The sequence below is a fragment of the Vigna angularis genome, chromosome 4 (assembly GCF_016808095.1).
Source record: "Vigna angularis cultivar LongXiaoDou No.4 chromosome 4, ASM1680809v1, whole genome shotgun sequence".
NCBI lineage: Eukaryota > Viridiplantae > Streptophyta > Magnoliopsida > Fabales > Fabaceae > Vigna > Vigna angularis.
This window is the reverse complement of record NC_068973.1, coordinates 4,387,857-4,448,804: the sequence shown is the minus strand read 5'-3', so window position 1 is coordinate 4,448,804 and position 60,948 is coordinate 4,387,857. Positions and strand designations below refer to the sequence as shown.

Below are 60,948 nucleotides of genomic sequence, written 5' to 3'. Positions count from 1 at the left end.
ACAAATTTGCCTAATATATTATCTTTTTATTTAAAAACTTATAAATTTTAAATTATCACTGGCTTATTTTATGTGTTTTTTTGTGGTCTATTCACCCACACAATCTTATAAGACTTCTCTTATAAGCAAATTGAATATAATCATTTGCGCAAGTTTATATATATATATATATATATATATATATATATATATATATATATATATATATATATATATATATATATATATATTTATTGTATTATATAGCTTCTCAATTTGTTAAAAAAATTTATATATGTAAAAATAAAAATTTTCTAATGTGATTCAATAAGAACTATAAATACATATTATATGATTACAGTTAATAGTTAAAATCTACTAAGTTTAGGATTTTACAATACTGTTGGGGTATAATAAATTTTACCTGATAAGTTTTACAATAGAAAATGAGATGGTTCAACTTTATTGTTATAAAAAGCAAAACATCTATGTCAATGATTATCTTACTATTATAAATTTATATATACAATCATTTTTCTTGTTTATTCACCCATACACCCCACATTAAATTATTTCAAAAGCTAATAAATCTTCTATTGGAAGTAAATATATATATATAAAAAATCAATTATTAACTTTTGTGGTTCTTAATATTTTTTTAAATTTCTTGAAAATCTGTCAAACAAGGTTGTATCTCAAAGTTTTGAGTAAAATTAAAATGTCCCTACTTATCTTAACCAAAATGGTCTAGTTAAAATATTACTCAAACATTTAAAGGTTTTGGTTGAGATAACTATATTTTTTTGTGTACTACTAAATATTGTATGGTTCTTGCTTGGGTATGTCATTTTATTCTCTTTCAAAACAATATTATATATATATATATATATATATATATATATATATATATATATATATATATATATATATATATATATATATATATATATATATATATATATATATATTCATTGTAATAATCACCGAGGGCTACTTTGGTTGGCAATTACAATGATATGTCCAAAGTAAGTTGTCTCATATATGTTGGGTTTATATAATAGATCATTGAAGAATTGTCGTATTCATGCAAAATTCTATTGTCTCGACGTTAAGATACTGGCATAATTTATATGAATTTGTTCTAATTACAAAAGTTAATAAAGCCCGACAGGAGCTTATAAAATTAAGGCCAAAATATTCAGGTAAGCAAAACATTCAAATTGTGAAACCTTATTTACATTAATCTAAATATATATTATTTTTAATTTATTTAAGTAGATTTATTTTAAAACTAAATTCATATTTTTGGATTTTTAGTTCAAAATATATTGAAATATTTTTCAGATTTTGAAAATTTAAAATTAAGATATGTCTAAATTGAGTTAAGATAGTTGAATATTAAGTTGAGTCAAGTTAGTCTGAATCGAAAGTCAAGTAGAGTTGACTTAAGTTAAAAGTTGACTCAAGATAGAGCTAAGTAGGCCTAAGTCAAAGGTTGAGTCAAATCAATCCTAGGTCAAAAGGTTAATTTAAGTTTGCCCGAGTTGAAGAATTTAGCCGAGTCGACCTGGACTTAAAGGTCAAGTAGAGGGAGCCAAGGTTGAAGCTTCACAACCCGAAGATTGAGATAAGTCGGTCTAAGCTGAATGTCTATATGTTTTTGCCTTTCGTCAAAGGTCAATGCGAGTTAACTTAAGCCAAATGTCAAGTTGATTTAGGTCGAAGGATATAATTAAGTCATCATAAGCCTAGGTCGAAGGATATAATTCCTATAATGTGAGTTTAGTCGGCTCGAGCAAAAGAACCAAGTTGAGTCGGTTAGGACTGAAAGTCAAAATGTGTTCGCTCTAGTCAAAGAGTGAAACGAGTCAGCCCAAGCTGAAAGATCAATTGAAGTTAGATCATGATGAAAAATTGAGTCGAGCCTACTCAGGCTAATAAGGTTGAGTTGATTCAACCTAAGGTTGAGCCAAGTCAGTCTTGTCTAAAGATCAAGTCAAGTCGATTTGGGCCTAAGGGTGAAGCCGAAACATGCCCAATTGAGCCAAGTCAACATTGTCCTAGTTCGGGCGGAGTTAACCATTATCCAAGTCAATCCAGTTGATCTAAGTCGGCACAAACCCAAATCGAGTCAAATTAGTTCTTTTATACGTTGACTTAAGTCAACTCTATTTGATATTAAGGTGATGCAATTCAAATCAAAGTCAAATAAAATAAACTAGACCTAAGTCTACACAAATCAACTTAAGTCCAGGTCGAACTTCGTCGACTTGACCATTATTTGATATTAGTTAGATGTATTAAATTGATCTTTTTTTAATATGAACAAAGTCAATTGAATCTAAATTTAATTAAACTTTAATTAAATTAAAAAATCTAAAATTAAATTATTTAATTAAATTAGATTTGAATTACAAATTCAATATATTTTATTGGATCTAGATTTTGAAAAATTGATTCTAGGACTACCACTGCAAAATATGCTATTATTTTATTCGCTCATCTTTAATTGTTATGATTTTTTATGCTGGTTGTGTTTTAAGTTTTTATGTTAAACCTAATCCAGTTAGGTTGTTAATTACTATTTTAATTACTTGATTAGGTGGAAGTCAATAATTTTATCACTGCTCTTTCTGCCTATCCTTTCACAGGTTTTCTGAAAGTGTTCTGTTGGAAATTAAATTCTTGATCGGAATATGGTAAATTAATACTAATCACGTTTGGTGGAATCTGCATCGGTTGCATCGCGGTTGAAAGCATAGTATGCTCTATATAAATAGCACAAAAAGGAACGTGAAAGGGTGAGTAATTGAAACGTTTTGAAGATGGCAAAGAAAATTTTTCCCATGGGTTTCTCTGTTGTTTGCATAACCTTAATCCAGTTTATAGCTTCACTCAATTTCAGCACATCCCAGAACGAAATTAGCACTAGTACAACAACCACACCTAAGGCTTTTTTCATATTTGGCGACTCCACTGTAGATTCTGGCAACAACAACTTCATAGATACTATTCCAGAGAACAAAGCAGATTACAAACCATATGGACTCAACGCTTTTTCTCATGAACCAACGGGACGATTCTCAGATGGTCGTGTCATTGTAGATTTTATAGGTATGCGCCTTTTTTTTATGTGCATCACTTCCGTTATATAGACTCTATCATTTTCCACTGCTAATAATTCAATGACCATAAAAGAGATCACAAATGATTTTGGTGTAGTTTTTGAAGCAAATATCATAGTACTTTGTCCTTGTTGTGTGCTAAATTAACTTGTATTACGTGCTGATGCAGCTGAATATGCTGAGCTTCCACTAATTCCTCCATTTTTGCAACCAAATGCTGATTTCAGCAACGGTGTCAACTTTGCTTCTGGTGGGGCAGGTGTTCTTTCTGAAACCAATAATAAACTGGTAAATTGCCGGCACCATATGATACATAGTAATGTAACACAACTGTTGTCTAAGATAATAACATCACATGAACCTTTTCAACCTATATCTGTCATCCGTGACATGTAACTTGTGAACCTGACTTATGAAGAACTCTTAAACAAGTTGCTATGTGAATAGGTGATTGATTTTCAAACACAATTACGTCACTTTGAAGAAGTGAGGAACTTGTTATCAGAAAAGCTTGGAGAAAAGAAAGCAAAGGAATTGATCTCAGAAGCAATTTATTTCATTAGCATAGGAAGCAACGATTACATGGGTGGTTATCTGGCTGATCGCAAAATGCAAGAAAGCTACAATCCTGAGCAATATGTTGGAATGGTCATTGGAAATTTGACACAGGCCATCCAAGTAAGCCTAATTTGCTTGCTAAATTAAACAAACTAAATGAAACCCTGATCGGCTTTCTTAATTAGGAAGAACATAACAAGTTGATCTCTTTTTTACAGATTCTATATGAGAAAGGAGCAAGAAAATTTGGGTTTTTGAGTTTGTCTCCTTTGGGTTGCTTGCCAGCTCTTAGATCTCTAAACCCTGAAAGCGACAAAGGTGGTTGCTTTGAGGCAGCTTCTGCTCTTGGTCTAGCACATAATAATGCTTTGAGTAATGTTCTCACAAGCCTGAAAGAAGTCCTTGAAGGGTTCATGTACAGCAACTCTAATTTCTTTGACTGGCTTCTAGATAGAATAGATAACCCCACAAATTATGGTATGTAATTTCCAACCAATTCATGGACAAAAACAAGTATGAAAAAGTCTTGGTAACCAATTGGATTTTTGTTTTTTATGAAGGTTTTAAAGATGGAGTTAATGCTTGCTGTGGAAGTGGACCATACGGTGGCATCTTCACCTGTGGGGACACTACGAAAGATACAGAGTTCAGCTTATGTGACCATGCTGGTGATCATGTATGGTGGGATTCTTTTCATCCAACACAGAAGATTCATCAGCAATTCGCCAAGGCATTATGGGATGGACCATCCTCCTCTGTAGGGCCATACAATTTGAAGCAATTCTTCTCCAACAACGAGATCACGCTCACTATAGCTGATGTAGTTGATGCCCCAGAAAACCAGCAACACACTTTCAGTATCTGAGTTCTTTTTTTTTCTTTTCACAAGTGGAACGAAATTTAAATCAATCTCAAAGGTAATGGTTGAAGAACTGAAATAAGAACGTTGAAAAGTCATAAACACCGTGCTTTATCAGTTTTAATTTCTTGACTGGTACTGTAATGATACTAATTATCATTCTCAATTTAAAATAAAACTTTGAATATCTGTGTGATAAATATAAATTCAATATATGCGCACGTGTCGATCATGATCCCAACTTTGGACCTTATTTTTCATTTTTTATCATTAAAAAGTGTGGCTTATTTATCACTACATTAGCCCTCGTTATTATATCTCTTACATTAAGTGCAACGCATTAACGAGTATAATTTCTACACAATGAACTGTATTGAGGAGACTGTTACCTTTCACAGTACAAGAATAGTCACAAAGAGATGGACCAGCTCCTAAGACTCCATTTATAGAGGAGTTCGGTATATGAAGATTAGGTAAAGAATTTCCATCACAACCTCACTAACTATATTTTGCAACTAATAACCAGTGTTACAACAAACAACAACTTCTGTTACACCAATACTTTAAAGACATAGACAAGGTTTATAATATGAGAAGACACATCTTAATATCTTAATATATATGTTAAATACACAACATTCATATTTTGATAATAATATACAATAACATATTAACTCCATAATGATCAAACTAGGAATGGCTTGGACATAGACAAACTAGGGGTGACTTGGGCATAGGCAAACTCAGTTGTATGTGGTCAGTCCTTACTAAAATAAATGTGGACTCATCCAACTCAACTAAATGAGATCTATTTGTATATATCACAAATTGATTCGTCTTGACTTGTACTCAGACAAATTCTTTTAAATATCGGCCTAGATTGATTTGTTTTGACTTGTTTTCAGATCAATTTGTCTTGACTTTAGACCCTTGTCAATTTAGTTTGACTAGAGCCTAAGATGACTCGACTTGATCTAGGCAAGGGTCGATTCGCCTTGACCTGGGCCCAAGCAAACTCTCCTCTACTTAGGTCATACTAATTCACATAGATTAGATTCGAGCTTGGACTGACTCATTTGGACCTAAGTTCGAGTTGACTTGACTCTACTCGGATCTAGATTAATTTAGTTTGACTTTGGTCAATTCAATCTAGACTCGAGTTGAGTTTGTTTGGCTTTGACCCAGATCAAATCGAACCAATTAGGTCTAACCCAACTAGCATTTTGTAACTTGAAATAACATAAATGTTCCTTAGATTTTGGATTTTCAAAATTTAAAAAAATATTCAATCCAAACAAATGGATTTGACTTAAGACTTGAAAATATGGATTTGGATTTGAAATAAATCCATTTAAATGGACCTAAAATAATATGGATTTTAATACTTATGATTGGATTTGACAATTTGAATTTTTTACTGACCTCTTGGACAAAAGTGCAAGACACATGCCATTACAAGATGAAGTATTCAAAGAAAGATGCAACACAAGTTTAAACCCAACCCTTAAATCCAAGACTCTATATCATCAAATTTCTAAATACGTTTTCTTTTGAGATGAAGACTTATGAGATGCAATATGAAGACAACAATAAGATACAAACAACATAAAACCTTGATGAAGGTACGAGACGTACTAAATTTGAATAATCAGAAAGTGTAAATTGCTCTAAACTTAGACACAATATATTCAAATACAAGATATGTTAAAACAATACGTCTAAGAGTTGTAAAACGTTGAATTTGGACTCATCCCAATGATGATTTTGACATAACACACCAATTATCTGAGTCTGTATGCTCAAAATGGTATTGCCAAAACAAACAAAGAGTTTTAGAAGAAAAAGTTTATCCTTACTTCAACACCTTGAGTGTGACAATAAAATGTGTCTACCAAAAGCAAAAACATGTTTTTAAAATATACTAACATAAGGATAGGTTACAATATAAAAGTTTCAATGATCTAATTTATGATATTTATAAAAGAAAGTTTTTTAGGTAGAATCAACTCATGAATGATTATTAATAAGCATACAAACTTTACATAGATTCTTTTGCATTAAAAGAAAGTAAAAAAAAAAAAGAGAGTTAAAGTGCTACTAAAGTTTAAACTATAGGACAAAGAATGCCATTAGATTTATCATATTTATCGAGAGCTTGTGAAACAACTACTTTTTGTATAACCTATAGAAATTCTGTATAGGGAGACATTATGTATTTGGTGTTTGATCTCAAAGGAGATTACCAGATGACTTAGATAGGTTTTATGTACATAAGTTAAAAGTACAAAAAAAAAACTATACTTGTAATTCTTTATGATCAGTGGAAAGATAACTCATCAGAGTTAGTTCAAGTAAAAGGTAAACAATATAAAACTAAATTGGACAATAAAACTTAAAGTAATAAAATATATTAAGCAACCAAAAACATGTTAAATCAAAGCAATCTTAAAAATAAAAATAGGAAAAAATATCATAATAACAAAAATAAAAATACATGAATAGTTTTCACGTTAAAATAGGAATAAAATGTGAAATATCATGAATAAATATTAAAATAGTGAATGATGACTTTACTATTAATATTGAAATATTTAAATAATAAGTGACGACTACATCGAACAGGATTGTATCAACTTTACTATTACATATTAAAATATTTAAATAGTGAATGATGACTTTAGATAAGAATCTATAGGAAAAGTAATGGTAAAATAATATTATAATAAAAGTATAAATTTTTAATATAACGGTAAGAGAAGTAAAACATAAGAATTTTGATAGTTGTATATATAAATCTTTCTTACTTATTCTTCTTAATTTTTATTTTTTTTCTAAAAGAATCTCTGTTGAGCAAGATTTTTGAAGTTGTTTAGAGAAAGTATTCAATTTAAGAAGTAGAATTTATTTGGTAAAGTTATTTTAAGGTAATGGAAGATATACATTTATTTTATATATTTCATTTTTTTATATTTATTGAATTTAATTATTATTGTTGTTATTTTTATTTTATTAGTGATATGTTTTATAATCTCATTTTTATTTATTTATTTATTTATGATTATTTTATTAGTGAAGGATAGATAATCTCAATTTTTATTTATTTATTATTATTATTTTTACTTTATTAATGAGGTTTTTATATATTTGTTTATTGTTATTATTTTATTTGTGAGAGATTTATAACCTCTTATTTATTTATTTATTATTATTATCTTACTACTGAAGTGTTAATAATCTTATTTTTATTTATGTATTGTTATTATTTTGAATTTATTAAGGAGGTATTTATAACCTTATTCTTATCTAATTATTGTTATTATTTTATTTGTAAGATATTTATAACTTTATTTTTACTTATTTTTTGTTATTATTTATCTAGTGGTACTTGCAACCTCATTTTCATTTGTTCATTATTTATATTTAATTTATTTAGTAAAGTCTTCATCACATCATTTTTATATTTATTATTCAGTTTATTTAGTGAGGTGTTCAAAACCTCATTTTTATTTATATTTATTTGTTTGTTTATTTTATTTAGTGAGGCAATTTTAACCTCATTTCTTCTTGTATTTATTATGTATATTTATCTTATTAATGACATCATTTTTATTTTATAACTATTTATTTATAAAAGAAATTAAGAGAAAAATTAATATATTAACTAGAAAAGTGGAAACCTTTGAAAGTACGTGAGACATTTTAAGTCTATTCTTTGTAGTTGTCCTTAACAGGAATAAGTCACAAAAATGTCACCTACTATGTTTATGGTGGTAATAATTTTAACTCGAAAAGAGAAATTTTGGTCTTAGTTTGAAGAATCAGAAGAACACAGGTTATAAGTTTTGACTCGTACAAATCAGCCCAAAATCAATTTTTCCAATTAAAAAAACCCTATCTTTTAAAAAAAAAAACCCTATCTTTTGTAGTTAAGTAACACATCAGCAGACACACAACTAAATAATGACACGTTTCCGTTTAGTTAGGTTTAACGAAAGAGACGGATTTGTTAATAGACTATTAAACTAAATAAAAACTATCTTGGATCATCACATGATAATAAGAACATCATGTGTCACGATTATTATTATATGATCGTGATTTTCAACGTAGTCTCATATTTATAATTTTTATTTAATTTAGTCATCATATTTATAACTTTGATTTAATTTAATTTTATTTTTTAAAATAGAATAATTTAGTTTTTTTTTTTTAATTTGAGACTAAACTAATATTTAATCTCTATTACAACTTATATATTCATATTAAAATATCCATTTTAATGTGACTGTGTCACTTTATATTTACATTTTTAATATTTAAAAGAAATTATAAGTTAAAATAGATTTTTTTTTATGTAAAAATGTAATAGAATATCTAGGTGAAATGATTTAATGTATAAATTTTAAAAAAATATGTTTTAACAAGTATATATAAATTATAATTAATTTTAATTACTAACTTGATTTTAAATTAAAAATTATCAAATTTCTTTTTTTTAAGAAAAACTAAATTGAATCAAAATTATAAATATAAAAATTAAATTAAATCAAAACTATTAATATAAAGATTAAATTGAAAATAAATAATTATTGTTTGCCACTACAAGTGGCATGTGATACATCACTACCTAAGGTATAATCATAATCTAACACACGATAATTTTTTGTTTTTTAAAAGAAATTGAAAATTCTACCACTAACATTAACATACATTATGTACAAATAGAACGTTAACATTAATATAATAAAAATAATCAAATTGGACCATTTAAAAAAATAAAAAGACTAAATTAAACGAAATGAATAAAAAAAATGAAATTGAACTAATAAAAAAATATACATAGATCAAATCTATAATTAAGTCTATTTATTTTCATTAATGAATCACTTATATTTACAAACTTTACATTATTTTTTACTTTTTTTGCATTCATTTAATATATACAACATTATTTTTCAAACGAGTTTTCTTGTTTTTTTTTTCTACTTCTCATTTTGAGTAGCACCAAACAAAGCCCAAATAAACTATAGCCCAGTAGTCGATGTTTGTTTACAAATTATTTATGTAATGCACAAGATTCATTCATGCGACTTTCTTCCATTGGAGTGGGCAAGAAAGTTTAAATGCCACGTTAGTTCACAATCACATTTACTCCGCGGTCGTTGAAACAAACAACAATTCAGATTTCAGACTATACGAAAATCGCATATAATACTTACAATTATTGTCAAACAATCTCTTCCATCTAATTCACTCCAATATATAGTTATTCTAAAACGAAAATAACTTCTCATACTTATTTATTTGACATTTTTAATTCCTTTTAATGTGTGGCTTTGCTTCTTCTCTCTCTTTGGATCTGTGAGCACTGAGCTGTCAATAAATCACAACTTCGCAAAAATTAAATACAGTATAATATAAATAAAATAATATATAAATATAAACAAAAATTGAATCAATTATTAGCTGTTGGTCGTTCTTCTTCTCTTCTCTTCCCGTTCGTTCCCGTGCTCGCCAAACTTTTCCTTCTTCAACCTCCCAAATCTCTTCTTCTTTTTCTTCATCTTCTTCTTTATCTTCGATCTCGCGCTAGCGTCCTTAAACGCTGCGTTTGGAGTTTTCGTTTTTAGAACACGCACGTGTTTTATTCTCTTCGACTTCTGCTTCATAGCTATAAAAACACGCAATCCGTATTTTGTGAAATTTCGATCTGTGCGGTGGAGATTCTTCGTGCTGAGGTTGAGTCTCGTCGGAGGGAGAGTACCGCAGGTTGCCGGGGGTGATGGCGGGGGAGGTGGTGGTTGGTGGCGGTGGTGCAGGAGGAAGAGGCGGTGGAATGTGGAGGGAGTGTCGATGAATTTGGGGGGAGGAGAATGCTGTATTTGAAGCAACCTAGGGTTTTTGAGAGCATGGAGTTGTGTGTTTTGGAGCATTGGTGGTTTTGTGGTTTCTCCTCGTGTTAGGTGGTGCTGATCGTGCTGTGCGAGAACGTTGGGTGATTTTATTGGCTACACTTTGCATGCGTTTTTGATGGTTTCCCTCTGAGCCCGAGGCTCGGGGGATCTGAATAATTGGGCGAAGGAGCAGCCATGGCATCTTCGGAGAATGAACCTTCTTCTCACTCTTCACCTCCTCCTCCTCCCGCAAATATTTGTTTGCAAAAGTTCCGGCTCTATGAGACGCTATCGGTGTGTATTTGTATGCTATTATGCACTTTACTTGCTCTTTCCAATTTCCGTTTTTCAGTTGTCGTTGTAGTAAGCTCTGAACTCTGAACTCTGATTCTGCTGAGATCCCTTTCTTTTTGTCGCAATTGATCGTTTCGTCTGAAAAAAATTGTTTTTGCTAAATTTTAGTTCTAGGTGTTTATTTCTTTGTTGCTTATTGGCTGGCTTGTTATGTATCGAAGTATTGTAGAAGAAGATAAACGTGGGATTTTGTTTTTCCTTTTGCTTATAATTGAGTTGATGGGCTATGATGCGAAGGTTAATAGTATTAGAGGTAAGGTCAATGCGCTTCTTTCACGCTCACCATCGTATGCTGTGATGAAATGCATGTTTTAGGGGGATCTCGAGCATTCGGTGGATATATTATCCTATTGGCGACTCTTATTTGTTTTGATTCCGGAACAATAGTGTTAAAAGTTTGTTGAGGAAACAAGAAACTAGTTTATCATCCAATGTGTTGGGCTTCTTGTATGATGTTGACGACAATATATTTGTGTAAAGTTTTTCTTGGTTCACTGTTTTACAGTATGAGAATTAGTTTGGCGAAGTAGACTTGACATAAGTATTTAATTGCATGGATTGAATATGCTCAGGATCTATCTGGACGATCTTCTTGTTCAAAGAGAAAAAAATAAGAAGAAAAATTGAAACTAACTTCTCTATAAACTAATGTTAGATCATGCATGAGTTAATTTATCGAAGTTCTCTAGTATAATTTCTCTAAATTTTTATTTTAACTTGTGCATAAATTAATTTCAGTTCATGGAGAAGTTAATTTCATTTTTTTCTTAGATGGACTTCTTGAGAAGCTCATCCAAACAAAATCTTAATTTCTTGCTTTATTATGATGGTTTTTTACATTTCCAAAATAAATTTGACTGTAATTTTTATGTATACACGTGAGCTTCTTTGTGGGTGATGCTTCCTATTTCATTTTACAGTGGGTATTCTATGGCCTGTTTATGCTTTAGATCATGTGTTTTGCTATTGCATAGTTTAATTATCACGCCTGTTGTAATCCAATTTGTATATTAAACTTTGGATATCACATTTTGAGAAAATGCGGAGTTTCATGATTGAATAGTTTTGGAGTTGTGTTTATCAAATGTTTCTTTATTTAAAAGTTTTTTTCCCTGTTTGTGCCACAGAACTTTTACATGATAGGAAGGGACAACAGCAGGACTTATTGGAAAGTGTTAAAGATTGACCGTCTAGATCCATCCGAGCTGAGTGTGCTTGAAGATTCCACCACATATACAGAAAGTGAATGTTCTGATCTGTTGAGACGTATACATGAGGGGAATAGGTCCACAGGTGGACTGAAATTTGTTACAACTTGTTATGGAATTGTTGGTATGTTGATCTGATGTGTATTTTTCAGTTGACCTTTGACATGTTATCAGTTTATATCTTGATTTGTTATTCTGCATCCAGGGTTCATAAAATTTTTAGGGCCATACTACATGGTGGTCATCACAAAAAGAAGGCAAATTGGTGCCATCTGTGGTCATACAGTATATGCTGTCTCAAAGAGTGAGATGATTCCACTGCAAAATCCTTCTGTTCAATCTAACATCGATGAGAACAGGTCTTTAATTTTGGATGTTATGTTGATTTTACTTTTCTAGGTAAAAAGAAAAAACTGGATGTTACCCCAAGGGGATGCTCATCATATATGTGCATTTATATTTACTATTTCTGTATGCTAGCATCTGTCTTTGTCTCCTTTATTAATTTGAAACAGAATGTTGCTTCAGATTTATTCTTTTTGTGTCATTTTTCAATTTGAATTATTTTAACTGCCTACTGTTCATAAGATATATAAAATTAATATGTAAGTTAGTGGAAAACTTGAGGTTAAAATTGCATCTCATCTCCTTGGTCTAAATAAAAAGAATGTCAAAAGGTGAAAAGATTTTTTATTCATTATAAACATCTCTTCGGATTATTGAGATCTCAATTTTGATTACTTTTTGCTCCTATATAAATGTTGCATAAAAAATTGAGTTGTAGGTGATTATTCTTAATGCTTGCTATTTGCTACCATCTTTTGATTTAGACAAAATATTGTGGTATAATCTCAAAATTTTCGTTCTTAATGTTTTTTGCTTTTGTATTAACTTTTTTTTTTCGTTCACTTTTTAGATACAAGAAACTCCTATTAACGGTTGACCTTTCGAAGGATTTCTACTTTAGCTACTCATACTATATCATGCGTAGTCTTCAAAGGAATTTGTGTGATAGTGAGACAGGCCACGTCCTTTATGAGAACATGTTTGTCTGGAATGAGTTTTTGACTCGAGGAATTAGGAATCACCTCCAGAATACTATTTGGACAGTTGCACTGGTATATGGCTTTTTTAAACAGGTGATTATAAGTGGCTCTTAGTGACATTGCAAGAATATATGATAAGCTTTTCTCATTAAAGTGAATACCATTCTGATATGACTCATTCAAGTGAATACCATTCTGATATGACTCATTCAAGTGGCAAGAAAAATGTACTTTATTTTCTTGTTATTAGTATTAGTATAAGTGTTCAACACATCTAGATGACATTCCTTAAGTTTTCATTTCTGGGCTAGATACCTTCATAAGTATCTGGTTATGTACTATTATCTCATATTCAGATCAAGTAGCTGTGCTTTGTCAACTCATGCTTGAAGTTCTAATGTCTATTTTGTGGCTTCTTTAGGAAACACTTGAAATATCTGGACGGGAGTTCATTCTTACTCTCATTGCAAGACGATCTCGCCATTATGCTGGTACTAGGTATGAAAATTTCATTGTATTGAGTTTGTGTTCCTTATGCTCTGGTCATTTTTTGTATTTTCTACCTATTTTGACTTGTTGCCATTACTCTGTAATTTTAGTATAGTAATATAATTATAAAGAAATGGTCCATGGAATCCTTGTCTAAAATTTTTCATGGCATTAGTATTTGAAAAGAAATTTACATGATTAAGTTTTGACAAGCCAGCAGCCTCTTTGCAAGGCTTCTTAACATAACTAGGAATGCAAAAATGAAGAGAGCAGGCAACATGATAGTCAAAGTTGCTTAAGTTGTGATCTGATGCGAGTCCTTGGTCCTCTCCTAATTACATTCATTTGGATTTTAGTATTTTTGGGATCATAACATACTAAATCACCAGAATCGTATTGGAATGGAAGAATATTGACTCTGTTGTGGGTCTGGCGATACAGATCTCAGAGGATGAGAACCAAACAGACCCTATGGATTGATGAACTGAAGCAATGATGGATGGGTGTGTTCAGAAACTCTTTGGTAGAGGTCTGCAAAGGTAGTGGCTAGAAACAAGCTCTAGTGTGCCATAATGCACTTTACAAATTTATAGATGCTATGGACCAACAACTGAGGAATGAAGTCTTGGGGCTGCTTTGGCTATGATGACCATTAGGTCAAAGGATATCTTGGAAAAATGAATTTTTAGCCTAACACAAATCATCTAGGTAAGGTGATATTTGCACTCACTTATATATTATAATTTGACCATTTTTATTGTTGATGTAAGATCTCTAACACAACTTCTTGCACCGAATATTGACATTTCAAATGCGGTAATAAAGGGAAGTTTCATAGCGAGTGGCACGATAGGCCTCAACAAATTTGACTTGGTCATATCTCTTGTTGATATGGGATATTCAACACACTTATGCTAAGGACTACACATCTTAAGTATGGAAATAGATATTTATGGGTGGTTTGATAACAATCCAATAATAGGTGGCACAATAATTTCAACAATTCTTGGTTGGAGAAGTTATAATACAATTTTAGAAAGTGGGGCTTTAAGCCTATTCAATCTCATAAACCATCTTGGTAAGATGAGGTTTACACTTAATTATATAGTATAGTATGACCATATTTTTAATCATTTTGGCATTTTTAACACACCTTCTCACACTAAGTACTAGAGATCTCGAACCTGATAATAGATATGGGTCTGATAAGGGGTGACATGATAGACCCAAACAAATGTGAGATCTTCACCAAGATATGACATTGGGTTGGTCTAGGTGAGAGTGAACCACCCCATCAAACATGAGATTTGATTTGAGATGCATCACTACTAGGGAGAGAGAAACAATGCTATAACATACGGGTTCTATTGGTAGGTTGTAAAAGCCTTGTCAAGACAGATGTCAAGTGTCTCTTGGACACCTTGAGGGTTTCCCTTTTTGCCGTTATATATTGTCTTATCTAAAATGGCCTTTGGACCTACTACTCCTTTTCTAAGTTAACAACAATTTCTTCATAAAAACTTAATGGCAAAAATTACATATCTGGGTCTAATTTGTTGAGTTTTGGGTTTTTGATCAAGCTTTTCATGATCACTAAGATAATAGTAAAATACCATCAGAGAAAGTTGAACATGGGTTCAGCTTTGTGCCTTGTTGTGCCAATATTTGGAACCCAATATGTGGGGAACTTTTACAACATTCAAAAATTGTAATTCCTTTTTTAAGAAGTCCAAGATTATTTTTGCAAATGATATTCAACACCTTTGACTTTTCTCATAAACTAGTATATCTTAAACAAATGGATCTTGACATTGCTTCTTTTATTGTCAAAGTCCAATCAATTGCTGAGGAATTGCAGATGTTCTAAGCAGTTTATTATTTGGAGAGATAAGAAGTTGGATAAGTTCTACATGGTTACTATTCTTCATGCCATGCACCTAAATTTTGATCATGTTCTGAACCAAATCCTGACTGGTTTAGAAAATTCCATCAACGGAGTGTTATTATAATCATAGAAATAAGGGATAAATCATTTATAATCAGAAATTTTTACTTATTATCATATTTAATCTTTATTATTAAAAAGAATATCAATCTTGTCTATTGTATTGATTCTATTTTCTCAATATAAATTAAGTCACCCGTTTTGTCTCAAACATACTGTTTCAGCTCAATGTTTCTTTCTTTCCTATAGTTTAACGGTCTGTTTGCCACATGTTCTTTCAAATTAGATTCAGGCTATTTTCAATGGCTGTGATAGCAGTGCTGTTATAATATCATTATTCTGTTCCAGTTCAGTAATGATATAGCCCTGCTCTATTGTATTTCATGGTGCTAGGATATATTACTTCTGGGTGATATTCTCTAACATATAGAAAGAATAGAGAGTTCTTCATTTTATGTTCAGGTCATATTAACTAGAACCCATCTAAATCTGGTTTATTCAATCCTCCTTGGCTGTTTGATAGAATACTCTTAAAACTAGAAGATCTGACAAGGGTAAAAGCAAAATGAAATTAAGATGGAAAAATGCAAGGAAGGGAAGGTTGAACTTTGGTACTGCTGGGTAATTGGCAAATTAACTAGCACTGGAATCAAGACCCAATTTTTGTTAAATTGCTTGATGTGCTTGTTGTTGTGGTGTTATCCAATGGAGTAAATGGTTGACTTTTCTTTGAAATGATATTGTAACGTGTTGCTCACTCTCAAATATTGTAAGATTTATATAAAACAAGAACTTACACATTGAATTTGTCCATGATCAAATGTTACCAACTGTCAAATATGTGAGGAAAGGGTCACAATTACAGTATGGACTGATGAAGTTGCCCTATCATGGTTTGTTTCACCTGTTGCCCAATCAGTTGGCAGTATTTTCTGGACATCAAAGAATGATTTTCCAATCTTGTTTGTTCATTTCAAATACTCATAAGAAAACATTAAGTAGTCCACTTTCCATTTTAAAAATTATATTGCAGTTACTCATTAATGGATTATTTCATTTTAAAGAATAAAACAGAGAGCCTTTAAGGTTGTGGAGATATTATCGGATTCAGTGCCTAAAATACTCAGGCCTGTTTAATTTTAGTGCTGAATTGAAAAGGTACCTCTGATAATAAATTTTAAGTGGAAAAATGTTGCATATATTTATGGATACCTAATGTATTCTGGAGCAACCTTTTCCTTATGTAATCATTACATGATATTAACTTACTTTATTATATAATCTTGTTTATCTTATGAAATACAAATTTTTTCCACTAATACACAAAAAATTATAATGTTTTACAAATGGGGTTGAGTGCTGAGTTTTCCCATCAGACTCCTTACTAGAAATTCAGTGCAAGATAATTTTACCAAATATACCAGCTTTACTCTAGTTAGGATTCTAATATTATATAACTGCCGGAATTATATGTGCAACTTGCAACTACATTTATGTGGTTATTGCTATGTAGGTATTTGAGACGAGGATTAAATGACAAGGGTAGAGTAGCAAATGATGTGGAGACAGAGCAAATTGTATTTGAGGATGTTCCTGAAGGTCTTCCAGTCCAAATATGCTCTGTTGTGCAGAATCGGGGTTCAATCCCCCTGTTCTGGTCACAGGAAACTTCACGTCTGAATCTTAAGCCTGATATCATATGTATGCCTTACCATTTCCTAAATACTAGCACTTTCCGAGTTATGTTTTTCTTATCTTCTCTTCTCCACCTAATGTATGAGGCACTGTCTATTTGTTTATGTTATCACTTGGTCTTTGTCAGTGTCAAAGAAAGATCAGAATTATCAAGCCACCAAACTTCACTTTGAAAATCTCATCAAAAGATACGGGAATCCCATAATAATTTTGAATTTGATAAAGGTAGTTTTCTATTTTTCTTCTTTGAAGGAGTTTATTTTATTTTTCCCTTTATATCAATTGTCTAGTTTCCTCAATAAGCATTTTTCTTGTATTTTATTACAGAATGGTGTTGATTTCTTCCGTCTTTTTTTAATTTGGTAGACTCATAAGTAATTGATATTGTTACTATTTAACCAACAGTCACATGAGAGGAAGCCTCGCGAGTCCATTCTTCGTTCCGAGTTTGGTAATGCCATCAATTTCATTAACAAAGATTTATCAGAGGAGAACAGATTGAGGTTTCTTCATTGGGATCTTAAACATTTTCAGAGGTTAGTGTCTTTTATTCTATAATTTTATCTTTTTAATAATTAAATTAGAACTGTGCTCTGAATAAGCTAATATATTTTTATGTTCTTTTTATCTGTTCTATTTCCAGCAAAGCTACAAATGTTTTGCTACTTCTGGGAAAAGTGGCTACATATGCTTTGACATTAACAGATTTTTTATATTGCCAAGTGTCACCAACTCCTAGACTCGAAGAATGTATAGAAAGGCCACCTATTAAGTAAGTTTTTCATTTTCCTCTAATGTTGTCATTCACTGCTTCTTTGAAACATTGGGTGTATTTGTGAAATTTCTATAGGAAAGTATTACGACAACGTACAATGATATAAAGTTTTCTGTGAATAGCATTAAGAAATGTTATTAAGGTGTTAATGCATGTGCCAAAATAAAGGCATTAATATTTGACGTTAAGTTCATCCACTGACATCTTTTATTTATATTATTGATGTTAAGTTTTGCATATGACAATATTGATAAGGGAAGCGTTCAACCCACGAGACATGTTGATGTTGACAACGAAGTTGGTAATAATTTAGAGAGAAAACCTAGTGGAGAAGACAACCATGCTAACGGAAACCATTTTGTTAAGCCACCCATGTTCCAAAGGGGGGTTCTTCGAACTAATTGTATAGACTGCTTAGATCGCACAAATGTTGCACAATATGCATATGGGTTGGCTGCTCTTGGCCACCAGCTTCATGCTCTGGGAATTATTGACCACCTGAAAATTGACCTTGATGATCCTGTAAGTGATGATTTGATGGGATTTTATGAGCGGATGGGTGATACTCTTGCACATCAGTATGGTGGTTCTGCTGCACACAACAAGGTGATTACTTATGATCTTTGCAATTGCTTCAGTTAGCAGTTATAATTTATCTAGGGAACTGACCTTTAAAATCTTTCAAATAAAGCTTTTATTAACTTTGTAATTGGTTTAAACTTTATAATAGACAAGATCATTGTTAATCTTAGTTTTTCAAGACAATTTTAGCAGGGAAAAAAATAGATATAAGAAAGGAGAAATCTCTATCAATCAGCCCAATGATGATTATTTTTGTGGTTTACTGCCGATAATGCCTATCTAAATGTGTTGCTATGTTATCTGAGTTAGATGTTATTCAATTATTAGTAGTCTTGTTTGCTTTCTCATTTATAGAGACTTGAGAATAGACTTATCTCTTGGATTACGTACTTGCATCAGTTTCTGAATACATAAACAAACTTGGAAGTGTTACTGCCACTAATGACCACTATCATATAAGATATGAAAAGTTGGAAACCCCATTATCCCTATTGGAGTTAAATTTTCATTTTTCAGAATGGTAATTCCATTATAAACTTGGTTAATCTTCAGAATTTTGGGTTTGGCTCCTATATAGTGCAAGATGTACCTTAACTTGGGCATAGTCCAGAGTGTAGCTGTTGACTGGAAATTAATGATTGAGATTTTAACAACTTTATAATTTGTTGGACATGTATATTATAATAACCTGAACTATTGGTTTTCAATCAAGTATTATCTTCACTAACTCTCTAATGTACCCCTGCAATTCACAGTAGCCCAATAACGTTTTCTTTCTTCCTTGGATGCTTTATTTGATTTTTTTTTTCATTGTTAAATGGTTAAAGTACATGTTGAAAAATGCTAATTGATTTGTTCATTGCATGGTCTTTTTCTTGAACTTCTTTTCCACTTTCAATGTAGATATTCTCTGAGAGGAGGGGACAATGGAAAGCTGCAACACAATCCCAGGAGTTCTTTAGGACTCTTCAACGATATTACAGCAATGCTTACATGGATGCTGAGAAGCAAAATGCAATTAACATGTATGTGCCATGGTCATGTATTTCTTAACTGTTTATTGTCTCGTGGTTGGATTCATAGCTTGTCTTATTGCTCCACTTAGCATGTTTGATGTGGAACTTGGGTGCCTATAATACCCAAGTTTCCATTTATTTCTCCCTACCAAATTCTCATAACTGGGAAACGTAGAGAAGAAAAACGTTAGAGTTGAGCAAAGTCTCTTTCTGTGGGTTGTACATGGTGTATCCCTCATAAATAATTTCCTTTGACTGTAGTGAGTTGTGGAGGTAGTTGCACTGGCATTACGTACATTACTGCACTTATTTATATCTTGTACAAATCTTATCCTGGATCTGCCGAAGTTCCCATATTTTTCACTTGATTGTGACCTTATCCTATCTCCAATTTAAATTATCTATACTAGTTATAATTTTAATATTGTACTATTATTATATATTCCTGTTTGCAAAGATTATCTTTTTCGTGTTATTAATTAGTTAATTAATTATTGTCTTATAATAGCAAACTAGTCTTTCTTTTTCTTGGCACAGATTCCTGGGGCATTTTCAGCCACAAGTGGGTAAGCCTGCTCTATGGGATTTGGGCCCAGATCAACATTATGATATAGGGAGACATGGGGATGATGATGCAAGGTAATTGAATTTAATATATGGAATACCCTTTTTTCATTCTTGTGTAAGTTAGTCCTTGATTAAAGACCTTGGGTTTTTAGAGTTTGTCCCTGTGAAATTTCCTACTTTAGGTATAATTCTTGACACATTCTCTTTGTTTTAATGCCAATCGGTTTTTAGATGAAATTTGACAATGAGTGTGGTTGACATGCGAGTAGTGCTTTTGGCAACTCACATGGTGAACTGCTATTGCCACTATGTTTTAAAAATATAGTATGGTTTAAGTTTTTACGTCTTTTAATTTCGATAGGGAAAACATGAACAATTTTTAGAACTCGGTGTATGACTAATCTTATCTTTGTCGTGCACATTTGGCCCAAAACATAATCTGAGTTTCCATGTCAATGCATATTAAAGAGATTGGGCGTGAGATTTGTCAATCTTTTGTACACAAGCCTCTTAACTGTTAAACTCAAATGCAGCAATAAGTATGATTTTTGAAGATTTATGGTAAATACTGACCTATTTTGCATTTTCACGTATGCAAATCTGTCTGCTAATGAAGGTATATAACAGTTATCAAGTTACTGTTAGAATTTGCTACGAGGATTTGAAGTATAGCTGTGGTGATTTGTGGGAATAGCTTTTAAATCCATATGTCGTAGATGAAGGGTTTGGTGAATCTTTTAAGTTGAAGTGTTTCAAAACTTGGATGAATGTTGCTGGCTGGGCATTAGCACTGTGACATGATCTTTATTTTTTTGTTAAATGAGAGATAGCATATAATTTGACACTACAAAATCATTGTGGGCTTTTTGTGAATATATCATTAAGTTCTTGGAGATGCAGCTTATGTGGTCTGAATTATGAATTTTAGGTCATTTGTCAAAAGGTGTTTCTCGGATGGAAGCATCATTCATGGCAGGTCCTTACCCACGTCAGCCTCAAATTCAAATATTGAAAAATTCTCAAAGCTAGGTTTGCAGAACCAATCAGAAGAAGGAAACAATGATTTTTGTGACTCATTGCCTGAAATATCAACATTTGAGAGTGACATGGCATTTTCAAGGTTTGTAATTGTAATTATTAATGTGACTGTTAACATGTAATCCAGTTACCATATGTAGGAAGAGACAATTTAAGTCACAGTAAAATTACCCCAAATGGTGCTCCCATAAGGTGAAATCCCAGATTCAAGTATCAACTCACTGTTTACCCAATTGGATAATCTAAAAAATTATAGTTTTGCTTTACTAATCCATCTTACTGAGATAAGAAAATATTGATACTAGATAGATGATTTGATAATGTGGCTTGTGGCTGATCAAAACAACAAAAAAATAATGTGGCTAGTGAATATATTATAAACAGAACATTGCTTAATTGCTTGCTCTTGAATAGTTAGTTACGAGATAGTTATAATTTGTACAGCTGTCAACAGAACAGGTCCCCTATAATGTAACGACTTTCTCACCAAGAAATAACAGCTCAGTTTATTTGTGTATCTCTTATCTTTTTTTCTGTTTTTCTGTTTTGTGTCTAATTCAAGAGCTTAGTGACCCCTACGGCTGATAAGAATCCTAATCCTACTTCAATTCCCACCTCCGCCCCAGTCACCTCCAATGAGTTACACTTTGTTGTATGACAACTACAGAATTAATCAGTCAACATATAAACAGTCTTGAATATTTTTTATGTCTTCTCATAGCATACCTTTTTTCTTGAGAACAGAAGTACCTAAATCAAGATTGTCAACAGATATGCTTTTGTGATAGGGTAGATTTTGTTCTTCTATTTGAGACAGCCTCTGTTTTTCCTTGTTTTCTTTCTTTCTCTTGTATTCATGTTGAAAGGACCAGATTACGCTGCATAATGTTAAGCTAAATTGTATCAACAACCATATAAATGTACTAGTACAAGCTGCCAACTTGGTGGTGTTTTTGGTTTCTTTTTTTTTTTTTGTTTTTTTTGGTCATTACCATTCTCAAGCATTTCTAATGGTTTTAGTTTGTGATTTTAAAATTTGTGATTCAAAGTGGTGTAAATGTTGGTGTTTATACTATATTCTTACAAGCTTAGATAATGATATTGAATAAAAAAAGTGATGCTTGTAATTATAATAAAAACATATGAACTGAAAATAGAAAATAGAAAATAAACACCTCTTGCTTCTTGCTCGGTTGATGACATTCAGTTATTTTCTGCTTCATTATGTCTATCTAGTTATCTTATGAATGGTTTGCTATTCTTGTTTTTATAGGTACACTCCCTCATTGCCTCGTCGACAGCTTTTTGTAGACGCACCAAGAGAGCGGTACCTTGATGGTGAACATATTTCACATTCTGCACATGAGGCTTCATTCAGCAGTTCCAACTTTGTTGACCTGGATTGGCTGTCTTCTTCAGGAAATTCATGTGAAGAAGAGCCATTTGAAAGGTAATGCTGCATCGCATTCCAGTGAAGCATCTATATAGTTACCTAGAGAGATATGTATTTGCTAGAACATTTTTTTTATTGGGAGTGAGAGTTATGGAAGCAACAAAATAGAGTGGGGAAGGGTAAATGTTGAATATATTTGAGAATTACAATTTTGGATTGAGAATGTGTGTAGGGTGTATGATGTACATAAGCATATCACACATATCTCCGAAGTAGATTTACTTAAGTTACGTTGTATAATATCCCCAAAAATAAAATAATTTTTGTAAGGCTTATTGATGTACATGCAGGTTTTCAATTGCCAATTCTTCTATTGCTAGGAATTCTTCAGAAAATGTTATCAATGGAGTTATTATAGGAGGAGATACTCCCTCCAGCAGCGTTTTAGACTCAAACACTAAGGTACCGGCCCTTCTGACATGGTATTTATGGAGCACGGGCATACTACTATGATACATGCATGACACGTTAGGATAATGGATCAGACAACTGTGTGAATTTGAAGTAAATTAAATTTCTTGTGGTACTTATACATGTTTAGTTTATTATCACAAGCTTCTGATTTTCATTTAGTTCTTTTTATGATAGCTCAATAAACATGATGTTTCATGTTTTTGGGGAAGGGTCTTCCTCGATAATTACAGGTCAAGAACATCACATGTATCAATATTTATGTTGTTCCCTGTCTGATCTGATTGTAGAAATATATTTGGTGCACAATATTACTGATTTAGGATCATAATAGCTCCATGTCCGTAATTAGTCCTGAAATAGTTGAAAGTGAGTTTGACTTGTAAATTGCTTTGGTCTTTATTTCACATTTCAGATGCTAATTCCTTGTAATATTCTCAGGGAAGAGAGCGAACTGGGTCAGAGTTATCCTACCGTGATGCCCAGTCCAAAGTTCTAGAGGAATATCCTGATACTTTTGTACAATGGGTGAATAATGGACAGACACTTTGCAATTGAACTTTCACACAAGGATCTCTTGCATTTATATATAATGTAAATTTATTGAATTGACTTGGCTTGCTCAAAAGATGGCTAGTGAAAGAGATTTGAGTGAGCTAAACATATGCGATACAGAAGCCATCGTAAGGAAAAAGAATATATACAGGCTTTCGAGCAGCTTCCTCTGTAAGATGCTGCTCTCGAAAGAAATCCTACTGGCTTTCTTGGTATTGATTTGCAGCAGCATTAATTCTGTCCTCACAATCTCTCAATCAAATCTTGAGGTATAGTAGGACAGAGTAAATAGAAAAATGTTGTAAAATTGTTTTTCTTTCTTTTTTTTCTCGCAGGAGCTCATTGTATTTTTCTTTCGTCAGTTGATGATCATATTAGGTGCATTTCTTGTATATATATTAACTTGTTTGTCTGGCTCCACTTCTAGAATTGCTAAATAATTAATTCTTTTAAATAATTCCGCTTCTTGTAATGTATAATTCTCTCCGGTCTCATACTAGCGGTGATTTAAGTTTCCACTCCTGCTGCAGTGAAGATCTGGAGCGAGGTGTCCTCTGGCCTGGAGTTGCATATTTTCCCTTTTCCATTTTAAATTTCATTTTTTGTCAATTTGTTAATGTATGAAATTTTACGGAGTTTTGATCAATTATTCTGAACAGGTTCTCCAACCAATTTCGTGTTTGCATTTAAATATTGTAGTAAACTTCAAATTGAATAAAGACACTTTTTCAGGTTAAACTGATATGATTGTGGACATTATACCTTGATAGAAAAAATGGAAAAGGAGAAAAAAAGTAATGCGTGTAGTTAAGTCATATAATATACTAAATTATGTAGTTGTAATATTAGAGTGTTTATATAGCAATGTTTTATAATTTGTCTTAAGATCATGAATTTCAATTTTGAAGTGTTTGTAGGGTATGACGCATAAGTATAAATGAAAAGATACAGTTTTAGGTGGGTAGTCCCGCGGAAAAGTAGCCGTTGGAGCGATCAAAGAAGGAAGAAAGAAAGAAGATGTTGAAAGTGTTCGGGCGGCAGAAGCAGTCGCGTGCGTTCAAGGAGTACTACTTGGAGTGGTTCAACACCCTAAAGAAAAACCTCCTTCCCCTCCTTCGCCGCTCCATCGCAGGTGAGTCACCCACCATCCTCTCCAGCCACGTGGAGATGCTCCACCAGCACTTCCAATCCTACTACCACGCCCTAGACGCCGCCGCTACCACAGACCCCACCCAACTCCTCTCCCAGGACTGGCGCAACTCCCTCGAAAAACCTCTCCTCTGGCTTGCCGACCTCCACCCCTTCCTCTTCACCAACCTCGTCCGCTCCTTTCTTCACCAACAATATCGCCCCGAGACTGACCAAAACAACCCCCGCCGCCACCTCCCCCTCCCCTTCCCTGACCGTCCATGGCAGGTAGCTCTTGCATGGAGCAACTCCTCTGACTCCCTTACCGCGTGCATGGACCAGATCGAGTGCCGCCTCCGCCACATCGTAACCACCCTCTCAGACCGCCTCAAGTGCGCCGAGAGCGCCTTCATGGAGTGCGTCGTGGGGAACTGGTTCCAGTGCTGGGAGGAGCAGAATATCGCCGCCGCCAAGGAGGCGGTGGGCACGGACGTTAAGGCGCATATGGAAGAGGTGGTGAGCGTGGTTCTTTATGCGAACCGCGTGAGGCGGAGCGTTCTTGTGGACATAATGAGCGCGACCACTGTGTACCAGGCGGCGCTCTTTCTTGAAGGCCTGGCCCAATTCCTCATTGGCTTCAGAGAGCAGGACCTCCTCAACGCCGTTGAACAGTGCAAGGTCTTGCCTCACGCCAAACACTCTCGCACTTCCTCTCACTGATCCATACTCCACTCTATCTATTTCTTTCCCCTCTTTTTTCATCGTCCCCATTTAAGCTTCATTCAATAAAATACTTATAATTCATCTTCTTTACAATTGCTTAAACTTCCTCCTGCATTTCATTCCTTCATACGCTGAAGGACACTTTTCTCCTTTTTTTCCCATCACCCGTTTTTCTTTCTCATCCCCTTTAGGACACATAAATTTTAAAATCCATTAAAATTGGTTTCCGTATTCATTGTTTGTGAATTCTTTTTCAGTAATCAACTTTTTCTCCTTTTTCTTCAGAGTGTCAATCAATATATTAAAATTCTTAAATTTTAACATCATATACCTCATTTCAAAAATCTCCACAGCATTCGCCAGGTCGCTTATAAGTGAATGAATAACCAAAAAAGAAAAAAGTTTAAACATGTTAGTTTCTTCATAAACTTCTTTTAAAAAGATTTTTTTTTTACTTTTCTTTTTTGAAAAGGAATTTACAGAAAAGTTTGTCGAAACGAAAAAAACTCTAGTATTATATACATACGTATACTTAATACTAAAATATTATAATATTTTTATATTGGGTAAAGTAAATGCTGTTACTTGGTATTATTCCGACGTTACAGACCTAAATTAGTATATTAATATGATTAACATATAACTATCTTAGTATTAAATCACAAGATCATATGGAAAGGCAATTTCTTCCTCACCCCATGTTTTCTTCATCTACTTCCACGGAAAGCATTTTTCTTAAATGAATGAATAAACAAATTCAAAGTGTACTTTCTTTTTAGCCAAAAGGTTGGTGTAATTAAGTTACTATGTTTTTATCCAACTTCATACCACAAACAAAATCAATTTTTATAAAAGAAAACAAAAATAAACTTCAAAATATAAAGCAAGTTTGTCATGAGATCTGGTTTATCAGTGTTTTCCGGCTATACACTCCTTTTGATAAAAAGAGAACGTATGAAACAGTCTTGTTTGTTATATAACTTTACATGTGAGCAATGGTTTATATTAGGCTTTTTAAACTGCAAAAGGTAAGTTTTTTATTACAAAAGATTCATCCACCCGAAGGGTTGCCTAAAATATCCATAAAGAAAATTGCATCCTGCTTTATATTAGGTAACTCAGCCATGCTTTATATGCATCTATGCATTATAATCTAAACCCATAAAAAATCATTCAAAAATTGAATAACTATATACACATGTATGAGTGAAATGAGATTTAAAGTCTTAGACATTTATGTATGTAAGTTTTTATATAAAACAACAGATTGAAGAATTTCCTTTATACAAATTATTGTCATCCTATTACGTTCTTGATATAAAAATATTTTTTACTATGTATATTTTTTTTAATAAAATACATTATTCATTTTTTCTTGATATATATATTTCTTAAATTATTTGAATTTAAGTGTAAGTTCATCATGTATACAAATAAATAAGTTGAATAATATATAAAAAGAATCATAAATATAATAATTTAAGGTCTTAAATGGAAAACCACGTTATATGTTTTTAATGATATATAGGGAGTAATAAGTAATTATTTATTCTCTTACCATTTTCAAAAATAAAATTCTTTGTATATATATACTATTAGTAGGTATTGACATACTAAAATATTTAAAACTTCAAACTCAAAAGAAAACATACTCATGATTAACCCGAATAAAACCGGAAAATATTATTTTCCATCGATAATTATCATTTGAAAATCTATTAAAAAATAAAATATTTTCAATAAAAGTGAATTTTTATATGTATAAAAAAGTTAAAATAAAGAATAATGATAATATTGTTAAGTAAAAGAATATTAATATAAGAAAAATATTCGAAAAGGAGAAAGGAGGGAAAAAGAGATGGTAATAATTATCTTTTGGGAAACGAGAAACCCAAAACTCATCAGAGCCCATCATTGCAACAAATATGATTCAACTCTCTTTTCACTTTTTCAAATTGCAAATGATTTTTGGCATACCAAAAGGAGATAAAATTCAGAAGAAAAAGTCAAATAAATAATATTCCTCATCGACAATTGCCAACGATTCAGGTCTTATCAAACTACATAAATAGTTTTGTCGAACCAAATTGCTTCAACTCACTTTCTACTCTCATTATTGTAACATTTATTGATGGGTTTTGGAGGCCACAGATGATGGAACAAATTACACGATTCCCATTGGTCAAAACCTGCAAAAGAAGTCGAATCTTTATTTTGTAGCACAAATGTCACATACAAAATAAAACACTTTCTGGGTCTTTCTGTCATTAGGGTTTATCCCAACAATAAAAAGGAAAGCTTTAATCGACAACGTGGAACTGATCGAAATTGAAACCCTGATTGGGAGAATTAGTGGAATTAGTGGAACTCATCATCATCTTAAATTCTTCCATTTTTTAGCATCTCAGCAATTTGATGCTGTGCTCAGCCAAACCCAAGATACTCAATTAGATATAGCTTTCTTTCAATTATACATCACAAATCCAATAATATTAATTTTTTTTATATGTCAAAAAGTGTTTTAAACTGTCAATCAAACTAGAATGTGTTAAAATTAGACTTAATATCCTATTTTGTCCCAGTTTCGCTCGAAAATGTCAAATTAGTCCATCCTTTAAAAAATGCGTCAATTACGTCCTCACTTAATAAAATTTGCATCAATGAAATCTTTTCCATTAAATCCGTACAAACGGCGTTAATTGAGGAAGTAGAAGAAAGAGAAAAATAATTAACGCTGTTTGTAGGGATTTAACGGAAGGGATTTCATTGATGCAAATTTTATTAAGTGAGCACGTAATTGACGCTTTTTTTAAAGGATGGACTAATTTGACATTTTCGAGCAAAACTGAGGACAAAATAAGGTATTAAGCTTTAAAATTACTAACTGAGATAAATTTCTAACTTTATTTTATTTTTTTTAAGTTTAAGAACTAAAGATATATTTAATTTAATAAAAAATATTATTTTTTTAAAATATATTAAAGATTTATAATAGAAATTTGGAATTTAAAAAAAATTACATTATTAATGTGTTGCTCTTGAGTACACTTTTTTGTTAAAGATATTAGGAATAAGTTTGTAAGAAACAAAAATAATGTAAATATAAGGAATTGCAGGGATTGAGAAATACGTAGATGGAAATGAAGAATTGTGTGGATGTTGTGAAGTATGAAGTTAATGGTAACCAGCTAAAAAGAAGAAACAACTATCATATTCAAAAGAACTTATCTCAAACGCAATCTCACGCCAGGAATTGGATTCTACGTTTCATCTTTCCTTACTAAAAACAAAAACATAAAAGTAGCCATCACTAAGTACTGCACCCTCCCTCATATACAATTTCTCAATTCAACATATGAATTTGCATGTGAATCACTAATTTAGCTGACGCTTTCATTGCAAGAAAAGTGCTTTGGCTAAACTAACTAGCAATGAGCGCCATTATTAGAGATCTCTGTCCCACAATATCATCTTCATAACATAACTCACTGATTTTGTTTAGGAAAATTATCAAACACTTGGTGCTCGCTCAACCACCATCACTCATTCTCTCTATTATACAATTTAACACAATTTGCTTCACAAGTTAAGTTCACTGTGCTCTTTTTATCTTTTATCATTTTTTGCTTAAAATGCACGCTCACACATGTCTTCTTTTTTCAATTACTTTTTAGCCTCTGGATCTCATCTTCTCCACCAATCAAACTACTTTAATTATTATTTAAAATCAAATAAATATTTAAATTCATTCTTAAAGCTTGAATGTCTTTGTTTATAGCTTTTTAATTAAATTTTCATTTGTATGAATCTCAAAAAAATCTATTTTCCCCCGTAAATATAACAACTGTCGTGTATCTAAATAGACTTGTATATAAATATACATGTACTATATGGTCATTTATGGGGAATTAACATGGTCATATTATCTTACGCTTTACAAATATAGGAAAAATATAGGATATTAATTATCGATTATTGGATTTGATTCCCTAAAAAATATATTGATAGCTAATCAATGGATTTGACTGTCACAAACTCTATAAATAATACAACTGATTTAACGTACAATTATTTTTTTCTATCATAATAAAATAGTGACCTATCTTTATAAAACATATCTGAGGGTCGACTTCTGTAGGTCAACAACTCATTAAAGTGAATTGTATTCTCGGAGAGGATTGAAGATCAAAAGAGAGCAAAGCAAGGAAGTACGACCGACCATCAGACCAATTCAATCGAAACAATTTGGCACCCACTGTGGGGCCGAGCGGCATTCTCATGAAGCCACAAAGAACCAGACGCGCGTTCGGTCTCGATATCGCTACTTCGGATCAACAACAGGTTTTTTAACTAAGAGTAAAAAATTTCGTAATAATTCCTAAAGGCATGTCTTTTGTTTTGAGAACTTTCAGTAAAGTTCGGTCCTACGTTCGTCCTTGACAGATTCCACTTTTCATTATAATTTATAAATTATAATATATTTGTTTAACTCATTGTTGTGAGTAAAAATATCCTGCACAGAAAGGTTCAGACCTCCACTGGGTCAGGTTCTACCAACTCTTAATTTTAAATTATAAATTATAAAATATTATGTGCAGGACCTCAACTTGGTGAGGTTCTACCAACCTCTTAATTTTAAATTTTAAATTATAAAATATTATGCACAGGATGATTCAGAGCTGCGTTCAACCTTGTCAGGTTCTACGGACTCTTAATTTTAAATTATAAATTATAAAATATTATACATAGGATGGTTCAGAAATGCATTCAACCATGTCAGGTACTACCGATTCTTAATTTTAAATTATAAAATATCATGCACAGGATGGTTCAGAGTTGCGTTCAACCTTGTCAGGTTCTACCAACTCTTAGTTTTAAATTATAAATTATAAAATATTATGTGCAGGAAGGTTCAGACCTCCACTAGGTCAAGTTCTATCAACTCTTAATTATAAATTATAAATTATAAAATATGATGTGCATAAAGGTTCAGACCTACCTTCAACTGTGTCAGGTTATAATGGTCGCTCGGGGGAAGTCAGAAAAATGACTTCAGAAATCCCCGCTCAACGCAGGAAGTCAGAAAAATGACTCCTGCCTCAAGTCGCTCGGGAGAAAGTCAGAAAAATGACCTCAGAAATCCCCGCTCAACGTAGGAAGTCAGAAAAATGACTCCTACCACAAGACCGCTCTGGGGAAGTCGGAAAAATGACTTCAGAAATCCCCGCTTAACCCAGGAAGTCAGAAAAATGACTCCTGCCTCAAGACTGCTCGGGAGAGTCAGAAAAATGACTTCAAAAATCCCGCTCAACACAGGAAGTCAGAAAATGACTCTTGCCTCAAGCCGCTCGGGGGAAGTCAGAAAAATGACTTCAAAAATCCCCGCTCAACGCAGGAAGTCAGAAAAATGACTCTTGCCTCAACTCAACGCAGGAAATCAGAAAAATGACTCTTGCCTCAACTCAACGCAGGAAGTCAGAAAAATGACTCCTGCCTCAAGACTGCTCGGGGGAAAGTCAGAAAAATGACTTCAGAAATCCCCGCTCAACGCACGAAGTTAGAAAAATAACTCTTGCCTCAAGCCGCTCGGGAAAAGTCCGAAAAAGGGCTTCAGAAATCCCCGCGCAATGTAGGAAGTTCGAAAAAGAACTCTTATGAGTCAACTACTGAACAGGTTCAGCTTTGTCAGGTTCCAATGTCTTTTCATTATAAAAATAAATTATAAAATATTGGAGCGTTTACTTTATTTTATTTAAAAGCATATTTTTTGGAGTGAAAATCTCTTGCATAGGAAAAAGTGTCAAAGAGAGCTCTTAGATTCAAAGAGAACTCCTAGAGTTCGCCGCTCGGTACAGAGAGCAATGAAGACTTAAAGTATCGAAGATAGACTCCCTAAATACAACCTGAGCGACCTCTTTTAAAGCTCATAATAATTCCTACGCACCTCTTTCGAACAAAAGAGCTTGCTTGGGCTTGGAGGCTTATGTACTATATGAAATATACCGATCAGAGTTAATGGTCATGCATGGACAATTATCAAGTATTAATAGGTCAGATTACCTTACGACAAATATACGATATTAATTATTGATTATTGGGTTTGATTCCCTAAAAATATACTGATAACTAATCAATGGACTTGACTGTCACAAACTCTATAAATAATACAACTGATGTGAGGTACAATCATCTTTTTCTATCATAATAAAATAGTGACATCTCTTTATGAAATATATCTGACTTGAGCGTCGAAGTGTCTTCTGCAGGTCAACAACTCATCAAAGTGAAATTGCATTCTCGGGAAGGATTGAAGATCAAAAGAGAGCAGAGCAAAGAAGGACGACTGACCCTCAGACCAATTCAACCGCAACAATACATATTTTTAAAATTGATTTACGTAGACATTTTAATTAAAAGTAAATCATGATCGTTTTAAGCATTTACTCACTTAAGAAGGATTAGCATCTAAGTTTTTCTAATGTTATTAGAAAGAAAGCGATAGCATACTTTTTTTCCCAATAAGTACCAACTTTTGTTTGTTTAATATTTTTGGACTTAATATGAAATAAGGATCGGATATTTCACATGTAGCTGCTTATTAGGATTGATTATGATTTAACGAGTCAAAAAGTAAATGAGAGTCATTATATTTAAATATCTGAAAATAAAAAAACAATATATATAATAAATAATCTCGTAATTTTATTAAAATGATAGATTATATAACACAACATTAAACTACTCTTATATTACACTCCATTGAATCTCATATTACTTACATATTATATACCTATAATTGAATTTTTATATTTTAGTTCGTATAATAAAATATAATAACTCTATTACTATGATTAATTATTAACACAATATCGTTTAAGCATGATATAAATTGGATTAGAAATATAAAGTGGGTATAGTAAATGTTTAGAATTGTTATAAGAGAGACGTTAGAATAGGAGTATATAAGAGATGAAAATGACCTAAAAGATATCATAGAATTTAAAAATGACCATTTAAATTTTAAAATTTAATCAACCTGGGTAATAATATTTTACACGTATATATAGGATTAAGATTATAACATGAGTATATAAGAGATGAAAGAATAATAAAGTATTTAAATGTTGGTCTAAGACTCGTGCGTAATATAAAATTATTAGGCATTATAAGAATATAACTCATCAGGTTTAAAGGGAATCCAAATGAAAAAGTTTAAGAAAAAGATGTAAATATTCTTATTTTAAGTCTATCAAGTGGTATGGTTAAGATGAATCACTTCTTATTCGAAGTATTGTTCATTTTAAAGACAGGACTATGTTACAGTTTCATTTTTAAAAAACACCTGAAAAAAACGAATGAATATTTAAATTATCTCTAAACTTCACTAATCTAGAGATGTGAGATTATTGTACTTATTATAATAATGTGAAATCTTTCCAATATATCACGTCAAAACACTTGAAGAAAATCTTGAAAACTAATATATATATTGTTTTTCACTTATATTTAATTTTTTTTTCTCTTTTCTCTTTATTTCAATAGTTAGTTGTCTTGATTAGTTTGAAGGCCTAAAACATTTTGGGTTGCTGTATAAGAATAAAAAAACATGAAGAGATGTATTCTGAAACCACCTAAAGAAAAAATTTCAGATTTAAAAAAAAATAACTTTTGCTCTAATATTTAAATTTGCCTTTATTTTTTATTTTATATTTTAAAAAGGAAGATCTGTAAATATAAATACATAAATGTTATAGGTATACATCTCAATCAAAAATTAATTTGGAGTTTTCTGTTATAGTTGGACAATCAAAACGAGTTCATTTTCTTTTATCTGCTTTTACGTAAGCTCTAAGTACTTTACATTTCCAAAAAAATGATAAAAATAGTAGATTGTGATGCCATGCATATTAAATAGTGCTTCACTAATTACTGTGTTTAACTTAACATCTTGTGTTGTAGATATAACATAGACACTGAAGGAATACATTTGTTACCTTTTTAAACATCACTAATCATAACTTTACTTAATCATCATTTCAACTTGAAAAATTAATCTCATAACAGTGTTTTAGGAGATCAACCAAAGACCACATCAACAACCAAGAAACAAAAAGAGAACAACCAATATATATATACTATCAATGTAAATATCTTTATATCGTAAAAGAAATTATCATAAATATATTTTTAATATAACTTAAATTTATATTTTTTGAAGTAGTCCTCGTAAATTTTGTTATTTTAATTCTTAAAATAAACTCTTTCTTTCATCTTATAATACATGAATAATGGGTTTTAATCCCTTCAATTTTTTATTTTTTTTTCAGATGAGTTAAATCTGGAAACTTAGTATCCCCATACTTATGTAGCACTATGTTCTTCGTGAAAACAAGCCATACTCGGTTTGTAGATTGGATTAGCCAAGTCTAAAAACCTTAGTAATATGAAAAATGTTGCAAAGTGAAATATAAAAATGATTGATGGAAGATGCGTATTAATGATTAGATTCGTGTGCCAGTGAAAGTTTATATAAATAAATATAAGGCAGCATGGTGCAGGCAACAGTGGGTGCAAAGCAAGGTGAGAAGTGCCACAAATTTAACATAGCAGGAAGAAAGAAAAAATATATATACAAAGAGATGCATGGTTTGAACAACATCAATAATTGGGATAAGGACAGGATAATTCATAATTATATATAATCTTTTTATTCTATCTTATTGCTCTTTAATTGAGGAAATAAAAAAAATTAAATCTCTTAGATTTTTAGACTCGACTTGTTTTATACTGTATAATAATGCATGTATTTTATTAAACCAAGGAATCCTACTAGAGGGACCGAAGAATTAATCTTCTCAAATATTCATATATATATATATATATATATATATATATATATATATATATATATATATATATATATATATATATATATATATATATATATATATATATATATAAAAGAGGAGTTGTGTTATTTTAATAAATATTTCTATGCACTTAGATAAAAAAAAACGTATAGTTATATATGATTAGTGGCCAATTATAAGCAATTATGTCTCCAATATTGATTAATGTATATTTTGAAGTTTAAGAAATACTTTGGGGTTTACATTTATTCAGCATTATAAACCAATCATTCATTTGTGTTCTTAAATGGAGTCCTTGTCTATACTTCATTGACTTTTTCTTTATTACTTAACTTATGAGTATTTCATTTTTATGATCTTATACTCAAAAATGAAAACAAAAAATTAAATAAGTGTGTCAATAACTTCGTGTTTGTATAGAGTCTTTAACTTAATAAAAATAAACTACAGAAAAAAAATCTATATTACTCTCATGAAAATTTATTAATGAATAAATTAATGAATAATTAATTTTTTTTAAATATGTTGGTAATTTAATTTTCAAAAATTCGTTGATAACTTAATTTTTTAAAATTTATTGATAAATTTTTCAATAAATTCGTTTGGCAGGACTAGGCAGGATTAATGGGATAGATCGACTGAAGGAATGATCATGATGGATAAGATATGTGATTTGACAGACATATCTTGATGGTATGGCTGGAGAGATGGTCGGACTAACAGGATAATCATGATGAAAGGAACAGAGCAAATAGATCGAACTAATTGGATAGCCAAGAAGGATGAGATAGACAAACTGATAGGATTGTCATGATGGACTCGTTGGTCGATCTGACCGGGTGGGCCGGGATTGACGAGATTGTTGGGATGGTGCATTGGGTATGTTGAAGAGATGGCAAAAAATTGATTTAGATGGAAAAGTTGATGGGATGGACAGACTCATGAGATGAACAGGATGATCGAATTGGACGGGATGGACCAAGTTGACGGGATGGTTGGGATGCCCGACAATGACAGGTTGGGGTATAAGCTTTTGTTGGTCAGGATGGACTGGATGGTCGGACTAACAGGATGGATGGGCTAGTGTGATTCTCATGCTAACTTCCTAATGATATGCTATGATAGACAGACTATATGATCTTGCTGGACTAGCTAGAATTGATTGATGATTGAGTTTCCTACATTGGACATGATAATTGGTTGATCGAAATGAACAAGCTGACCAATTTAGCATGATGACCAGATTGATCGGTTTATCAATTTTTTAAAAAAAAACTTAAGTGTTTTTTATTTAGTTTTTTAAAATTTAACATTTTTTAACTAAAATAATTATTTGTGTCATTAATAAAGGAGATTATTTTTATGTCCAATTATTTGTTTCAGTTTTATTCTTTTAATATATATATATAATTTTACCAATTTAATCTTTATTTTTTAATTTCAATAATTATTCATATTATAAAAGTATTTATTTTACCCTTTTAGTAACTATTTTTTAATTCAAATAATTACTCATAATAAAAAAAATTACACCATAAAATAATATAAAAGTTATTTAATTTTATAATTATTTTTATAAAAGAAATTATAATTTATTAACATTTTTATTACAATTATTAAATGTATTTTATAGTTTAATAAAAAATTCTATAATAAAAGATAATGGACACTATAATTTAAATATACTTTTCTTCTCTAAGATCTTCAAATATTTAAGAAAATGGTAAAATGGAACTTTATGTCCTACATCTAAATTGAAAATAAATTAAATATATTAATTTTATTAAATGTTTTTAAGTTCTAGAAGATGAAGCAGTTTTATTTGATAACTGTATGCGGTTGGCCGAGTTTAAGACATTTCATCCTAATAATTAAGGAACTGACCTTGACAGGAAGCTTATCCTTAATAATCAAATATCCAATTATTTCTAACTTTTTTCTTCTTGAAGAAAAGTATTTAATTTTAATTGAAATGTATTTATAATGTATGACGTACAAATGATTATAATATAATTTTAATAATTTTAATAATATTATAATTATATTAAAAAAAGTAAAACATTCACTCCATTTTGAAGTAACAATACTATATCAACACAGACAATTAAACTCTTTAAAACATATATGATTATATATATAATTTTAAATAAATGGTTATATTATTTCCTTAAAAATATAAACAAGAAAACCTATTACGCTTAGTGAATTTATAAATTCCTTTTCTTGGTGAAAGATGTTATTTCCTTTAAATCTGATTTCGAATAAAATGTGTTTTTGGTTAATAATAACTTAATGAGCTGCAAAATGTCTCTGTAGTCTCTAGAAACATGGTAAGCCATGAAGTACTTTTCAAATATATAAGAACATACGACAAAGTGGATGGGTATATCCAAAATTTCCATAAGATTCCAGAAAACACATGCGATTTTTATAGGAATAAAATCGTTTAATAAAAGTTAATTTTTGCATTGCTTAAAAAAAACTAAACAGTAATGAGAAATAATTTTTATGGTGTTAAAATAGCAGTGTCCTGACTAATACGGCTTCCATAAGTTACTTTTTTATATTCCCTTTAAACGTACATGTAACATAAATTCTTTTACTTAATTCACTTTATTTATCTATTTTTTATTTTTATTTTACCTTATATGTGGTACTAGTATTTGGTTTATATGGCATTAGTAAATTACAAAAATTTATCTTATCGTCCGAGTATATAAGGTTTTTTACTTCAATCAACTATATGACAAGTGCGTAACTTTAAAAGAGTAAATTTAATATATTAAGGTATTTTTAAAAATTGTTTCTTGTTTAATGGGAGAGTGTAACTGTTTATGAAATGTTTTAAATGGTGTATAAAAGTTATTGTTATTACCCAATATAGTAAATATATTAAAGAATACAATTCAATAAAAGTTATTAAGTTCTTTTATTATAAAGCAACCAAAACTTAATCTTAGACAATATCTACATACTTTGGATAATTTAGCATTATGATTATTATTTATTATTATGTTATTATTAATTATATTATTATTGTATATTTAGGATAAGTATCGTTCCACACTTAATGCTTGGGCTATGATTTCATATTTTCTCACTGTAACATTTTGGTGTCTACAGTATCACAGGTAAAATTGGTCATGCATCAAACTTATTAGTTTATTTATTTCTTTTGAATATAGGAGGACATTCTCTTAAGGAATGAGGACAATTAGGGAGGAGACTTATAAATTAGAGTTGTTAGATGAAAGAATTAACCCAATAACATTTAACATGGAATATAGTCAATCCACATTTTCATTATAGTGTTTTTTCTTGTATAATCTTTTATAAGGAATAAAGAACGTTGCAAATTGAAGTTCATAATTGACAAGAGACAATCATAGTTTTTTTTATCACAATCTTATTCATTAATCGAAGTAGAACAAATCGACAAGAGGTGATCAATAACTCATTCATAATCTTAATCGTTGATTGAAGTAGAAAAAAGTTGACAAGAGGCGATGATAATCATCTGATCACAATCTTAATTGATGATTGATGTAGAAAAAGTCAATAAGAGATGATAATAAACATTCAATCATGATCTTAATCATTTATCAAAGTATAAGAAATAAAGAAGAGGTGGTCTTAATCGGCTAATCATAATCTATCGAAGCAGAAGAAACCAATAAAAGACAATCATAATCATCTAATCACGAACATAATTGTTGATCGAAAGTAGAAAAAATTGACAAGAGACAACGTTTCAATCATAAATCAAGATCTTAATCACCAATCAAAACATAAGAAATTAAAAAAAAATGATCATAATTGTCCGACCACGATTTTAATTGATGATGGAAGTAGAAGAAAATAATAAGAGACAATAATAGTTGTCCAATCATGATATTAATCATTGGTTGAAGTAGAAGAAATCGACAAGAGGTGATAATAACTGTCAATCTCGAGCTTAATTTTTTTATTGAAGTAGAAGAAATTGACAAGTAATTATAATCTTAATCAAAAATCATTTGATCATGATCTTAATCGATGATCGAAGTAGAAGAAATCAAATGGAGGCGATCATAATCATTCAATCATAATCTTAATCATTGATTGAAGTTGAAGAAATCGACAATAAACGATCATAATAATTTAATCACAATATTAATCAATGATGAAAGTATTGTAGAAAAGATGACAAAATCACGAACAAAAAATCCCCGAGGCGTGTGAATCAATGTTGTTAAGGACTTATCGGCGGTGTATTGTGCAAGCCCCCAAGATACAACAAAACTTCTCAGAAACTTCTGGGGATCTCAGAACTAGAAAATAAACCCATGATAATTTTAGAAAAGAAAAGGAAAAAGGATGAAACTAAGAGGAAGGAGAATGAGAGAAAAATATTGTGTTTTGGAATGCAGAAAATGCTTTATTTATACATAGTGAGGCAGCCCTGGGTGAGAAACTTGGTAAACTTAGTCAAAGACCGTTGCCACAATAATGAATAATAAATAAAAATGGAAGGTTGCACACCAAAGAATATTTTGCCAACAATAATGAATAATAAAAATTGATCGCTTGCACTTTTGAACGTTGTCCACGTTTAAATCCAACGTTTGTTTTGCAATAAATATTATTTTTACAACACAAAGAAGAAGAATTTGACAACAAGTGATCATAATAATCTGATCATGATCTTAATTGTTGGTTGAAATAGAAAAAAATAAACAGGAGTTGGTCATAATTATCTAATCATAATCTTAATCATTGATTCAAAAGATTTTACCCATAATTATGTGTTTCGGTAGATATTTTTTTGGGACCGAGACACGTGACTTTGCCGCTTCTGGATGACTCTGTCGCTCGCTCTCCTGCAATATAGACCGCACGCTCGTCCTTTGATGAGTCGCCTGAGCTGTTTGCCTTTCTTCTGTTGGAGTCGTTCGGTTGACTTCCGTCTGGGCCGTTCGGTCACTTCAGTCTTGACCGATCGGTTGCCTTCGTGCTCCAGGGGGGAGTACCTACAAAAGATACTCTGACGCTCAAGTTAGGCGTGTGATTTGAAGAGCCTCAGCTCTTGGTTGAATATTTAGTGAATGGTTATCACTATTGAGTATTTGAGAGTAGCGTAGAGTGAATAATGCGTAAGTGGAACGTACCTGGCTTTCGGCCCTGGCTTTCGGCCTTGGCTTTGTATTTATAACTTACCTCATGGATCCTGAACTGATATTAGCCCAATAAAATATAAACAGAATAAGATATAAACAGATTACCTGAAAATCCGATTGGTTGTTTATAACCTGCTTTATCAATATCTTTAATTAGATATTCTTTGATTATTTTATCATCTGTTGGACTCTTGGCCCAACAATAGCTTAAGCGCTGGCCCAATTGCGGCCCAATCTTTGAGCTGAGTGGATGGACGAACAGTGTTGATTGTTAACCGTTCGGCCTCCACTGGGTACGATACATTATGCCCCCAAGTCCGAGTTAAGCATTCGGCTTTAGCCGTGGTTAACTATATGACTTATGAGTTTGAGGGAGACTGTTTTTCCTGTAGTGAGCAGTTTGCTTATCATGTGTTGCACATCGTTGCTTCTTCTTTGGGCTGGACGGTTTAAGTAGTGGATGTCAAATGAACTTAGCACCTGAGGCCATGAAAGGCCGAGAAGTGTAGGCCGAATGGCCGAATACCTGAAGCCGAGTGACCGAACACCTGAAGCCGAGTGACCGAACATCTGTGGACGAGAGTGAGCGTTCACTGAGAACGTTCCCCACCGCTCGGTTTAGGATGAGAGTGTTAGTCCTTGGGGATGTTCAACTCCGCTCGCTTTTTCATCGTAGGAATTCGTTTTGGAACTTCCTAGAGGACGAGCTTTATCGTTCGGCTTTGCACTAGGAATTCTTGGAGAACTTCCTAGCGATAGGGCTTTACCTCTTTGCTTTGACTTTGACCTAGGAGTTCTTCCTAGGGAACGGACTTTACCGTTCGGCTTGGACGAGAGTGAGCGTTCACTTAGAACGTTCCCCACCGCTCGGTTTAGGACGAGAGTGAGTATTCACTAAGAACGTTCCCCACCGCTCGGTTTAGGACGAGAGTGAGGCCCTATAGAACCTCACCGCTCGGTTTAGGACGAGAGTGAGGCTGTATAGAACCTCACAGCTCGATTTAGGACGAGAGTGAGGCCGTATAGAACCTCACCGCTCGGTTTAAGACCAGGGATTCTCGGAGAGCGTTCCCTGGGTTTTTTTTACGCCAGTGATGGATTACTTCTGAGAGGGATTTACCTCTTCGGTCTTCTCTTGAACAATATTACAATATTGAATTAAGATATCATATAAATTAAATCATTTAAATAATAAAATGAATCTATATCAAAATAATTATCTGTAAAGCCGTAGAAGCTTGTTGACGTTGATGGTGAGACTGCATCCTTGTCCGATTTCTTGTGGTTATAAGGGATGCCCCCGGCCCCACGGTGGACGCCAAAATGTTTCTGTAGATATTTTTGTGGGACTGAGACACGTGACTTTGCCGCTTCTGGATGACTCTGCCCCTCACTCTCCTGCAATATAGACCGCACGATCATCCTTTGATGAGTCGCCTGAGCTGCTTGCCTTTCTTCTGTCGGAGCCGTTCGGTTGACTTCCGTCTAGGCCGTTCAATCACTTCAGTCTTGACCGATCGGTTGCCTTCGTGCTTCAGGGGGGAGTACCTGCAAAAGATACTCCAACGCTCAAGTTAGGCGTGTGATTTGAAGAGCCTCGGCTCTTGGTTGAATATTTAGTGAATGGTTATCACTATTGAATATTTGAGAGTAGCATAGAGTGAATAATGCGTAAGTGGAACGTACCCTAATGAAGAGAGAACTTACCAACTTAGAACCCAGAACTGATCGGTTCAAACGAACGTCCTCAACGCCGGAAATGCTCAGGTGTGGTCTGTTTGATGATCGGAAGAAGAAAATAGTGAGATTGTGTAGAGAGAAGTAAGAGCTTTTTAGAGATAATGAGGAGAAAAATGGAGTTTCAGAAGATTGAAGAAGATGGTTGCAAGCAGAGAGTGACGTGAATTTTAAAAAACTAAGTTTTATTTCTACCCTCCAAAACTGAACGGCCACTCGATTGTTCATACCTGTCTTCCACTTTCTGATTTTCAGCTCCCCTTACTCGACATTTGTCTTCCACTCAAATGGAGTTTTTAGTGTGTTTTTAATGATTCTGACGTCTCTTCTACTCTATCTCAATATTTTATAGGTTATTGAAGCCTGGCTGAGAGAAAACGACATGGAGAAATTACAAACAAATTAGAGCTTGATCATGAACCAATACTACCTCCTCACGTTAGGTGCTTTCATAAGTTCCTTGCAATTAAAACCACTACCTAATGAAGACACCTTTGACAAAGATGACATAGGGGAAACTCTTCTCTCTTCATTGTTCAGTTGCATTAGGTTTAAAATCAACAACCTCTTTCCTTTTTATTTCTCAACGATTTTGACTTGTACTTTTAATTAAAATTTTAATGCACACTTGCATTTTTAAAATATTGTTTTATGACAACTTTTAATCGCCACAGTAGTAAAACTATTCAAGGTGTTATCTCTATGCTATATTAAGGATCATTTTAAATTACCTATAAAATAACTACACTGAAATTTTAAAAGACAAGGTGTGAAATTAATGCATAATAATTAAACTAAAAAAATTAGCCAACTAAACTTAATCAAATTAAACATTATTTATTTCAAAGGAAAAAAAAGTGAGATAAAAAATATTAAATGAATAAAAATAATGCAAGAAATAAAAATTAAATTAATAAAATCGAATGCACTCGACATTCGGATATCCTAAAAATAAATCTACCAAACTTCAAACAATGTAAGGTGTTTAAGGGGACAAGACATGAACTTGACCTAACAGTTCCAAAGAACACGTGGGACTAACAAATGCAAATGTGCGTTCGGAAACACGTTGGATTGGACCCTCTGTTCCTAAATTTCGACGTCGTAAACTTGTCGCTGCGTCAAATCCTGTAAACATTTTAGATTTGGATATCTTTACTTTTAAATGGTTAGATAATATGTATAATTTCTTTATTTTTTATAACATCCTATCATTTATAGTCTATATATTTTTATGTTATTTATAATATCTCTGACATGCATGATGATAATTTTAAAAAAGAATTTTACTGAAACATAATAGAATATAATAGAGATTTGATTATTTTGTAAGACAATAAAATAACTATAGTACTTGAGGTATATATATATATATATTGTCCTTATTTAATTATCCTTCCTACGCTTCCTGAAGCACTGATAAAATCTTCTTGTTTATTTAACCAAACCCAGATCAGATAATCGCTTCATTCACATTAATTAATTAGTTAATTACTTGATAATAATAAAGTCCATTTGCCCTCTCTCGTCACTTGATTTCTGAGTCATCTTTGTGACCTTGTGTGCTAATTTGATTTACCAGAAACTGAGATCAAATACCAGGTGCCTTTTTTCCAAACGCCTAGTCTGGTTTGCAAAAATTAAGGAACCCTCTCAGAAAAAACATCATCAGACTTTGACATTTTCATTTCTTATTGGTGACAGCCAATAAAACCTTTCTAGATGAGAAAAAAAAAGAGACTAAGAAGTTTCTGTGTGTAAAACTCAAAATTCACTTTTTCGAGGATATTCTGGTAATTTTATTATGTATATCTAATTGTTTACGTCTTTTGAGGAGTGTATGAATAGGTGTTGTATATTTCTCAATTTTGCATATTTTTCAATTTGATTTCGAAAGTTTAAAATAAAATAATTATTATTTTTAGTTGAAGCTTTAGTTTTGAAAGATATAACATTATTTTTAATTAAATAATCATAATTGTCCTTTTCAATCTGATTGTTGATAAATATTTGTCAATATTTGGTATAACAATGAAATTATTACTGTTCGACTATTATTGTAAAGATTAGTTATTTTGTATATGATATACTATTTGTGTTAAAATTTGGTATTTTATCATAATTTTGTTCTTAAGAAAATGTTTCAGAAAGTAGAAAAAGAAAAAATATTTAAATTATTGGTAGTTTCAACTCTTAAACAATATAAGATTATTGGACGTATCGAAACATAAACAAATCGAGATTTAAGAAACGGAAATTTATCTCATAAATAAATGATGAAGGGAATGAAGATTTATCTTTAGAATCACGTTTTTATCCCCATAGATAGTATCAATGTTTCAACCACAAGTTAGACATCATTAAGTTCAATCACCACATTTATAAGATATTAGATCGATGTAGTGAAACATAAGTCCCAAAGTCAATATCTAAGGAAAACGAAGGTTTATCTCCCAATAAATGACTAAGAGAATGAAGATTCATTTTTAAAATCTCATTTTTGTTTCTAGATGTCGATATTTCGATCACAAGTTCATCAAGACATTATTAGGGTTAACCCTGGCTTTCTAAGATATTTTTCGCTTTGGATACTAGAGTTCGTCACTGTTTTGTTTTTGAAAGACATCTCGAAAGACATCTCAAAGAATTGAAAGAGAAAGATATATTTAAACTACTTTTGATCTCAACTCTTAAATGATGTGAAACTATTGAGCGTACTATAACATAAGCCCCAAATCAAGGACCAAGTGAGTTTTCATTCCCACAAATCAAGGACCAAGTGAGTTTTCATTCCCACAGACGACGTCAATGTTCTCACTGTAAATTTGACAACATTAATATGATCAATAATCGTATTTCTGAAATATTCTCCGCTTTAAATACTAAAACTCCGTTACGATTTTGTTCTTAAAAAATATCTTAAATGATGAAAGGAAAAAGAAATATTTGACTACTTTTGAAATATTTTTTAAACAAATAAGATTATTAAAAATACTTAAACAATTAGGATAATTTCATGATTATATTAATTTTACAGATTTTAAATATTTAATAACTAAATTCCAGTAGTGTAAAAAACATAACTAAATGCCAATACTTTAAAAAATACTATAACTCCACTAATAACATAAAGCATTTGTAAAAAAACAAATTCATTTATGTGATGAATGATAAAGGTCTATCTAGTAATGTTTTGAGTTTTTATGTTACATAAGATTTACTAGTGGTTAAATAGAAGAATCAGTACTTTTTACATGATTGAACTTTTGATGCAATCATCGACTTTGTTTTTCTTGTGGGTGATGTTAATTATATAAATGTTTTTATTTTCATGCAATTTTGATACATGTATTTATTTATTATTATATTGGTTTTAAATAAATAGTTGATTACGATTGATCATTGTTGTAGTGATAGGATTTAAGTGAGAGATACGATAAATTAATTAAAATGTATAAAAATGGTAATTAATATAATATAACTTAAAAATAAAATAACTATTTGAATAAAAAGTAAAAAGATTATACTTATTAATATTTTAAAGCATGAATTGTGAAAATATATCAAAAAGCATTACTAATTATAGTTAAAAACTAATAAATTGAACATCTATCTCTTGTTATGGGAGAAAAGTAAATGTAATGGAAGAACATTTAAATTTTGTATACATATAACCAAATAATTTAAATCATATTAAATGAGCATAATTATTAGTGTATACTTATATAAAGCAAGTGAAAATAGAGATGTTGTTTTTGTTGAATTATTAAACTAAAAATAAAAATAGTCACTAATTAATAAAAAATTTAAAAATAATTTCGACAATAATTAGAATATAAATATTAAATTATAAAAAAGTATATATATGTATTTATTTATTTATTTATTTATGTTCCTTCCAATTTATCTTTTTATATTCTCTACCTTTCATATTATTTCATATATAACATGTTTGAGTCAAAAGGATTCTTTTCCTATCAACCTCTAGTCATTTCTTTGCGTGATGATAAAAGTAAAAAATAGAAAAAACAAAGTCAAAACAAAATTATTTAAACTTGATATAAAATTATACTTATTAATAATATATATATATATGGGGTTTGTTAACGCACGTACGTCTGTTTTTTAGTTGGTACATTTTAACAATGTGTACCGGGTTTTAGTGACAAAAATATCCTTATATATCATGGATTCTAAGTTTTAAGGTTAAGGGTATTTTAATAGTTTTCATTCTCAAAACTAAAAAAAAACCCAAGGGCTAATAAAGAAAAGGTTGGAGTAAGGGTTTGAGGGGTTCTTTTTTTTTAGTTTTAAGAATGAAAATCATTAAAATACCCTTAACCTTAAAACTTAAAATTCATGATATATAAGGGTATTTTTGTCTACTAAAACTCGGTACACATCACTAAAATGTACTAACTGAAAAACAGGCGTGCACGCCTTAGCAAACCCATATATATATATATATATATATATATATATATATATATATATATATATATATATATATATATATATATATATATATTATTCTTTAAATATTTATATATTTGTCGTAACTTTCAAATTAAAATCGTGTTGGTACGTAGATAATACCACGTAGACAGACAATGATAGTTCCGCCACCTGTCACTCTCTAGGACCCTCTGTGACATGTCAAAGGCTAATCCACTCACAAGATTTGCCCAAACAAATGAATCTTGTTTGCTATTTTGCACCGTTTTCGCAATAATTATTGTAAAATTATATAATTAGTTTCACCTCGAATTTTACGCATTTACCCTTCAGTTTTATTTCGTGTGCATGGAAGTAAAACATTTGAGCATGTTAAATATAGTGAAAATTATATATGAGATTAATCTCCCTTGTGTTAAACACACATAGGGTTCTCTATTTATAATAGAAAAAATATGGGATAAGCCCAAAATACAAATAATAAATAATAACAAACTAACTGAAAAGATAAACTGAAAGATAAAAGATATAATATTTCTAACACTCCCCCTCAAGCTGGAGCATACAAATTGTATGAACCAAGCTTGAAATAACTAAACTAGGTTTTGAACTAGATGATTTTTCTTCAAGAGTGAGACAATAAACACTTCAACTTCAACTTCAAAAGTGTGAACCAAGCTTGTGAAACTTCAACTTCAAAAGTGGATGAAGGAGAATAATGGAGAAGGAGGCAATAAACACTTCAACTTCAGAAGTGGATGAAGGAGAGCAGCGGAGAAGGAGACAATAAACACTTCAACTTCAAAAGTGGATGAAGGAGAGCAGCGGAGAAGGAGGCAATAAACACTTCAACTTCAGAAGTGGATGAAGGAGAGCAGCGGAGAAGGAGGCAATAAATACTTCAACTTCAGAAGTGGATGAAGGAGAGCAGCGGAGAAGGAGGCAATAAATACTTCAACTTCAGAAGTGGATGAAGGAGAGCAGCGGAGAAGGATGCAATAAACGCAGCAGATCTGTGCGGCAAATACAATAAGAAAGGAAGAACAAGGCAAGAACAGCAATACAGAGGCGAAACCCTCTACGGAAAATTACGCAGAAAGAAGAAGGAGGTCCAAAGATGTAGAAGCATGCGGCAAGAAGAAGACAGACGTCGATGGCAGCAATGGCTGCTCCGGAAGGTCTAAACAGAGAGAGGGAGGTCCGATGACTCAAAGGAGGCAGTGGTTCCCAAGAGACTTGTCTCTGATTCTGGGTGCTGAGATTTAAGAAGAAGAGAAAATGAATCTTACAAGATTTTTAGGGGCTGCCGGATACCATGTTAAATATAGTGAAAATTATATATGGGATTAATCTCCCTTGTGTTAAACACACATAGGGTTCTCTATTTATAATAGAATACAAATAAGAAATAATAACAAACTAACTGAAAGATAAAAGAAGAAATATGGGCTAAGCCCAAAATACAAATAAGAAATAATAACAAACTAACTGAAAGATAAAAGATAAAGATAAAAGATATAATATTTCTAACACTCCCCCTCAAGTTGGAGCATACAAATTGTATGAAACAAGCTTGAAATAACTAAACTAGGTTTTGAACTAAATGATTTTTCTTCAAGAGTGAGACAATAAACACTTCAACTTCAACTTCAAAAGTGTGAACCAAGCTTGTGAAACTTCAACTTCAAAAGTGTACGAAGGAGAGCAGCAGAGAAGGAGAGCAGCAGAGAAGGAGAGTAGCAGAGAAGGAAGCAATAAACACTTTAACTTCAAAAGTGGATGAAGGAGAGCAACGGAGAAGGAGGCAATAAACACTTTAACTTCAAAAGTGGATGAAGGAGAGCAATAAACGCAACAATCTGTGCGGCAAATACAATAAGAAAGGAAGAACAACAATACAGAGGCGAAACCCTCTACGGAAAATTACGCAGAAAGAAGAAGGAGGTTCGAAGATACAGAAGCATGCGGCGAGAAGAAGACAGATTTCGATGGCAGCAATGGCTGCTCTGGAAGGTCTAAACAGAGAGAGGGAGGTCTGGTGATTCAGAGGAGGCAGTGGTTCGCAGGAGACTTGTCAATGATTCTGGGTGCTGAGATTTAAGAAGAAGAAAACTTTGAATCTTATGAAATTTTTAGGGGCTGCCGGCGGCCATGACGGCCGGCCACCGGCAGACAGCAAAGACCACTAGAAGAGATCAGAAAACCTGCTCTGATACCATGTTAAATATAGTGAAAATTATATATGAGATTAATCTCCCTTGTGTTAAACACACATAGGGTTCTCTATTTATAATAGAAAAAAATATGGGATAAGCCCAAAATACAAATAATAAATAATAACAAACTAACTGAAAAGATAAACTGAAAGATAAAAGATATAATATTTCTAACAGAGCATAATAAAGTGCTATATTAAGTGTTGCTTTGGGAAAATATTTCAAACCAATTTTTTTTCTATCGAATCATATTATTAGACCAATCATGATATTATTAGGGATTAGTTATAATATTTTAGTTATCATTTATTTTGAAGTTTGAAAAATGTATTTAAACTTATATTGACTTCGAATTATATGTGACGTGAGTTTATTGGGTCATAGGATAAAGATGTATTTAAATTATCTTTAGATACATTATCCTCTTTAGAACATGAAATTCTGTCACACTTTTGTCCTTAAAAGATATCTCAGAGAGTTATTGATGGAAAGAGTATTTAAGTCTATTGATTGACATTGCTAGAGTCAATCCCCATCTATGAGGTATTGTTCGCTTTGAAGCCTGAAATTGTCACAATGTTATCCTTGAAAGGCATATCAAAGGGTTGAAGGAGGAAGAGATATTTAAATTACCTTTGGCCTCAACTCCTAAGCAATATGTGATTTTTGGGTGTACCGAAAGGAGCCCCAGTCAAGGGCTAAGGGAATTTTTGTTCTCACAGACAACGCTTTATGATCCCAAGTCCGTCGAATGATATTGTTAGGATTAATCATTGTATTTAAGGTATTTTCCGCTTTAGAGTTTGGAGCTTCGACATAGTTCTGTCCTTGAAAGATGTCAATGTTCTAGTCCCAAATCCATCAAGTGACATCATAAGGTTAATCATTGCATTCAAAGTAACATCGCTTTTGAGCCTAGAGCTGCTATGTAGTTTTGTCTTTAAAAGAAGTCTTAAAGGATTGAAGGAGGAAAGAGTAATAAACTGCTCTTGGTCTCGACTTTTAAACGATGTAAGTCTATTGGGTGTACTAAAACAAGTCTCCAATTGAGGGCTAAGAGGATTTTCATTTCCATAAATGACGTTAATGTTCTGATCCCAAATTCATCAATTAATATCATTGAAGTCAATTATCATCCCAATTAAGGCCTAAAGGAGTTCGCCCCATGAATATTAAATATTCTTACCAAAAAAATCATAAATCTTCTAAAATAGTGTGAAGAGATAGAATAATAATCTATAAATAAAACTAAAATAGAGTTGGGGATTCTCTCCATCCGAACTACAGAATAATATTAAATAAATACAATATTCTTGTAATATATACATGTTATTCATGGTAATAAACACTATTGTAATATATAATAATATTACATTATATAATAAATACAATTATCAGTACAATATACCATCATATCATTAAATATGATATTATATATATATATAATATTAAATGGAGCATAATGTATTGATGAATTATATTACTAATCTATAATTGGTTAATCAATAATATTATTAATTAAAAGGAATAATAACTTTCAATCTTATATACTTTTTTATATTTATTTCATATTTTCTTTTATGTTTACTTACTTTGACCATAGGAAAATACTTTATTAGTGGATTTCTTTTTTTAGTTTTATTTCTTTTATCTCCTGCATCACTTTGAGGGAATCACCCTGGTGAAAATAATTACATTTATCAAAATATAAATTAAAAGAAAATGTGTTTTAACATGTTATAGTAATTGTTTTAATTCCATAATCAAGTATTAATAAAAAATAAAATAATTTTATAAATGTACCATTGTTCAATTTCTAAGATTAAACTACTCATCTAATTATAATATATTATTCAGATAGAACGTATTATTGTACTGGTTAATAATAATAATGCCAGCTATTATTCACATAATACAATAATATAATGTTTAATAACACATTTAATATCTATCATTACTCAAAATACGTTAATCTTTTAATAAATTATTGAATTAAAATAGTTTGATTTTAAAATAGAATAATTAATTTAGTTTTGTACATGCTATTGATGTTGTTTATAAATTTAGTTATCATGATGACATGAATCCTTGTTTCATCGTAAAGCAGAAGAATGACATGTCATTTGATAAGATCTTATAATTCGTAGAGAACAATGTGATTTCCCCGACATAATGAATTAGTTTCCATACCCACCAATCCACCATCATAGTCATAGCTCTTGCATCTCATCTAACCATCTATCACTTTATCTTAATATCTTTACCAACCAATCTACTTCTATATAGTACAAAATACTTTTAATTTTTAAAATTTTAATATGTAAAAACTTTAAATCTAAATCACACAATTACTTATGAAAAATCAAAATCAAAGTTATTGAATAGTTATATAACTATTTAAAATATTATAGCTATTTTTGCTAAAATTAAACAATTTGAAACAAGTAAAGTATAGTTATATGATCTATGTGATTTGGAAAATCACTTTTGAGATAACATTATTAAGTAAAAGTTAAAAGAAAATTTTTCTTAATAGAACTAGTGTAATAACCATGTGTGTGCAGATAACATGAATCATAGTAAATTTTGAGCACGCAATTGCTAGTAATGTTTTAAGTTGTCATAGAATTGATAGCTTTTGTCATATTAAAAAGGCACGTATATAACACCTTTGAAACGGTGTTTAGAAAATTCTTCGCATGGTGTACTCTTTAATAATATTAAAACTTTTTTTTTGCATGTTGAAGTGTACGACACTGCGTAAACTTTTAAATAAAAAGAAACTATGCAAATTGTAAAGGACTTAAAAGCAAAACATGACATTAGTCAGATACTATGGGCACCACAGAAAAACTAAAATACCATTTCTGACAGATGCATTCTACAATACCATACATTAGCATAGTAATTACTCGTAAAAAAATAAGTAGTACAAATTAATGTTATGAGATAAATAATAAATTATCATGGCTGGATTTAATAAAAAAGAATAAATAAAATAAGAAAAAGTAAAGTGGTTTGTGAAAACAACAACGAAACCACTGCAAGGTTAGCTGTACTAATGCACTGTTTCTCTCACGGAAACAGAGGCACTGATTTTACCTTAAATCTTAAAATTTTCAACAGCATGCTTTACGAACATAGCATGATGTCCATTTTATTTTCCCATTTATTATTTTTAATTTGCCAAGATTATCATCACTTTCTGTTATTTATGACTGGCTAACCCTTTTTCATTTTTTCACTATAAAAGGGGCTTCCCAACCCACCACTCTTCACCATTGAATTCACCCATTTCATTTGCTATATTGAGATATTTTCGTTTCTTCTCTTTCGTTTCTTTTCTTCACTTGCTTCTGTCATTGCATTTGCTTTGTTCATTTCTCTGTGTGTTGGCATTTCACATTCAAGGTGAGTAAATCATACTACAATGTCAAACTCATTTTCTTTTGTTTTTCGTTATCGTTTTCATGGCAGAATATCTACCTCACCCCAGATAAAATCTCTGCACCTTATCCCCTCCACCATACCCAGTTGTCCATTAGTATTTCGTAGTGTTATTTCTGTGGGATCTCATCACATGCAGTGTAATGCTGAACACTAAGGGGTCAATGTGTTCAAACAAAAAACTGGGCTGGACCAGATTTTCATTAACCACTACTACAGCAAAAGTAACCATAGCTTCTAGGTAATAGTGTATGTACCGACACAAAGTTATTGCTTGATCATATCAACAATGCACCCACCCCTATGTTCACCACAGATAAGATCGAAGGGAATAAAACTATCAAAATAAAGATTCAAGTTCGGATTTTCACCCAGAAAAAAACAGAACATAAGTACATTATGCAGATAAGCTTGAATCAGTTCACCCACAATAATATTTTTCCTTTCATTAACTGAAATGTACGTTAGTCAGTCACGTGAGGATAAAAAGATGAGACTAATCTGATGTATGTCCAAAATATTGAAGGTACGTGTAGAATATAATTTATATACGTTTTGTATTTACACATTTGTCCTTGGTAGAGAGAGAAAGTCTTTGACCTTTTTGGAATTTGTTGAAAATTGTTTTTTTTAATTTTTTTTTTGTTCTTCTCTCTTTGTGTTTGGCGCTCATTGCCTATAAATTAGCACTTCCTCCACTTCATGTATCATTCATTCATTTCGTTTTCTCCTTCCCCCTTCATTTTTTGCGTTCATTCTATTTCCGTATGTGTTCTTTTCCTCTCTTTCTGTTGCTTTTCTCTCTTGTTTTTGTTATTCTGTTCATCTTCTTTCCTTCATTGCCTTCCCCTTTTGGGCGTTCCACACTGCCACGTTAGCTTTCACTGTGTAAGATCTAGCATGGTGATTGTGTTTCAGCCATTGGATCAGAGTCTGTGACATGATCCTTGGTCTCCAGTACTTTCTGTTTTCTTCAAGAACATGTTGGAGAGTTTTATAATTCTGTTCTGGGATGCTGTCTTTGATGAGCTATGGCTCAGTTTCTTTGGAATTTCCATTCTCAAGCTTGGTTTTTTGTGACAGTTCAGCTGTTTTGTTGGATTCCCTTTCTAGATTAAATAAAATTACATACAGACGAAAATAAAAATAAAAGAAGTTATTTTTCTCAGCAGAGTGACCCTGAACTAAGAGATCTTCTTTGTCTGCAATGATTAATTTAAAGTTCAAACACTTAGTTTAAACGAGGTGCAGGATCTGTGCTGTGATAGATGTTTTTTGGACCCGAGGTAGGGGAGGGAGGGTACCTGTAGGATTTGAAATGCAATACACTATTCTAGAGGAAGCAAGAATTCCACATTGTTTTGGTTTTTGACTTTTGGTGACTAACCTTATCCTTTTTATGGTGGCTTGTTGCATACGATTCTAATCAGTTTCTTTATGCTTTTCTTTTTGTTGTTGCAGTGAAGTTTGGCCCCTGAAGATATGGCGCATCATCCTTTGACGCACTCTCACTCTTTCCGCGAGAGGATTGATGAAACTCTCTCGGGTAACAGGAATGAAATTTTGGCCCTTCTGTCAAGGTAGATCATCCAAAACTAAAAAAAAGAAAAAGAAAAAACTTGTCTATTAATAATTAGCTTCAGTCCAAGGATGTAAAATGACACTGACAATCTTGCTGTGATAAAAGGCTTGAAGCCAAGGGCAAGGGAATCCTGCAACACCACCAGGTCATTGCAGAGTTTGAAGAAATCCCTGAGGAGAACAGGAAGAAGCTGCAAGATGGAGCCTTTGGAGAAGTTTTGAGATCTACACAGGTAAATTTTTCCCTATTGGTATTTTCTTTATCTGGGGTGTTACGTCCAAGATATGTTTTGTGCGCTTTTGTCGTAAGCTTTATTTTTTTCATTTTATTGGTTTTTGTTGAGTAGGAAGCCATAGTGCTGCCACCTTTTGTTGCTCTGGCTGTTCGACCAAGGCCTGGTGTTTGGGAGTATCTACGTGTGAATTTGCACATGCTTGTCGTTGATGAGCTACGTCCTGCTGAGTATCTGCGTTTCAAGGAGGAACTTGTTGAGGGAACGTAAGTTTCAGAGTTTTTTGGTACTCACTCTGTTGTTGTGCACGTCAAGACAATTTAACAGTTTCTCTCCCTCTTGATGCAGTGCTAACGGGAACTTTGTGCTTGAGTTGGACTTTGAACCATTTAATGCCTCTTTCCCTCGTCCAACTCTGAACAAGTCCATTGGGAATGGCGTGGAGTTCCTCAACCGCCATCTTTCAGCCAAACTCTTCCATGACAAGGAGAGCATGCAGCCACTGCTTGAATTCCTCAGGCTTCACAGTTACAAGGGCACGGTATACTTCTTTTTAACTGTATTTCGGAGTTTTCAATTGTTCAAAATATTTGGCTCTAGACATAGTATTCTTCGTGAATTCGATCCTCATTTGTTACTGGTTGGATATCCTCATCCATGTTTTAATTTAGACTTTGGAACTTGTGAAAAATCTAACGATAAATGTAACCTTTCTATGTAAAAGACGATACGCGTTGATCATTCCTTTACAGTTTTATTTTGACAAGTTTTCTTTGATCGTAATTAAAATTGTATTGTTTTTTTGTTACAGACTATGATGCTGAATGACAAAGTTCAGAACCTGAATTCTCTCCAACATGTTTTGAGAAAAGCAGAAGAGTATCTAACTTCTGTTGCTCCTGCAACGCCCTACTCAGAATTTGAAAGCAGATTCCAGGAGATTGGTTTGGAGAGGGGATGGGGTGACACCGCCGAGCGGGTCCTCGAGATGATCCAGCTTCTCTTGGATCTTCTAGAGGCACCTGATCCTTGCACCCTTGAGACATTCCTTGGAAGAGTCCCTATGGTCTTCAATGTTGTAATCCTTTCTCCCCATGGTTACTTTGCCCAAGATAATGTCTTGGGATACCCTGATACTGGTGGGCAGGTTAGCTGAGTTGAGATAACATTTTACTAATTTTCATACCAATTTGGTAACTATTAAGGTTGTGTGACATGTTTTAACTTGTTCATTCTCTAATCCAGGTTGTTTACATCCTGGATCAAGTTCGTGCCTTGGAGAATGAGATGCTCAACCGCATCAAGAAACAAGGCTTGGATATCACTCCTCGTATTCTCATTGTATGTTCTAGTGTTGTTGTTAAGACAAGTTAACTTGGGGAAATTTCTCTAACTTGAGCCTCTGATTTCTCTTTAATGCAGATCACTCGTCTTCTCCCTGATGCAGTAGGAACAACCTGTGGCGAACGTCTAGAGAGGGTATATGATACTGAATATTGTGACATTCTCCGAGTTCCTTTCAGAACAGAGAAGGGAATTGTTCGCAAATGGATCTCGAGATTCGAAGTCTGGCCATACCTAGAGACTTATGCTGAGGTGAATTTTAACTTTTTGCTCAAAACTGTAACACGGTTCAATGGTGTTGATGTTTCATTTTAAAGTAACTTCCAATCCAACTACGTTCCTTGTCAATATTAGGATGTTGCTGTTGAACTTGCTAAGGAGTTGCAAGCCAAGCCAGATCTGATTGTTGGAAACTACAGTGATGGAAACATTGTTGCCTCTTTGTTAGCACATAAATTAGGAGTAACTCAGGTTTGTCTATATGGACACCTACTTTGTAGTTAATGTTGGATAAACCCTTTTTTTTAACTTTATTCTGGAGCCTGATAAACCTTTTTCTTTAATCCAATGATAAATGCAGTGTACCATTGCTCATGCTCTAGAAAAGACCAAATACCCCGAGTCTGACATTTACTGGAAAAAATTCGAAGAGAAATATCACTTTTCATGCCAATTTACTGCTGATCTTTTTGCAATGAACCACACAGACTTTATCATCACCAGCACCTTCCAAGAGATTGCTGGGAGGTGAGCTATCTATTCCTTTTATTTACTATGTTTTGAATGCACTGTTTTGATTACCTCACTGAAATTAACTCATGCATATGCATTGTTTCTTCTGCAGCAAGGATACTGTTGGACAGTACGAGAGTCACACTGCCTTCACCCTTCCTGGTCTTTACCGAGTTGTTCACGGTATTGATGTCTTTGATCCAAAGTTCAACATTGTTTCTCCAGGAGCTGATATGGGCATATACTTCCCATACACTGAAACTGAGCGTAGGTTAACAAATTTCCACCCTGAGATTGAAGAGCTTCTTTACAGCTCAGTGGAGAACGAGGAACACATGTAAGTTTCTTTTCCTTGTTCCTTCAGCTCCCCACACCTATCCATGACATTGACTACATAACATGGATCAACACATTGTTGTCAGCTAAAAGACAAAATCCTTAGCGAAACTATGTCTTTATCATCTCCCAATTGGTTAGAAAGTACTTTTCCCCATTGATTAATGCAATGCTATTGTTGTAACAGATGTGTATTGAAGGACCGCAACAAGCCAATCATCTTCACCATGGCAAGACTTGACCGTGTGAAGAACATCACAGGACTTGTTGAGTGGTACGGAAAGAACGCTCGGCTCCGGGAGTTGGTCAATCTAGTTGTTGTTGCTGGAGACAGGAGGAAGGAGTCGAAGGACTTGGAAGAGAAGGCTGAGATGAAGAAGATGTATGGCCTCATCGAGACCTACAAGTTGAATGGCCAATTCAGATGGATCTCCTCTCAGATGAACAGAGTTAGAAATGGAGAGCTCTATCGTGTAATTTGTGACACAAAGGGTGCTTTTGTGCAGCCTGCAGTTTATGAAGCCTTTGGGTTGACAGTGGTTGAAGCCATGACTTGTGGATTGCCAACATTTGCCACATTCAATGGTGGTCCTGCTGAGATCATCGTGCATGGAAAATCTGGATACCACATTGACCCCTACCATGGTGACCGTGCTGCTGAGATCCTTGTTGACTTCTTTGAGAAGAGCAAAGCAGACCCATCTCACTGGGACAAAATCTCCGAGGGAGGACTCAAGCGTATTCAAGAGAAGTATGCACATTGCATGATGAAAAATAGTATAAATCAATGTTCATACATAGATAGTGTATTTAAGCTTTCTGTTTTTCTCCCTTTGCTGCACAGGTACACATGGCAGATTTACTCTGACAGGCTCTTGACACTGACGGGTGTCTATGGCTTCTGGAAGCATGTCACCAACCTTGAACGCCGTGAGAGCAAACGTTACCTCGAGATGTTCTATGCTCTCAAGTACCGCAAATTGGTATGTTACTTCTCTCATTCCACAGTTGATTCAATGCTTTCACTTACGAACTAGATTTCATGTTTGAGCTCAACTTACTAATGAATTATGTGATTCTTGTGATCTCAGGCTGAGTCTGTTCCCCTTGCCATTGAAGAGTAAAATCATTGTTGAAGAGAAAATCGATGGAGAAACCGGCTTTTCGTCTTTTGGAGCTTTCATAAATAACGCCATTGATTTTGATTGTGATAAGCTTTTCGATTTAAAGAGTCTAAAAAGAGTGTCTTTGTTTTGATATCTTGCTTAGGTTCTGGGTCAGAAAAAAAAATGTCATTTTTATTCTTTATTGTCGTTGCAACATTGAATATGATTGGAATCTTTGAATTTGGGTGTTCAGCCCCATCAATTCAACTTAAAGATGTGCCTTCTCCAATTCAATCTCAGTGCTTATTGGTCTACAGTTCCCCCTCAACTTCACTTTTATCATTTTCTTCTTCTGGTTTTTGGACCAGTCTCACGATTCTCACTTCCAACATGTAAGATATTTTAATGGAAACTAAATAAACAATTAATCTACTTTTTCTAATTTGGATTAGCGCTTGATTATGTTTAATCTGACAACATATTATCTTTATAATTCCAGACCTATAATTGGAAAGTATGAAAGTAAGTAATTCCGGTTAGCAAATATTGTGCTCATTTCATGATCTTGAATTTGATCAATGTAACAAATCAGAAAAAAAGTTATAAAGGAAAAGATGAGAAGCGAGTAAAAATATGTATGGTGGGATCATGTGTTGTTGAGAATCTCATTTTGTGATTGGCAGGTTTTGCTAAAAGTCGAACTCTTCCTATATTACTTAACTTTGAGAATAAAATAATGGATAAAATCTGGAATTGACAAGGTTATGATACATGAGTTATGAAAGTCGCAATCCACATGTATTACTTTGGAATTAGAAGTGATGTAGTGTTGGGTGATGTACGTTACACGTCGTGTGGTTGTGATTGATTAAGAGTTGTTTGGGCCATTGAGGTTTGCAGCTTTTTAGGGGCTGGTACAACCTTATTCTGATAGAGAAATAAAGCTAACTATTCTTCCTACTTCTCAGTTCGGTCAAATAATACTCTAACTTTCTCTTTTTTTTTAAAGAGAGGATATAAAAGGATAAACTCATGAATTTGCTTGTGCAGACAAGTGTACTAATAAGTGCTTTTACAACTCTGGGGGTGTACTTTTTCAGTTTCTTCCTCCACCCATATATTTAAAAAAATCTTTTTTTACTCTTTACAGAGTATACAACCCGAAAATTGTTTCCTGAAAGTGTTAAAATTAAATTTTGGATTATAATTCAAAAATAATATTTTATTAATAAAATGTTTTTAAATTGTACATTTCAGAAATTAAAAATGATTTTTCAATTGTGAAATTCAAAACCTATTTTCTTTTGTTTTTTATTTTTGAATTGCATAATCTAAAAATAGTTTTTGTTTCAGAATTGTGTAATTTGGAAGTCTTCTCATAAGAGAAAAAATAACTCCTGGATTCCATAATTTGAAAGTCATTTTGGACTTTCATAGTATAATTTGAAAAGACAAAAATGGAATTTTATTATATATAACAGTGTAGAGAGCAATTTATGGAGTGCTGGAAGAAGCTACCGTGTAGTCATAAGTAATGACAACAAAAACATGAGGGTCCAAACAACTCTAATTTGGTAACTATTTTGGGCAGCTTGTTGTTGGGCTGAAACTACCTCCACCCCATTTATGTTTCTTCTACACTCCTATAAAATTTATAATCTCCATTATACCCTTCAATTAAATAATATTAAAAACCCTAACTATTTAATTTTTCTTCTTCCATGAGCACCACACCTCTCCTATTCCAAATCACCATCACGTCCTCATCTTTAAATCATCCTTACCTTTCTCATTGACTTGATTTATTGGACTCTTTTTCTGTTTAAGCTGTCTCAATTCAATTTTCTTTTTGGTTGCTTTCTGCATTTTTTTGTTCCTTTCCATCCACTTCATGGCTTACCATTTCCCTTCATGGTACACACATATTTGTGGCACCTTCTTATAAGTAAGAAAGGTTGGATTACCTACATTCTAGGCTCAAGGTGTGTGCTTCAGGCCCCTGTTGCCTCTTCTTTGCTAGAAGGTTGTTCACTTCCTTCTTCTCGTACATAAATAAGTCTTATTAAATTTATAAAATAAAAAGAAAGAGCCAAAAATACACCTAAAAGGGATAAAAGAATGCATGAAAATAGTTGAACAAACATTATTCAGAATTCACACCAACCAAACTGCAAAGTCCAAATGCCAAGCTTTCATGTTGCCCACTTTCCAATTCCCAATTCTTAATTTCATCACTTATCTTATGACCATTTCACCCTTCTCTCTCTCCCTTTTAATACCTCTTCACGTTCTCACAAACCCATTCTCAAAACTCATACCATAACAACGACAACATCATCATTCTCGAAGCTCCAAATTCAACCATGTCGAAAGGAGGAAAACTAACCAAGCTGAAGTCAGTGCTCAAGAAATGGAACTCCTTCAGCAGCAAACAGACCCAAGCCACCATCACCTCCGTAGCCAGCGACGGTGACTCCTCGTCGCTCCGCCCCGTGTACGTTGGGAAGACGCGGCGGCAGTACCTGGTGAGCGCGGAGGTTGTCGGACACCCGCTGTTCCGGGAGCTGGTGGACAGGTCCCGCGACAGCAGCTCGGAGGAGGAGGAGGACAGCATCAACGTGGCGTGCGAGGTTGTTCTGTTCGAACACTTGCTCTGGATGCTCCACAACGCCGATCCTCAACCTGAGTCGCTGGACGAACTCGCCGATTTTTACGCCTGCTGATTGTTCATGCCTCGGTAACACATGAGAGCGTGCAAGTGAAAACGTTTTTCAAATTAAATTGCCACTGTAATTGTGAATTTGTGCTTGTGTATGCTGTTGATCTTCATCAACCATAACAAAATATTTTAATTTTAACAATCATAGATATGAGAGATTGTCAACCTCCACAAAATATGTGAATGATTTTTTGTTCTGAATTTTCCTCAAGTTCACCGAATAATAAAACCAATAATAAATGGAAGAACAATAATAAAAGCAAACTAACAGATTTTATTTTACTGTATTATCTACTATTCTAGAATGTTTCTGTTTCTCTTCTTTAGGAGTTAGCTAATATTTGGTGCCACCATCCTCAAGCGTAGTGTACGGCAACTTTTTCTATACCCTACACACCAATAATAATGTGGTTATTGCATAAATTTGACCCTTCGGTTTAAAATTATACTAAAATCAAATACATATGTTTGATAATTCCATAATTATTTGCGATAAAAATAGTGGGTTAATACTTTATTCTCTAAAGTTCTGTTTACAATAGTAAACTCTTTATTTAATATATATATATATATATATATATATATATATATATATATATATATGTAAATAAAGAGGATTTGATGGTGACGATATGCCAAATTAATTGCTGAGTTCATCTAAATGAGTTAGTTTAGTCCCCAAAAATATATAAAAAAAATACATAGTACTTTTATTTTTAATTTTATATTTTTAAATTAAATTTTTTATATTCACAAGTGCTTTTTATTGTTTTTATTAATGATTAAGAGTTTTTACTTTTTTTAAAAGTAAAGAGTATTTTAAGATTAATTATATATTAAAAGTAAAAGATAAAAATCTCAATTTGGAGCCCCATCATGTCACCACCATTAAATAAGTAAGAGGCACGGAGAACAACCTGTCAAAATTATAGGCCATAAATGGTTTAATAAAAAAATTTGAAGGGGTTCAATTTCCATGTGAATAAACAAAACGAGTAGCAACAAATATTGTTTGTTATTTTTATTTTGTAATTACTCATTGTTGTTATAATTATCAAAATAAAAAAATCTCATAATACATCTTTTAATGATATATTTCAAGTTGAATACAACACTAGTCAGACATTTTCTGACCTTTTATGATAATTATTTTGAGTTTCTTACGTAAATTTATGGGACACTATTATAAATTTGATGTAAATTTATGTCAAATTAAAAAGTTTATTCAATAAAAAAATTACAACAAAATGATTATTTTTTTAACATGTTTTAGTTTAGCATGTTATATATCAAATGATTGATTTTAATAAAATAGAAAAAGAGTGATGAATAGGAAGAAGATTTAGTTATACATGTTTATCCTTAGGATTTGAATACTCTTAAATTTGTTCAAAACTTAATCTTTTCCGTGTGTAAGATATATAATTTTATCTTTTAAGATATATCTTATAAGATTATAGGATTTAAAGAAAAAATGTATTTAAATTATTCTTTATATAGACTTTTAAATGATGTTGCATGTGGGATTATTAGACGTATAAAAACATCTTATTTCTTTTCGTCTGATAGGACTTATTCCCTACTTCCATTGAAGCTCTCCTTTCAACTCTTCTTCC

The 60,948-nt window shown here is 32.2% G+C and overlaps 5 protein-coding genes across 12 annotated transcripts; all 5 read left to right on the top strand.

Moving 5' to 3' along the window:
• Window positions 1-2,712: 2,712 nt before the first annotated feature.
• On the top strand, window positions 2,713-4,708 carry LOC108330970 (GDSL lipase). Its single transcript, XM_017565571.2, has 5 exons — window positions 2,713-3,093; window positions 3,274-3,392; window positions 3,552-3,782; window positions 3,881-4,139; window positions 4,223-4,708. The coding sequence occupies exons 1-5, from the start codon at window positions 2,805-2,807 to the stop codon at window positions 4,525-4,527; spliced, it is 1,203 nt and encodes a 400-aa protein (XP_017421060.1). The 5' UTR covers window positions 2,713-2,804; the 3' UTR covers window positions 4,528-4,708.
• A 5,263-nt stretch (window positions 4,709-9,971) lies between these two features.
• LOC108331531 (phosphoinositide phosphatase SAC3) lies at window positions 9,972-25,502 on the top strand. Of its 5 annotated transcripts, none has more exons than XR_008248204.1 (17): window positions 9,972-10,709; window positions 11,897-12,101; window positions 12,183-12,336; window positions 12,894-13,116; window positions 13,445-13,521; window positions 16,971-17,158; window positions 17,280-17,377; window positions 17,558-17,688; window positions 17,796-17,924; window positions 18,158-18,533; window positions 19,413-19,534; window positions 20,042-20,164; window positions 21,021-21,212; window positions 22,404-22,580; window positions 22,874-22,985; window positions 23,436-23,818; window positions 24,467-25,502. XR_008248204.1 is itself a non-coding variant. In XM_017566258.2 (16 exons), exons 1-16 carry the CDS (start codon window positions 10,611-10,613, stop codon window positions 23,550-23,552), a joined length of 2,523 nt encoding a protein of 840 aa, XP_017421747.1. In that variant the 5' UTR covers window positions 9,972-10,610; the 3' UTR covers window positions 23,553-24,003. The 5 variants fall into 5 exon arrangements, 2 of the variants coding, with proteins under 2 accessions (XP_017421747.1, XP_017421748.1); XR_008248203.1 differs by having other exon boundaries at window positions 24,458-25,502; XR_001832399.2 differs by lacking the exon at window positions 24,467-25,502 and adding an exon at window positions 24,080-24,291.
• Window positions 24,567-25,397, top strand: LOC108330156 (protein INAPERTURATE POLLEN1). Its single transcript, XM_017564666.1, has one exon. The coding sequence runs from the start codon at window positions 24,567-24,569 to the stop codon at window positions 25,395-25,397; it is 831 nt and encodes a 276-aa protein (XP_017420155.1).
• Window positions 25,503-51,091: 25,589 nt separating the features above from the next.
• LOC108331593 (sucrose synthase) lies at window positions 51,092-56,907 on the top strand. 4 transcript variants are annotated; one of them, XM_017566385.2, is made up of 14 exons: window positions 51,092-51,245; window positions 52,743-52,861; window positions 52,969-53,095; window positions 53,210-53,361; window positions 53,444-53,636; window positions 53,907-54,242; window positions 54,341-54,436; window positions 54,518-54,691; window positions 54,794-54,910; window positions 55,020-55,186; window positions 55,284-55,508; window positions 55,695-56,258; window positions 56,352-56,490; window positions 56,599-56,907. In XM_017566385.2, the coding sequence occupies exons 2-14, from the start codon at window positions 52,764-52,766 to the stop codon at window positions 56,629-56,631; spliced, it is 2,421 nt and encodes an 806-aa protein (XP_017421874.2). In that variant the 5' UTR covers window positions 51,092-51,245; window positions 52,743-52,763; the 3' UTR covers window positions 56,632-56,907. The 4 variants fall into 4 exon arrangements, with proteins under 4 accessions (XP_017421874.2, XP_052731691.1, XP_052731690.1 ...); XM_017566384.2 differs by lacking the exon at window positions 51,092-51,245 and adding an exon at window positions 51,925-52,046; XM_052875731.1 differs by having other exon boundaries at window positions 56,352-56,907.
• A 1,743-nt stretch (window positions 56,908-58,650) lies between these two features.
• Window positions 58,651-59,488, top strand: LOC108331339 (auxin-responsive protein SAUR76). Its single transcript, XM_017565993.2, has one exon. It carries the CDS (start codon window positions 58,977-58,979, stop codon window positions 59,334-59,336), a length of 360 nt encoding a protein of 119 aa, XP_017421482.1. The 5' UTR covers window positions 58,651-58,976; the 3' UTR covers window positions 59,337-59,488.
• The last annotated feature ends 1,460 nt before the right edge of the window (window positions 59,489-60,948 follow it).

Bases quoted from the DNA above. Each gene is read 5' to 3' on its own strand.
- LOC108331531 (XM_017566258.2), top strand. From the start codon at position 10,611: ATGGCATCTTCGGAGAATGAACCTTCTTCTCACTCTTCACCTCCTCCT. The intron at 12,102-12,182 runs GTATGTTGATCT...TTCTGCATCCAG, and splicing joins AACTTGTTATGGAATTGTTG to GGTTCATAAAATTTTTAGGG. The intron at 17,378-17,557 runs GTAGTTTTCTAT...TTTAACCAACAG, and splicing joins TAATTTTGAATTTGATAAAG to TCACATGAGAGGAAGCCTCG.
- LOC108330156 (XM_017564666.1), top strand. From the start codon at position 24,567: ATGTTGAAAGTGTTCGGGCGGCAGAAGCAGTCGCGTGCGTTCAAGGAG.
- LOC108331593 (XM_052875731.1), top strand. From the start codon at position 52,764: ATGGCGCATCATCCTTTGACGCACTCTCACTCTTTCCGCGAGAGGATT. The intron at 54,243-54,340 runs GTTAGCTGAGTT...TCTCTAATCCAG, and splicing joins ACCCTGATACTGGTGGGCAG to GTTGTTTACATCCTGGATCA. The intron at 54,692-54,793 runs GTGAATTTTAAC...TGTCAATATTAG, and splicing joins ACCTAGAGACTTATGCTGAG to GATGTTGCTGTTGAACTTGC.
- LOC108330970 (XM_017565571.2), top strand. From the start codon at position 2,805: ATGGCAAAGAAAATTTTTCCCATGGGTTTCTCTGTTGTTTGCATAACC. The intron at 3,094-3,273 runs GTATGCGCCTTT...GTGCTGATGCAG, and splicing joins TGTCATTGTAGATTTTATAG to CTGAATATGCTGAGCTTCCA. The intron at 4,140-4,222 runs GTATGTAATTTC...TTTTTTATGAAG, and splicing joins AGATAACCCCACAAATTATG to GTTTTAAAGATGGAGTTAAT.
- LOC108331339 (XM_017565993.2), top strand. From the start codon at position 58,977: ATGTCGAAAGGAGGAAAACTAACCAAGCTGAAGTCAGTGCTCAAGAAA.